The 65839-nt window shown below is 39.6% G+C and overlaps 2 protein-coding genes across 3 annotated transcripts; both read left to right on the top strand.

The window, feature by feature from the left end:
- Positions 1-5921: 5921 nt before the first annotated feature.
- fam91a1 (family with sequence similarity 91 member A1) lies at positions 5922-39965 on the top strand. Its single transcript, XM_017693299.2, has 24 exons — positions 5922-5993; positions 7292-7376; positions 9233-9384; positions 16153-16210; positions 22602-22669; positions 22923-23036; positions 25184-25274; positions 27163-27225; positions 27530-27636; positions 27785-27823; positions 29720-29832; positions 29995-30104; positions 30793-30902; positions 31164-31250; positions 31545-31674; positions 33028-33176; positions 34096-34230; positions 34324-34437; positions 35746-35818; positions 35906-36049; positions 36351-36461; positions 36569-36692; positions 36802-36871; positions 38286-39965. Exons 1-24 carry the CDS (start codon positions 5922-5924, stop codon positions 38469-38471), a joined length of 2505 nt encoding a protein of 834 aa, XP_017548788.1. The 3' UTR covers positions 38472-39965.
- A 911-nt stretch (positions 39966-40876) lies between these two features.
- On the top strand, positions 40877-44409 carry lratd2a (LRAT domain containing 2a). 2 transcript variants are annotated; one of them, XM_017693287.2, is made up of 2 exons: positions 40877-42078; positions 42511-44409. In XM_017693287.2, the coding sequence occupies exon 2, from the start codon at positions 42558-42560 to the stop codon at positions 43380-43382; it is 825 nt and encodes a 274-aa protein (XP_017548776.1). In that variant the 5' UTR covers positions 40877-42078; positions 42511-42557; the 3' UTR covers positions 43383-44409. The 2 variants fall into 2 exon arrangements, with proteins under 2 accessions (XP_017548776.1, XP_017548767.1); XM_017693278.2 differs by having other exon boundaries at positions 42073-42209.
- The last annotated feature ends 21430 nt before the right edge of the window (positions 44410-65839 follow it).

Genomic DNA, 65839 nt, shown 5'->3' with positions numbered 1-65839 from the left:
CTGTCAATCTCAATCTCAGAAGCTCAAGCTCATTTTAGCTGGTATACAGTAATGTCATTTCAAACATTATTCCACCCTGATGTTATGGCCCAAAACCAACTGAATAAAGATTAACGAGACCTGTGAACAAAGAGCACTCAAAGAATGTTAGACTTTATTCTACTAAAAAATTGAGTCTATTTGTGGATTTTTCAGTCTTCTCGAATTTCTTTATTGTAAATTAAATCTTTCCACGCTGTAATGATAGAGATATTAGTTTACCATACTGTTATAAGTTGAGATCAAATCAACAGAGTTTATATAAGTGTAGCCAGTGGAGAAAAAGAAGATAAAACACTGGAAAAAAAAAATACATAAACTCAGTCAAAGACATATCAATAACAGAAAGGAGACATGAAAATGTAGGTACATATAATAAAACTATTGTTTATACAAAAATGACAATATCTGTTTTTCAAAGCCTTTGTACTACAGGAAGTAGAAAAAAATTTCAAATAACATGACTAAGGGACAAAATATTGGTTTATTCTTTTGCACTTCACACTTATGCATAAAGTACTTTGATAACAAAATAATTAAATTACATGTTTAAAATATTTTTGAAGTTATTTATTAATTTGTAAACCCAAATAAAATATTTCCCAAATAAAGTTCCAAATTCACTATGAATATAAAGGCATAATAAATAAGGTGGAGTTATTTTGCATTAGTCCTCGAGTGTAATAAAAATAAGTGACAAAGCATTTCCAGCTGTGAGTCACAAAAAGTACAGTTTACATCAATTGGCACTTGTAATTTTGACACCAAAAGGGATTTTACTGGATAAATTTGGTGGATAATCTTGTAAGAAACCTCCTTGATTTTATTTAGCAAGAAATATATATTGGAAAGTGTCCATACACTCTTCCAAAAATATTTATTTCAACAGACTAGTTCAATTTTAATTCTAACTTCTAGTTTATTTGTTTAGACATTTTTAAATTGAAAGCACAACACAGAACATAACTAGATGCAAATCAAAAATTGTGTATTCAGCAGTATACATAAATACATTTGTGGGAGGGACATACATTACTACATTACTATACATTATGCACTGCAAAGCATCCCTCGTTTCTCCCAAATTTTAGTGTACCACCATACTGACCCGCACCCCTCTATGTGTCATTTTCATCCCTCGTTCCTCCCATTTACATCCATTCATTTTTGCCCGCAATCAAGCCATATACCGTCCATTGACTGACAACCACCAAATTGCATGTACTCACACAGGGCAGATCCCAAGCTCTGATCTACAGCCACACTGACCCACACTCCTCCATGTGTCTTTTTTTTCATTCCTCGTTTCTCCCATGATGTCCTGTTCATTTTGGCACCCACCTAAGCCCTAATCTTTCCTTTGCCTGATAGCCATCAAACTGCATGTACTCACTTAGGGCAGGTCCCCAACATCTACTCCACAGCCATACTGACCATCTCTTGTTCATCCCATACAGTCATATTCAATTTTGGTTCTATTATTTCATTTGCCCAACAGCCACCAAATGGCATATATTCTCTTTTGGCAGGTGCCCAAGCATTTATCCATAGCCAAACCCCACACTCCTCTATGTGTCGTTTTTTCAGCTTTCGTTCCTCCCTCAGAGACCTATTCATTTTCACCCACACTACAGCTCTATTATTTCTTTTGCCCAACAGCCAACAAACTGCATGTACTCACTCTGGGCTGGTCCCCAAGCTCTAATCCAAAGCCAGGGTTGGGATAGCTAATGAAAAATTAGTAGTTAGCTACTTTGTAGCTACTTTCTCAAAATTTATAGCTAGCTACAATTTAGCTACTTTTCCAGAAAGAGTAGTGGCTACTTTTTAACTACTTTTTGAAAAGTAGTGCACTACTTTTTAGCTACTTTTAAAGCATGATTGTCAGAATGTTTCTGAATCTCCACCTGTCACACAAAACAAGCCCAACTGATAGTGTGAACAAGACACTGCATTTAATCCTGTGCCAGAAAGATCACCAAAAAGTGTAACCAACAATCAAACTTACACACCCAAAGGCACGATATTCAACAAAAAATAAGACTAAAGGCAAAGTCAATCATTCCAGGTTTTCCCTAACAAAAATAACTGAATACAAACCAGAGAATTTTGTGCAAAGTGTTGTCTACTGTTGAAATAAAACTGCTCAAATTTAAACATTTCAGCAAGATACAGTGATTAGGCACACCTCAACATCACTGCTGGACTGAGAATAGTCCACCAACCAAAAATATCCAGCCAACAGCATCCTGTGACCACTGATGAAGGACTAGAGGATGATTAGCTCATACTGTACAGCAAGAGATGTCATCTCTCTTTCTTATACCTACAGGTTAAACAGACAACGCAGGTGCGTCTAATAGAGTGGACAGTGAGCGGACACAGTGTTTAAAAATGAGCGTAGAAACAAGGAGGTGGTCATAATGTTATGTCTGACCGGTGTATACACAGACATGAAATTCAGAGTCTTTATTAAATCTCAGCAACACTTTAGCCTCAAAGTTCTCATCAGTGACTCTGACTCTGTTTGTCCCAATCAGGCCTGAATGATCTCTGCACTGCTGCAGCTCCACAGCAGAACTAGGTTTAAGTTAGTTCTGCTGTGGAATTAACGTGTAACTACTAATTTACCAACCTTTAACGCTGAAGGCAGACACATGGACTGTTGATCACATTTCAACGCAGAGAATGAAACGAATCGATCATTTGGAGACAAATGGACTTATTTACACTTATAAATCAAAATCAGCAACTTGCGAAAACGAAGTCAGCTTCTATTTCCCCGGCTTCTGGTTTGAATTCTCCCGCTCCACCTTAAATGGCGCAGCAGTATAATCTGGCGCCTCAGGCACCATTTAAGGTGGAACGGGAGAATTCGAATGAGAAGCTGGAGGATGAGAAGCAACTTCAACCTCATAAAAAGTCAAACATTGAGAGACATTTTACAAGAAACTCGGATGGATGCGAGAAAAGCGGCTACAGCTGAGCTAAAGGTTAAAGCAGAGCAAAGGGAGTCTGAGTTTGTGTTTATATTTTCAGCCAGTGCTACAACATCAGCTCATACTGAGATATACTTACAGCCAAGATGGTAAAACAGACATAAAATGTTGTGGCTCCCAAGGTGGTATCATTAGTACTTAAATGACTAAACGGCTCTTCTTAACATTTCGGTTGCGGCCAGTAGTGATTGGTCGGTCGCGAACGATCCGGCTCTAAGAGCTGGCTCTTTGAAGTGAAGGAGAGGGAGAGGCTCCTGCAAAGTTCGCTCGGAGACAAGAAAGAGAAAGAGAAAGTTGCGCTGTACATAGAGGCTACACGCTGGAACGGTGAGGAAAATGAGTGACAGAAAACGTAGTAAAGTTTGGACACATTTTAATGTGATAGACAGCTCAAAGGCAGAGTGTAGACTGTGCAAAGCTAAAATTTCATATCGAGCAGGCTCCACAAACAACCTGCACAGGCATATGAGAACTGTTCACCCATCCGTGCAATTAGAAGAGAAAAGACAAGCAAGAGAACCTGCTATTAATGAAGGTGCCAGTGTGTCTACTGCAAGTGTTGCTGCTCCTACAATGTCTACACCCACTACACCACCACAACCACCTAGACCTACAACCCAGAGCTCTATGAGCCAGTTTTTGCAAAAGGCAAAACCCCAGTGTGGTTTATTTAGTAGCGATGCTGTGAAGGTGTAGGAGCAAACTCTTCGGTGACACTCGTCTCTTGCATATAAAGATGTTTATTAGCATTGAGAGGTCGAAGTCACAGACAAGCCTTCGCGAAACAGCTTGGAGAGAACCGCCAAATGTCTCTCCCATACATCCCAACTCCTGGTTTTTTATACCTGCTAAGATAGCGTCGGTTTCGATGAATGGCCCCTCTAAAGCCATATTTGGTATTTAACATACATTTTTCCCAGAATGACCTTGGTCACCAAATCCCATATCTAGGCATTGTTTACATTCAGGGGGCCTCTTTCAAGCCAGATGACTCTTTTCCCAGGTCCACTGATACCCTATGGTCCTACTACTACTTCAGTCAGAGGCCCACAGAATCAACTTCAGCCAGGATCTACACAGTATACTAATCAATATGATAGAAATTAATGTTACGACTATAGAATTAATACGATCAAATTCACCACACCAGCTAAACAAAAGACAATTGATGAGGAACTGGCTAAAATGATTGCACAAGATTTTTAGCCATTTTCAGTCGTGGAAGACAAAGCATTCAGAAACTATACTCATGCTCTCAATCCAATGTATGCACTTCCAAGCAGGAAAACACTTTCCCAAAAAATCATCCCAGTCCTGTATGACAGGACAGAGAATGTGCTTCACTCCTAGAAAGGGTAGACTGTGTATTGTAGCAACATCTGTCCCCTCAGAGAGAATCTTCTCCAGCACAGGGCAGATTATAACAGAAAGGAGAAATAGGATCAACCCTGCAAAGCTGAGACCCTTGGATTTCTGAATGCCAATCTTCGCTAGACTTGGAAAAACTATCACCTGGATTCTGCTTTTTACTTTTGTTTTGTACATTTGAATTTATATTTATTGCAAATAATATACACAATCAGAGATAGGACCTTTTTGACTAATTGAGATGGGTCTTTGCTTTTGTTGTATTTTATTATTTATTTTTGTAGCACTCTGTTCTATGTTGAGTATATAAATAAACATTTGATATAATGTATGTTTTTATGTTAGCAATTCATTTTACACATAGTTTTTTAATAATTTAAGCAACAAAAAAATCTGAGGAGCCACTTGGGAGCCGAAAGAGCCGGCTCTTTTTAGTGAGCTGAGCCTAAAGACCCGGCTCTCAAAAAAGAGCCGTAATTCCCATCACTACAGCCCAGTTAATGACAGCGCTCTATGGTTCAGGTTTTGCTCGGATTGACTGAAATTGTAGCGTATATTTTCGCTATAGGTAAACAAAAAACCATAGGCGCTACAGCTATTAGCTACATTCCATAAAACTGTAGCGGCTACAGCTACTAATATTTGTAGCTAACTACAAAAAGTAGCGCGCTGCTTCGCTACTCCCCCATTGCTGTCCAAAGCCATGCTGACGTGCACTCCTCTGTGTGTCATTTTTTCATCCCATGCTACTCTCATAGACTCCCATTCATTTTCGACACCTAACAACAAATTGACAATAAAAACAACCCAGTAAACACCCCGTACACCACGGCAACCTCCTAACAACACCTTACCAGCTCCTACACCATATCGACAGACTATCAACACTTTGTTTCACACATGTTTTTATCGCATGTTTCCACAATAAACAATAATAATAATAATAATATTTTTTTCTAACATATTGACATTGCTAAAGCAAATAACTGTCTGTGTAGTTGCTATAGAATGAACAAGCTGTCTCAATGATATGTATAGTCGTATTTTATAATTAATTATAATTAATGATTAAGCCAATTTTAGTTGAGTAGATTTTCTGCATAAGTTTATTATTCTTTAAATTTATTAGTATCGGTTAGGTATTAGCCAGATGTTTTTCCATTAAATGTCTTTTACAAAACGATTCTAATACGAAATAACATTAGGCGGTGTAACAGCATCATTTTGCACCAATTTAATCCAAATTTCTCTCCCATTCACTACAACCGCCTCACACGTCACTCGCTTGGACGGAAGTGACGAACGTAGCCAGGAGCGTGACGAGGGGTTGCTTGGAAATACAACAAGGAAGTAGATATTTAGCAGCATTAACGGTCAGATAATATTAATAAAAAGATATTGTTTAAAATTATCTTTGAGGTGGGCCGGCGGCTGTAGTGAGTGTCGGGGTGGGTATAGTCGTGTTGGACTTACCCGAGAGCCCGCAGCGGTGTCTTTACATAACCGAGTCCAGCAATGAACACGGACGTGGAATTTCACATCAGACAGAATTATCCGTGGAACAAGCTGCCCGCAAATGTCAAACAGGTAAAATTACGGCGCACAACAGCTCATAAAACAAGCACGCAGTGGATTTCGGGCACATTTCCTTCTCTGGTCACTTGTCATGTATTCGGTAGTACTGCTGGCTTCCTATTCGCCAGGTTCTTGTTCGAATTACCCCGTTCCACCTTAAATGGTGCAGCGTAACTTACAGTTACATGTATTCGAATTTTCCCTTGTAACGTGATTACTGCACCATTTAAGGTGGAACGAGAAAATTCGAATAAGAAGCTGACTTGGTCCTCTTGGACTCTTCATTCTCATCATCCGCATCATCCTCGTTATCCTCCTGCTCACTTCCAGTGATCTGGACATCAGATTCCTGTACAGTAGCGTGGGTTCCGTGTAAACGTCCCGCAGCATGTCAGCATGCCAGTCCCCACAGTTCAGTCTTAACTGTAAAACCCTGCATAGTAATTGTAAGAAAGCTGCAGGGTGTCGTTTGCCAACACTGAGCCCTCTGCTGCTGCTGGTGTAGTCTTCTAGTTTATTTACATAGAGCTTCTTACATCTGTCATTGTTTGGTCCAGACACCTAGTGATCAAGGCAAGGGCGACTGTGACTGGAAAAACTCCCTAATAACATAGTAAAACTATGAGGAAAAAACACTGAGGAGAACCAAATGAGGGGGTATCCTCCTCTGGTCAGTATGGGATGGCAGAATTAAGATTAAAGATGCACAATTCACTTGTTAGGATTAGGATGTGAACAAAGTTATTCAGAGTAGTTTGGTATGAAACACTGCGTTCTAGAGAAACTTACTATGTCAGAATTGTTCACAGTGGTGGTGATAGGAACCAGACAACTGAAAGATTTAGTGCCTCTAAAAGCTACTCTGAAAGCTAGGATATGACCTAATGTGCATTTAAAAAATGTACGCAGAATGGAGAAATCAGTGTTGTGAAATTTAGTACTTAACAAAAACAATTTTTTCAGATTATCTGATCTTTATCACAAAACACCATTGTCAACATAACTTTAAAAACTCAGAGCACTCATGCATGTTCACTGTTTTGGATTGCAAATAAAGGGCTATATTTGTGTTGTGGTTCTTCTGATTTGTGGTTCTGCTGGTTCTTCTCACCACCATTGTAAAGAAATTGGTGTTGCCTTGAAACACTCTTTGTTTTCATCAGATTGAATTTTTGTTATATGGAATTCCCCTCTAAGTATTTTAATGCTTTACATAACCCTGCTCTTTTCAACTGCTTTCTGAGTTGTTAGGATGCCTAGATCTGAGTGTGCTTTTGGTCTTATGGCTGTTATGGTTCTTTCCTATACAGAGTCTTGGGAACTCACAGAGGGAGTATGACAAACACGTTCTGCTGTATAGTATCAGAAACCAGCTGCGATTCCGCAATAACTTAGGTAAGTTTCGTGGCATATTCATAGCACTGTGCTAATTTTGTCATTGTTCATTTGTGCGAGAGCCTTTAAATTAATCCAAAGTTTTACACCCATTGAAATTGAGAGTTATTTCAGTTTCATAGACAGTTGTGAGACAATATTTGCAAACCCACTGTGCATTGGAGTTATGTAGATTTCTGGATAAATATATCCTAAAATGTAATCAAAGTGGTTATAATAATAAAGACTTAATTAAAGTCTTAATTAACAAGCTTATCTGACATTTTAGTGAACAAAAGTTTTGACATGCAGAGTTTGTAGTTTGAATGTTATTATTAGCAAAAGAATGAGCAGACGTGATTAGAATGTGTTTTGGTTTCTTTGGCTCTTTAATCGTGATCAGAACTGAAATTATTTATTATTTTATTTAATTTTATTTAATTATTAATGATTTATTATTAAATTAATTATTTTAAATATTTTGACACACAGACACAGCGAACTAGTAGTGCCACAGTCACTAACTGCCATTAACTGACAGTTAAAACTCTGGGTACAATGATTTTTAGTCAGCTTTTTGTATATTGTTTGGCAGTGATACAATTAAGCAGGACAAATTATGCTTTCTGTCTAATAAAACGTGTTGGTTAGTGTTCTTTAAACATGAGCAATATCCATAATATGCCCAGAAAACCATACCGTTTATCACAAAATTATATAATAAAATATAGTAAGACCAGCATATTATCTAACTCTAATGGCAGTTTTAAACTGTAAAATTACACAAGATAACACTCACAAACCTTTGGATTTCTGTGAGGTGAAGTCTGAGATGTGTGAAAACAGGTCTTCTGTTGCTGTAGGAGCTATAGGTTCAGTGAATTACAAAGGGACATTCACAGTTTGTCAGTTTAAGAGTACATTAATTACTTTACATTTTGTTTTTTGCAGTACAAATTTTTTTTATATAATACATGCCCATTTGAATTAGATGGCAGCAACATGTTCCAAAAAAGTTGGGACAAGGCCATGTTTACCACTGTGTTACATCACCTCCTCTTTTAACGGCACACTGTAAGTGTTTTGGAGCTGAGGAGACACCGCTGTACTTTTAAAAGTGAAATGTTCCATTCTTGCTTGATGTAAGATTGTAAGTGCTCAACAGTTCAAGGTCTCCATTGCCATATTTTTCGTTTCATAATGCGGGAAATTGTTTTCAGTAAGTAAAGGGTCTGGACTGCAGGCAGGCCAGTTTAGCAGCCTAACTCTTTTACTGTATAGCCATGCTGTTGTAATACATGCAGAATGTGGTTTAATATTGTGTTGCTGAGCTAAGTAAGGCCTTCCCTGAAAAAGACGTCCTCAGTTTGGCAACAGGTGTTGCTCCAAATCTGTATGTACCATTCAGCATTAATGGTGCCTTCACAGATGTGCAAGGCACTCATGGCAGGTGTACTAATGAACCCCATACTGTCATGAACGTTGGTTGCTAGAGTTTACATGATTTGCACGTCATTGCATTCTGTTTTTATTTACATTTTGCACAGTGTTCCATTACATTATATTTTTGAACGATGAACGCTCAACAGTTATCACTGCTTGACTTGTAAACACTGTGTACATTGCAGGCTCATACTGGATTAAAATCACAAATCTTGTCTGTGCTACCTTAATTACATTACCCCCCAGGTAGATAACAGTACCTTCCTTGGCTCTAATAGGGCTGTCTTTATCACTGTGACCCACATGAAGATAAGACCAAACATTTAGAGTCGCTCATGATCACAAACTTTTTCTTACTACTGAGTTTTAACTAAGAACTTTTTTTAAGAACTTCTACTTGATTTTTTTAAAAAACAGTTTGTTCTCCTTCACAGTCAGGCATGTTAAGAAGGATGAGAGGAAGTATTACGAGGAGCTGCTGAAGTACAGCCGAGAGCACCTCATGCTGTATCCGTACCATCTGTCTGACATCATGGTTAAAGGACTGAGAGTCACTCCCTTCTCTTACTACATCAGCATCATGGAGGTACAGTAAGCTTTTTACTCCTTTATGTACAGTTTTTAAAATCTTTGTATTATATTTATTACCTTTTTATTATATTATTAGCTTAACTCAGAGTTCCAGAGTTTACAGAGATACACATTACATTTGTGTGTTTGTTAATCAAGTAGTGTGTTTAAGTTGCAGTGCTTTAATGCATTAATAAAAATGAAGTGGTTTCTGAAACAGGCCATCTGTTGAGATTATCTTTTATTTGCATGAGAACATCAGTTCTGTAAACCTTGAGGATATTGCATAATTCTCAATCTTTCACTGTGTAAGATTTTTTGCTAATGTTGAAAAAGTGGCATTACTTAATCAAGAGATAAGAAATATGCTAAAACATGGTGTCTGATTGCAGCTCCAAGTCACCCATTAAATTTTGAAAGAGTCATTTAAAAATCAGAAGTGTCAGGTTGGAGTTTTACGGACCATGTCATATGTATTAATGTCACACAAATAGGCTCAAAAGAAGCACGAGCTCAATGTTCAAATCCACAGTCAACAGTATACTGATGAAGATATGATGACAATACTAGATAATTCATTTACATCCTCAGAAGGCCCATCCCTAACCAGGTTTTGAGTGAGTTATCTTTGAATACTCTTTTAACGTGCTTGCACACATCAGATGCGTCCTCACAGGGAAGGGATCTGAAGCACAACCCACGTTACTAAATATTCCTCTGTACATTATGTGCAATTACACATTTCTACCAGAATAGTGTCATTTGATGTTAGTTTTTGTGACATTTACAATATCAGATTCACAGACACATGAAAGAGCAGAAATACAGCAAAATCAATCAACAGTACATAGCAGCACAGTATGTACACTGTGTAAAGGTGTGGTAAGATATGTCAAAGGGGATTCCAAATCCAGATGTAAACAAAGTCTGAATGAGTGGTTTGATGTGAAATAGTGTATTGAAGAGAAACTTACTGACTCGAATTTCTTTACAGTGGTGGTTGGATTGTCTATGAGACAGATGTAGTCATTTTGTATAAGATAAGATAATCCTTTATTAGTCCCACAGCGGGGAAATTCACAGCGTATGCAATTCATAATAATCAGTGTCACTTTTGAGTTTTTATATGTAATGTTAATTATGGTGAAAAGGTAAATCTTAAAAAAAAAGGTTTTCTTTGGGTACTGTTTTGCCTTACAGCTCCTTGCATGTAGCTTTCTGCCACTAATGGACTTCAAGAAATAAGCTTAAGGCCAAAAACGTATCTCAAAACTATTGTAAAACGATATTGCATTTCAAGTCAAGGCACTCTGAATAACTCTGTTTACATCTTAAAGATTTAATTATGCAGATTTTTTTCTTAATTTTTGAAATTCCCCTATAATAGTACCCAGACAAACTAGTAAGATTCAAATGCTGGGATAATATTTATTTAATCTGTCACTGAATTGTCTCATACTGCAGTACACGCATAACGCTACCTCCCACATGCAGACACCACTGTCTCGAGTCATCAGCAACACTGTGAATTGAGATCTGTCACAGCATATGGTTGCCTTGGGCTGGCCATCAAGTTGTCATTCTGAGTGCTGTTGGTTTATTCATTTTTCCTGCTATAATGGAGAAAACTTGCAATGTGTAGATGAAGCAGTTGGTGCACTCAGTGTGAAGTGTTTTCTGGTGGTCTGTTTGATTTGTTTCTTATGACTCATGCATTTCAGCTTTAAGTCTATATACATTTGCAGTGTACAGAAGTGTATAGTCACTGTTCTCAGTGACAGAACAACCGTGCTGTGCTTTAGTAGATTAGCCAGTGTATGTGGCTTTAACTGGTGCAGCTGCAGTGCTAGACTTTGAACTGAAGACATGTGATCTATGTGAGTCATCTAAATGAGCGTGTCCTTGCTGGAGGAACACCGCCAGAGGCTTTTTGGCAGGAATGCTGATCTAGGATCATTTGTTGCTTTTTATTGTAATATATTATATTCTGCATGTCTTTATACTCTTCTCCAGTTCTGAGCTGATATGCTGATATATGGTGTAAATGAGGGCAGAATTACATGTGTAATATGTGGAGTGCAAAGATGAACTGCTGATTTGAAATACCTTCATTGCAAAGCCAGTAAAATATAAAATGCACACATACAGATTAATACATACAGTATTGGGCAAACATCTTAGGTCAGCTGTGGAAAGGACATGTGAAACTCTCTGGGCAGTGTGTTTGTTAAAAACACTGTGAGAATAGAAATAAACAGTGCATTCTGATGTTTTGTTTGTCGATGTGTTGGCTATACCATTTCCAAAGCTGTCCTCAAGGAGGCCTGGTGGTACAGATATTATCAATTACCTAGTTTATCTAATCATTCCATTCCTATATTAAATCTGTTTATCCTAATGTAAGGCATTTAACAACTACCAACGTCTAAAATTGTCAGAGGGCGCAGTCAAATTAAGTAAACTACTGAAGGGTAATATAGGTATATAAAATTCTAAACATTTTGCATGGTTTTAGGTTTGAACCTTCACGTCTTTAAAGTGTTCGACTCTTTTATAAATTCTGTTTTCCTCAGATGGCATGACTGAAACAAAAGACTTTTATTCTTATACTTTTAAGAAAGAGTTGGCAGGGTATTGCATCTTAAAGATGACCTCAAGTGACCTTCATGGTGCAGTACCTTGGTCAATAGCCCTTTCTTAAATAATAAAAGTCATGGTTAGGCTGGTTATTGTATCAAGTCAGGTGGTGTGACTTCAGAAAATCATAACATTGTGGAATTGTAATAATGTTTGTTTATTTGGAAAAAAAATATATGAACTTGGGTCCAAGGACAAATGTATATATGGTAGTCCAAGTACAATGACTGCTTCATATATGTTTTTAAGAGTGGTAAACCATAACTTTAAAATAGAATATTTTTTAATAACATGTGGTTACGCCATATGATGTTGTGATTGTTTGATTACACCACCTCCCTTGGTGTTACAATTAATAATTCTGTTTATAAACAACATTTATGTCATAATAAAAGACACAAAAGATCAGTAACGCATAGAATAGATTCTTGCTGATATAAAAATGCACATCATGTCCTCTTTGATTAAATGAATGATTTAAAATATATTCTAGTCTTGCATCATGTTTTTACAGTCAAAAACAAACTTACTGCCAAGATAAAGAGTAAACACTTTGCCAGCTTGTCTTTTCACGGTATCGTACATTCCAAAATGTAAAGGTACACATATTTAATATATACAGTTGTGATCAAATTTATTCAACCCCCACTGAAATGAAGTGTTTTGGCCAGTTTGACATTTTTTTGACATGATTTTGATCATTTAAGTCATCTTATTTACAATTATATCAAAGAGGCACTTATAAATTAGACAAATGTAACGTAACATATATGATGAAATAACCACAAATGTCTTTTCTGTGCTCACATCATTATCAGTTTTATTCAACCACCTAGTGACATTTTTTTAGTACTTAGTACAACATCCTTTTCCAGTTATGACATCTTTCAAGCATGACACAAGTGTCTTGCAGCGACCTATGGGTATCTTAGCCCATTCTTCATGGGCAAAAGCCTCCAGTTCAGTCACATTCTTAGGCTTGCGCGCTGCAACTGCCGTCTTTAGGTCCCACCAGAGGTTCTCAATTGGATTTAAGTCTGGTGACTGCGATGGCCACTCTAGAATGTTCCAGCCTTTCATCTTCAACCATGCTCTAGTGGACTTGGATGTGTGCTTCAGATCATTGTCCTGTTGGAAGGGCCAACGTCTCCCAAGCCGCAGGTTTGTGACTGACTCCATCACATTTTCCTCCAAGATCTCCTGGTACTGAAGGGAATTCATGGTACCCTGCACACGTTGAAGCTTTCCTGTACCATTAGAAGCAAAACAGCCCCAAAGCATAATTGACCCCCTGCCATGCTTCACACTAAGCAAGGTTTTCTTTAGTTCGTAAGCCTGGTTCTTCCTCCTCCAAACATAGCGCTGGTCCATTGGCTCAAACAGTTCTAATTTAGTTTCATCTGACCACAATACACTGTCCCAAAACTTTTGTGGCTTGTCCAAATGACTTTTGGCATACTGCAGTCGACTTTTCTTGTTCTTTGGAGTCAGCAAGGGGGTGCGCCTGGGAGTTCTGGCATGGAGGTCTTCGTTATGCAGTGTGCGCCTTATTGTCTGAGCTGAAACTTTGGTGCCCACATCTGACAGGTCTTTTTTCAGTTCCTTAGCAGTCACGCGGGGATTTTTCTCCACATTACGCTTCAGGTAGCACACAGCAGTCGCGGTCAGGATCTTCTTTCTGCCACGACCAGGTAGTGTTTCCACTGTGCCCTTTAACTTGAACTTGCGAATGATGCTTCCGATAGTGTCTCTTGGAATATTTAACAACTTCGCAATCTTCTTATATCCACTGCCATTCTTGTGAAGAGAAATAACCTCTTCTCGTGTCTTCTGGGACCATTCTCTTGCCTTCACCATGCTTGTAAACACACCAGTAGATGTCTAGAAGGAGCTGAGTATCACAGTCCTTTTAAATCTGCCTAATTGGTGCTTATTATGCTTGATTGCTGCTCGCTGACATCCACAGGTGGTTTTAATACCTGATTGAAAACACTGGAATGAACCTCTGTTCTTAAGAGTGGTAGTCGTAAAGGGGTTGAATAATTGTGTCAATGAAGAAATCACAAAAAGGCCATTTAATACTTTATGACAAAAACAGTTGATGCTATTTTAGTTGCATTTAGTTCTTTAACAAGTCTTGTAAGATTTAATTATGAACGCAATTACAAATGTGCACTGAATTCCATAAAACCCTTCACAGCATTGGGGGTTGAATACATTTGATCACAACTGTATACACCTTACAGCATGTCAAAACAAAATGTGAAAACATTTTATTAATAGTATCAGTCACATGCAAACTAAACAGCGATGTGACAATGTTTTAAAAATACAAATTACACTCACTGGCACCTGATCAATGTGATGTCCTGAGCTTTAAAGAGGAACTGATTGTTGAAACACAACTTTCCTGAACAGGTATAAATGTTATGTAGACTGCAGAAACTGAAAGATGCACTTTCTGATTTGAGTGCAGAACAGATTAATTTCTGGTTGCTTAACTTCATCATACTCGTACATCTCAGGTGTACATGGGTCTAACAAACTGGCAAGAAAGGCTATAGTCCAGCGGTCTCAAACTACCATCCCACAGCCTTCAAAAATGCCCCTTCACATATTTCAAGTTCATCCTTAAATCTGTCCAGCTAATTTTCTTTCATTTTCTGGGGGCTAAATATTTATATTGGATGGAGAGATTTACTCACCAGGCACTGTGGCTCATTACCCAGCATAAGATTATGCATATATCATTAACAGCAGAAGTGGAGCACTGCATGCAACAGAACCCATCACACAAAAACCAGCATGAATGCTGCAAACTGTGGAGACATTGTGGTAGTTTAGCTATCACTAACTTTTATTAGTACTGCTATTCTAGTTTAGACTGACAGTTAAATCTGCCTTTGTGGATTCATTCATGACATAGCAGTAAATACAGTGTGTCAGAATTAACACTTCAATGCCAGTGCTATCACAATAAGAGTTCCATATAAATCTACCGGTACATGTAAGTTACATATAATTCACTGCTACTACTAGTACTACTACTGCTTCTAATAAAAAATGTTTTTTTGTTATTATTATTATTAGTCATAGTAGTTTGTGTGGTCTTATAAACACATGTGTAAATAAATAAAAATATGGACACTTTCTCCATGCATTCACCTTTCCCCCGGCCCTGGGCTACCCTTGAAGACACCCTGGCTAGTTGCCTCGCTGCACTTTGTGTTTATGTTTCCAGCTATAGTCTAGTTTTCGACATGTCTTTGTTGAGAAAGAGATGTTTCTTATTGCACACTGCTGCGTGCACCATTTTGATCCTGTAAACGACCCTTTAGCTATATTCTCACTATCACTCAGTACATTACCACATTAGTTTTATCTCATATTATTATTATAACAGAGCAGTTTATCTCATATTATTATACCAGAGGAGTTCCTTCACTTACTGTGTTGGAAATACATTAGAGTCACTGTGCTGAAATGAGCAATTTTTTACTTATTAACTCATTATTTTTAATTGTATACCTGTTGTGCAGTTGCTCTGAATAGATGGTACACAAAAGCACTTAAAAAACGAGCTTAAGATTAATAAATATTTTTCACTATTTATTTGCTTTTAACAATTAAAAGCCTAAATACTCTGCATATAGTCTCTTGTGGTCAGACTAATCATAGTTAAAGTTATGCTTATTTTTGTACCTGTATAAATCGTTTTGGTTCTTTTTCTTCATATAAAAGTGGAGTAAAAATGCTAATATTGCATATAGCTAATGTTGTTGGAAAATAATACAATTGATGACCCAACATTTTCTTGAACTGAACTTTATTAAAGAGAAAAAAACGAAGTTTCTTGGTTGTGAGGAAGAGCATATGATAGAGACTGGATGGCTGGTTAAATCCATACTCAAAATACAGCACTTCAGAGTGAAAGTAGGTACATTTTTGCTGTTAAACTGTAATATTTATATTAAAATGCTGTACTTTTAGAAGTGGCACGACATGGTCAGTGGAGGGAGATATAGCCCATCACTTTTCTTTTAGCTCTTTTCACCTGAAACATGACTGAATTAGAAATGTTTGCTCCGTGTTCTGAATGTAGTGTCTGTGGAAGATTAAATGCTCTCTCTTTACCCCATGTTCCCAGGACATCATGAACTGTGAGAAGAGTTATGACTCCCTGCCCAACTTCACTGCTGCTGACTGTAAGTTTTAACTATACCCCATTCTCAGTGAACCCCTGAAGGTTATTAAATGTTATCAGTGACCTCTCATGTACGCTAACAGGGCCTCAAGCCATGTAGTACTGCTTGCCAGTATGCACAATGTATACAATGCAGCAGTCACTAAAATAGCTTGGTTTGATGGATGCATTAATGCTGTGTCTTGCTGTATCTTCCTTTATAGTTGAGTTCATGCGTTATAAATTGCTGTTTTAAGATCATGTGTTATAGATTGCTATATTTAGCATATACAGTATGGCTCTTTGATATCCAGCATCAGAGTAACCTCAAATATCACACAATCTAGAGTAAATACAGTATAAATTAATATAATAATTTGTATCAATTCAAAATAAATTGTATTGTTTTACAACCCCAATTCCAATGAAGTTTGGACGTTGTGTAAAACAAAAATAAAAAATAGAATATGATGATTTGCAAATCCTTTTCAACCTATATTCAATTGAATACACTACAAAGACAAGATATTTAATGTTCAAATGTTTTTGCAAATCATTTTGAATTTGCTACGATGGACTGGTGACCTGTCCAGGGTGTATCCTGCCTTCCGCCTGAAGACTGCTGGGATAGGCTCCAGCATCCCCCCGCGACCCTGACGGAGAAGCGGCTTAGAAAATGGATGGATGGATGGATGGATTTTGAATTTGATGCCTGCAACACATTCCAAAGAAGTTGGGACAGGGGCATGTTTACCACTGTGTTACATCACCTTTCCTTTTAACAACACTCAATAAGCGTTTGGGAACTGAGGACACTAATTGTTGAAGCTTTGTAGGTTTCTTGCTTGATGTACAACTTCAGTTGCTCAACAGTCCGGGGTCTCCGTCGTCATATTTTGCGCTTCATAATGCGTCACACATGCTGATGTAACACATGCAGAATGTGGCTTGGCATTGTCTTGCTGAAATAAGCAGGGACGTCCCTGAAAAAGACGTTGCTTGGATGGCAGCATATGTTGCTCCAAAACCTGTATGTACCTTTCAGCATTAATGGGGCCTTCACAGATGTGCAAGTTACCCCTGCCATGGACACTCACATACCCCCACACCATCAGAGATGCTGGCTTTTGAACTTTTTGCTGGTAACAATCCGGACAGTCCTTTTCCTCTTTGGCCCGGAGGACACAACGCCCATGATTTCCAAAAACAATTTGAAATGTGGACTCGTCAGACCACAGGACACTTTTCCACTTTGCGTCAGTCCAGTCTGAGCTCGGGCCCAGAGAAGTTGGTGGTGTTACTGGGTGTTGTTGATATGTGACTTTCGCTTTGCATGGCAGAGTTTAAACTTGTAGCTTGTAGATGGAGCGACGAACTGAGTTCACTGACAGTGGTTTTCTGAAGTGTTCCTGAGCCCATGTGATAATATCCGTTACAGAATGATGTGGGTTTTTAATGCAGTGCCGCCTGAGGGATTGAAGATGACGGGCATTCAATGTTGGTTTTCTGCCTTGCCGCTTACTTGCAGAGATTTCTCCAGATTCTCTGAATCTTTTGATGATATTATGGACTGTAGATGATGAAATCCCTAAATTCCTTGCAATTGCACATTGAGAAACATTGTTCTTAAACTGTCTTAAATTTGCTCACGCAGTTGTTCACAAAGTGGTGAACCTCGCCTCATCCTTGCTTGTGAATGATTGAGCCTTTCAGGGATGCTGCCTTTATACCCAATCATGATACTCACCTGTTTCCAATTAACCCGTTCACCTGTGGAATGTTCCAAACAGGTGTTTTTTGAGCATTCCTCAACTTTCCCAGTCTTTTGTTGCCCTGTCCCAACTTCTTTGCAGCGTGTTGCAGGCATCAAATTCAAAATGGGTGAATATTTGGGTGAAAAAACAATAAAGTTTATCTGTTTCAACATTAAATATCTTGTCTTTGTAATGTATTCGATTGAATATAGGTTGAACAGGAAATCATTGTATTTTGTTTTTATTTATGTTTTACACAATGTCCCAACTTCATTGGAATTGGGGTTGTGCTTGTGTTTCTTATAAAGGGCATAAAATGGTGTGTGGAGACTTTCTACAGTACAGTAGAGTGCAGAGAAGTTCTCTGATAAGTTTTTCTTGTCTGTTGAGGCTTGATGCTTCTGTGTGCATATGATTATATAGAACTCTTCCATTTTGCATTTGTTTGAACCATTTAATTTGTCAATTTGTCTTATTGAAGACATTTGAAGAATGCAGCCTCTCCTCTGAGCAAAGCATATTGGTGATAAAAATGTGTGGAAAATGATTAAATGATTGAAATAGGCTGAATGTCTTTATGGCATTTTCTCCAGGCAGAATAAAAATTGTGCTATAAGATGATGTGTGTGAGGTGTTAAACTTTAATGATGAATAGACAGCCATGGTTTAAAAGAATGGTTTACATGTATGGTGGCTGTAGTGCTAGGTGATAGAGTGGACCCAAAAAGTGTTAGAACACTTTAAATAATTAAGCATTGATAAACTTTAACTAAATTATATTTATTAAAAAACAAAAACTTTTTAGTACAGAATCAAACAAATTGTAGACTTTTTATGTGGGGAGAGTATTGAAAACTTTAGTCAGAATGCTGTAAGAGTACTGTAAAACCACAAAGGTGGGAACTTCAGAGTTTTTGATGCAGTGATGTTGGTGAGCTTATGATCATTGATGGGATTTTGAACTCAGAAGTGTATGAAGATGCTTTGGATGCAAACCTGCCGAAATCTGCAGAGAAGCTGCTCAAAAAGAAAATGACAGTGAGAAAGAACATTACAGACTTGAAATGGTCTGGTTAAAATAAATGCATACAAAATAAATAAATATCCATCCATTCATCGCAGGGGCAGCATCCTAAGCAATGAGGCCCAGACCTCCCTTTCCCCAGCCACTTCCACTAGCTGTCCGGGGGGGATTCCGAGGCGCTCCCAGGACAGCTGGGCAATATAGTCACGCCAGCGTGTCCTGGGTCTTCCCCGGGGTCTCCTCCCTGGTGGACTTGCCTGTGACACCTCACGAGGGAGGCGTCCAGGAGGCATCCTAACCAGATGCCCGAACCACCTCAACTGGCTCCTCTCGACGTAAAGAAGCAGCGGCTCTACCCCGAGTCCCTCCCGGATGACCAAAGTTCTCACCCTATCTCTAAGGGGGAGTCCAGACACCCTGCGGAGGAAACTCATTTCGGCCGCTTATATTCGCGATCTTATTCTTTTGGTCATTACCCAAAGCTCACGACCATAGGTGAGGGTGGGAACGTAGATCGACCGGTAAATCGAGTCAAAACCTTGTGGCTCAGCTCTTTCTTTACCACAACAGACCAGTAAAGAGCCTGCATCACTGCTGACCCAGCACCAATCCGCCTGTCAATCTCCCGCTCCCTTGTACCATCACTCGTGAACAAGACCCCGAGATACTTAAACTCCTCCACTTGAGGCAAGAGCTTATCCCAGAGCCAGAGAGGGCTCACCACCCTTTTCCGCCTGAGAACCATGGTCGCGGATTTAGAGGTACTGATTCTCATCCCGGCCGCTTCACACTGCAAACCGATCCAGAGCCTTGAGGAACTCGAGACGGATCTCATCCACCCTTGGAGCCTTGCCACCAAGGAGCTTTTTAACTACCTTAATGACTTCGGCCTCAGTAATGGACAAGCCTATTCCCATGTCTCCAGACTCTGCCTCCTCACTGGAGAACGTGTCTGTGGGATTGAGAAGGCCCAATGATGTCTTCAGTCGAAGTCAACAGCACACCATCTCCACTATATACAGTGCTAGTGGCACACTGCTTTCCCCTTCTGAGTCACCTGATGGTTTGCCAGAATCTTTTCGGAGCCGACTTAGTCACTTTCCAAGGCCTCACCAAACTTCTCCCACACTCTGGGTTTTGCCTTGGTGACGACTGAAGCCGCAGATCGCTTGGCCTATTGATACCTGTCAGCTGCCTCTGGTGTCCCACAGGCCAACCATGCCAGATGGGACTCCTTCAACAATGGAGGAGCGGAACATGGCCCATTCTGATACAATGTCCCCCACCTCCCCCGATATCTGGTCAAAGTTCTGACGGAGGTGTGAGTTGAAGATCAATCTGACAGGTACTTCTGCCAGACGTTCCCAGCAAATCCTCACTATACGTTTGGGTTTGCCTGGTCTGACTGGCATCTTCCCCCACCACTTGATCCAACTCACCACCAGGTGGTGATCATTTGACAGCTCAGCTCCTCTCTTTACCCGAGTGTCCAAAACACATGTCCGCAAGTCCGATGACATGACTACAAAGTGGTGCCATGTGCACTTATGGACATCCTTGTGTTCAAACATGGTGTTCATGATGGACAAACTGTGGTTTGCACAGAAGTCCAAAAACTGAACACCACTCAGGTTCAGATCAGAGAGGCCATTCCTCCCAATCACACCCCTCCACACGTGAGTGTTGAAGTCCCCCAGTAGGACAATAGAGTCTCCAGGAGGAGCACTTTCAAGCGTCCTTCCCAAGGACTCTAAGAAGGCTGGGTGCTCTGAACTGCTGTTCGGTGCATAAGCACAGACAGCAGTCAGGACCCGTTCCCCAACCCGAAGGCGTAGGGAAGCTACCCTCTCGTCCACCGGAGAAAACCCCAACATACAGGCGCCCGTGTCGAGGGGCTATGAGAAAGCCCACACCTGCCCGCCGCCTCTCACCATGGGCAACCCCAGAAAAGAATAAAGTCCAGCCCCTCTCAAGGAGATTGGACCCAGAGCCCAAGCTGTGTGTTGAGGTGAGCCCGACTATATCTAGCCGGTATCTCTCAACCTCGCGCACCAACTCAGGCTCCTTCCCCGCCAGTGAGGTAACGTTCCAAGTTCCAAAAGCCAGTTTCAGCAACCGAGGATCAGAACGCCAAGGCCCACGCCTTCGGACGCTGCCCGATCCACAAAGCACCGAACCCCTACTACTGCCCTTCCCATTGGTGGTGGGTCAGTGGGAAGGGGGACTCATGTAACCCCTTCGGGCTGGGCTCAGCCGGGCACCATGAGTAAATGCCCGGCCACCAGACGCTCGCTGGCGAGTCCCTGCCTCATGTCTGACTCCAGGGTGGGGCCCCGGTAACCCTGTTCCGGGCAGGGTACACAAGTCCTGTTTTTTAATTATTTCTATAGGGGGAATTTTGGATCACACTTTGTCTGACCTGTCACCTAGGACCAGTTTGCCTTGGGAGACCCTACCAGGAGCTTTTGCTCCAGACAACATAGCTCCTAGGGTCATTGAAGCACACAAACCCCTCCACCAAGATAAGGTGGTGATCCATGGAGATCCATAAATAAATAAACATGTGACTTTAATTTTGAAAGTGCTGAAAACTTGATGAACAGTGAGTCGAATTAAATTACACTAATACTAAACCGATAGATAAAGATTCCTGTTTTGAAGAAGAGGGATCCCAACCTCACCAAAATGTCGCTAGACTTGATTTGTGTTTTGAGAACTGCTCTGTTAGCTTTATGGTTTATTCATAAAGATTTTATTTAGGGATGTTGTGTTCTGCTTTTCAACTGATTCTGCTGGCTAGTTTCTTGGTTTTCAAACAGCATTAACCATTCATTTTTTAAAGCAGAATAACAGGCTGTGTCTTCTTAAAAGTTGGGGGTATTGGCATACCTTTTAAATCATGTTTACTCTGAAAAGTTACGCAGAAGGACTAACAGGTTTTTCCAGGTTTTTAATATTTTTGAGAGTAACATAGAAGGAAAAAAGTGAGTAGTATGATAACTTTTACTGACACACTGAAGACTGGTGTTCAAATCCCCGCCTGGGCAAGCGCATAACAGGGTCCTTGGACAAGACTCCTATGCTGCATTTGCCTGCGTCTAGTCACTCTGGATAAGAGTGTCTGCCAAATATGTAAACATGAATAGAATTATACCCAAACAATGATTAGGTGGTGTGGCCTGTCGGACGGTCAGCTGGTGGGCCTTCCAAAGCCTCTTCTAATCCCACAGTCTGAAGTAGGTGCTCTCCTTACTCTGCAGAGTTTGCTCCCTGGTACTGGCATTGAGCCAAGAACATAGCTGTTAGTCCTGTCCCTCTTCAGTGATCACAGGCTCGTGTGTGTGTGTGTGTGTGTGTGTGTGTGTGTGTGTGTGTGTGTGTGTGTGTGTGTGGACAAAGAAGCTGACTGCTGGGGCTTTTGCTCACTCAAAGCACAACTACTGTTACAGATATGCAGAGAAAAGCATTGACTCTGTAGATACAGTACAGTGAATTTTATAGCTTAGATTATGGGTGGAGTCATGGTGATAATATGATGCTCAATTAGTAACATTTGTTCTTTATTTGTTGTACATTTCATGCCTGACTGTGCATGCTGTTCACACATGTTTATGGATATTCTGTTTCCCTCTCAGGTCTGAGGCTTCTTGGCATTGGGAGGAACCAGTACATTGACCTGATGAACCAATGCAGGTCGTCCAAAGTAAGAAAAAAAAAAGTGCTTTGATGTTTTCAATCTGTGTTGCGGTTCTTTCATGTTTTTGCATCTATGTTAATGAAGTCTCTGGAAGCTCTCTGAGGGTTCTGAGCATGATGATCATCAGATGGTCCTCAAATCTGGCTGTTTTCAAGGGACCCAGTGTAGATCAAGTGAAGCAGTCCTCAGAGAGTCATGCCTTGTACACATAATGAAATTCTCACACTGTTGCCTAAGCAGCATCTGTCTCCGAACCCAGAAATTCTTCCGCAGAAAATCGGCAAGGGATCTTCTGCCGGCCAAACCAGTTGAGATCTCAGTGGAGCCTTGGTGGGTAGCACAGACTGGTTACATCACTGAGGATGACATCAGGGTAAGGCACAGTAAATAAACTCCTTAGGTTGTATAATGCATATTTGAAAGTGTCAGGGTATGGAAACAGTCACATATCACAGTTGGTCCCTCAGGTAGAATGCTAGGTGGTAAAACCAATAAGTGACTCTTTATTTGTTGCTTTCCTACATAGGGACATAATAACGCATACATACAAATTAAATAACATTTATAAAGCACCCACTAAATATTTATGAGCAGTTCATGCCAGTGATCACAAGATGATGTAAGAAGTTAGAAAAAAGAAAAAAGAAATTACATTATGGTGACATAGGGGGCTTTAAAATATGCATCTGTCCCAAATAATGGAAGTTTTAAAGCCGGAGGCCTAGTTAAGGACAGAGCATTGCAACAAAATCACTTCTGTGGAAGATTTTGATGCCATCAAATTTGAAGGTTAATTTTTATTCAAGTTTTCACATATATATGGATATACATATTCCCACACAAAAAAAATTGTATCTGTGTAAAAGTAGAAATTATTTTTAAGTAAAAGTTGAAGTTTCCTGTCTGTATTTCTCCTTGAGTGTTATGAATGGAACAAATGTTCACTTTAGATTAAGGCTCCTTGTCAGTAAAACATCACTTCATTAAACAATGTTATATCATCTTGAGATTACCTGAAATAAGCTATTCATACATGCTTAATAGTGGTTTAAACAGTGTATAAGTGCATTACCCAGTTCTTATGTGTTTAGCCTCTGTGTGGATAGCCTTCATATAAAGTGTTACCAACTAATGCAACTAATTCTATTCAGGAATCATAACGTCCTTTTGTGACTTGAACCTTAAATAATTTTCCGTCTTAGACAGCAATACAAATCTTTGAAATCGGTGTTTTTAATAATATAAAACCAAATTTGTTGAATTTGTACATACACTATATGGCCAAAAGTATGTGGACATCCCTCTTAATGATTGACTTCAGGTGTTATAGTCACAGCAATTGCTCACAGGTATATAAAAGCACATTCCCATGCATCTTCCTAGGCACACTTTGGCAGTAGAATGGGAAACTGTCAAAGGTGGCAACCTTTGCCCCAGTTCAGTTCTGCCCTGGTCAACTGTAAGTGCTTTTGTTGTGAAACAAAGTGGTGAAGCACAGAGCATTTTAAATCACATATCATCTGTTGCATCAGTCATTACAGAGTTACAAACCACCTCTGGAACCAAAGTCAGCATAAGAGCTGTGTGTGTCAGGAGCGTTATGAAATGGGTTTCCGTGGCTGAGCAGCTGCACACAGGTCTCAGATTAACATGCACAATGCCACACATCAGCTAGAATGGTGGAAAGCACACTGCCACTGGACTCTGGAACAGTAAAGCGTTCCACAGTGAAACTTTGGAGTGATGAATAGTGCTTTACTGTCTGGGTGAATTTGGGTTTGGTGAATGCCAAGTGAATACTACCTATCAGAAAGTGTACTGCCAATGGTAAATAAGTTTGGTGGAGGAGGGAAAATGGTCTGGGGCTGTTTTTCAGGGTTTGGACCCCTTCATTTCAGTGAAGGACAATGATAATGCCTTCAATGCCTACAAAGGCATTTTAGACAATTATATGCTTTCAACTTTGTGGCAACAGTTTAGGGAAGGTCCTCTCCTGTTGTAACATAACTGTGCCTCTGTGCACAAAGCAAGGTCAGTAGAGATATGATTTGATGAGTTTGGTGTGGAGGAACTCCAGAGGCTCAGCCTTCATAAATACTGACAGTTCAACTGATGCAATTTAAAATCTTGAAGAAAGCCTTCCCAGAACAGTGGAGGCTTTTACGTCTGCAAAAGGGGGGCACCTCTGTATTAATGCCTATGGATTTCAAATGAGTTGTACAAACAGCTTGTGTAGGTGTGATGGTCAGGTGTCCACATATTTTTGGCCACATAGTATATGTAAGCGTGAAATATAAATGAACATGTCATTTGTAAGAATCTGTAAGAGTCTGTAAATTTGTTAAAATAAACAAAAAGCAAAATATCAAAAACATGACAGTTTTGCAGGCATCTGCTCTCTTGGGTGTAAAACTATCAGCAAAAAACCAAACAGCTTGGAGTTACTCATTTCAGAGTTTGCAGTTGGATCAATGTTTGTGTTGCGGTGTGTCTGAGTGTCATTGTGCTGGATGATTGCAGATTTGTTCCCCAGCAGAGAAGAGGGCCATTGATAAGATGATAGATTCTGGACCCCAGCTGGCTGGATCGATGGAGTACAATGTGGTTCTCAGTGAGTGCCATATCCGCTCAGCAGGCTATGGAGCTTGCTCTGACAGGAATCTGCTTAAATGAAAAACAGTTAGAAATAATGAGACATCTCATTGCCATGTGCTGTAGAAACAGGTGCCATTAGAGTCATCATACAGGCTGAATAGTGATGAAGGCTAATAGAACAGGCTAATAGAACTGCTGTAGGTTTTAGGTGTAAAGAGAGAAGCCTTGGGCGTAAATTAATGTTTGCTGTCTACAATCTGTTTTGGCTCATGTTCTGAATAAACAGCAGAAAAGTGTTGAATGGTTTTAGCAGTTGGTTATTGAATAAGAGCTTTTATGAATCTAATATTTCTGATTCTAAAATGTGGTTGGTTGTTCAAAGTGCTTGTGAAATACCCTAGTCATATACAAAAGTTTGAACATCCAAGGTCATTTTGTTGGATTTGTAATAAGTTAGAAAATAAGATAACTCTTCCTCTACAGAGAAGATGCCTAAATATGGCATTCTCTGCATATTTTAGTGCACAGATTTAGTTCAACTTAAACTTAGAAAAGGTTTAACATATTGGGTAAAAAAAAAAACAAACATATAAAATGTATGTGACTTCTCCACATACCACATGCTTTCCCTGCATTTATCATTAATAATAAATTAAACTATTTAGTGGACATTGATATATTTTACACCACTGAGTTATATATTTATATTTACGTAAGCTCATCATGACAACTGACATATACCACATAAATACTTATAAATGCCCATTCTAGTAGGCATTGTCTGTCATTAGGGCTACTTTTGTCAGGTTTGATGTCAAGTTGTTGTCAGGACATGTTTTTAGGTGAAATTGCATAGCATGCTATAACAACTGACTTTCTTGCTCAGTGTATATCACCAGGACATAATACTATAAAATATGCTCGATTTGTACGTACATTGTATGGCCAAAAGTATGTCGTATTCTAATTCTCCATTCTAAGTCTAAAATCATTAAGTGCAATGCCAAGCATCAGCTGGAGTATTGTAAACCGCTGTGTACATGACATAATGCAATCTTATTAAATATAAAATACCACCTTACCTAAAAGCCACAGAAATTCTCACATTTCTACTTCCGGTGCTGGTGAGAGTGGCAGCCTGTTACAGCAGCTCTTATTTGTTAAACAAGCTTGGTAAGCTATTGTGGTAAATTTTGGCACCCCTGGTCAAATGACCTGTGATGTTGATTAAACAAGGAACACAAAATATCTACGCTCTCAATTCACACCTATTTCTAACCTTGTAGCTATTTCTGTATTCATATACAATAAAGAAAAAAAGAGCTTAAAACTGGACAAACTACATTCTTCAATCAAATGTTTTGCATGTAGTATACAGAGATTTACAACTGTGGATTAATAGTATTTTAATGATAGTATTTCTGATAAGATACAAACTACAGAGCATAGGGCATACTGGAAATACCGTAGCAATCATTTTGGAAAGTGTGCCACTTACTTCAATCTAAAAACTTTCCACATACAACGAAATGGGAACCTCTTATATGTATTACATTTTAGCTTATTTAATATGGATTGTGCACTAATTGACAAAGTTTCTGCCTGAGTGCAAATAGCATGCTAGTCTATTGTGATCTAAGGATTTTTTTGAAAATACATTTTACTGCACAATTATTGTTTATTTTCTGAATAAAATGAAATAAAAAATTAGGAAGGTACGCTCAACTTGACATGTAAGGTGTCAAATGCAACCTTTATGAAATAATTGTTTACCTGCGTCTGGATGTCTTAAAGCTTTATGAACACTGTCCCACAGTGAAGTGATACCCTCATTCCTTTAATAATACATTGTTAACTCAAGGACATTCAGAACAGCAAGTTTCTCTTTTCCCTTTATTTTAAAGGTCTGTACAACAGGGGCTATATATATCTCGATGTGCCCATATCCGATGACAGCTGTATATCAGGTATGTAGTAATGAGCCGAAGTAAATGACTTAATTTTTACACCTTTCCACTATTGTGCTGTATTAGACTGTGCCCTGTTTACAAAGTGTTGCCCTTTTAAAAGGTTTCAGCTCTGGCCCTGTAGTGTTACCTTTAGCCAAAGGTTGTGTGTAATAGCATCCGTGGGTGCCATTCATCCATAGGAGAAAATGGGATAATCACAAATCTATTTGGAGCTATGACAGAGAAAACATTTGAGCTGCAGTAGCACTGAGCTGCCCAGGAGATAGGTCAGATATGACCTTTTCTTCTGATCCATTCACAGTGCCACCTTTGGAGGGGTTTGTCATGAACAGGGTGCAGGGCGATTATTTCGAGACACTCTTGTACAAAATCTTTGTGTCCATCGATGAGCAGACAACAGTGTCTGAGGTAGGTATTTAAGAGTGCACAATACATTCATCTTGTCACATTTTTCAAATATATGCTATAGTTTTCACTGATGGTCAGTTTCTTTTTATTTCTCTCCACTATTCAGACAATTCCCTTTTGTCTCACTCTTTGTTATTTCTGTTGTTAGCTGGCTAATGTACTGGAGATTGACTTGGGTCTGGTGAAGGTATGTGTTTTAACGCTATTTCCATGACATGTTGGATATAAAATGATGCCATTCTTACTGACCGAGAAAGGCAAATGCTGCACCTTCTCCCCTGTATTGCTGCTGACAGAATGAAGCATCAATTTTCCAAACCCAATGCTTTTTAAATGGTTGCAAAATAAGGCAGTCTTTGAGACTGTGGTATGGGCTGTGCAGAATGAGGACAGCTTCACTATATTCATTCTAAATAGGATGAGAAACACGTTTTCTTTGTAGCTGTTTCATCAGACACAGTGGAAAACAAGTTTGTTTTGGTACATCATGATCACACAATTCATTTTAATTAAAAACCAAATTCAAAGAGGCTCAAAGGACCTGATCTTTACCAATGAATTTATTTTTACTCGAGGCTGTCAATGTTCATTTTCATTACATCTTGATATTTTCCTAAGACGGGTAGAATATAGCATACTCATTCCCCTCCAGTCATCTAATCCCATTAGTTTGAATCCATTTATTCACTTCAATTGATGGCACTGGATATGACTGAATAAATACCACTGTGGGTTTTTGTGTGACTCAGTGTGCCAAAAACACCACATCTCGTCTCAGACGCAATGCAGAGCCTACTTTAAAAACAACCCAAATTGGCAGAATGTTTGCAATATATGCAGCCTGCATTCATGAGCTATGTGTAAATTGTGTATAAATTGAACCACAGGCTTTGTCAGGTCATATCCACCACTCCCAGTGGCATGGACACAGACAGAGAAATGGTCTTGAACTGAATCAGTGCCTGAATCCCATCTAGCCTGACCTACTTTTCCCCAGCACCATTCTATCTGTCGGAGGAGCCAACACAATTTTATCTCCATGTGTGAATGTTCTCCAATTTTCGTTTCCATTCCTCCTCTCTTAGCATCATTTCAGGGCAGTGAGCTTCTGATTGCTGCTATGTACTGAACAAGACTTCGAGAGAAGTTCTAAAATTGTTACTTTTTGCTGAGTTGTACTGCTGAGCAGTGATACCATTACACTCAGGTGGCTTGAGTCTAATGTTAAGTCGTGATGAAATGTCCCACGTTATGAAATGTCACATTCTTTTTGCTGATAACTGACAAGCCTAAAATTAGAATAGTCCCTCTTTTAATTATCCATAAACAGAAAGTTCCAGATCTAAAAGCTGTATGGTTAAGTCAAGGTCAAAAGCAGTGTAAAATACTTAACGTGTAGACTTATAGTCATAGTGCACTTACTAACTGAATTTTGAATTAATTCACAAGATATTTTTAAAAAATCTTCCTTTTAATGGAACGTGATAGCTGAGGCAATTAGTGTCAACATGTTAATACAGTAAATGGCCAGAAACTGTATTAAACAGACCCTCCATAAAAACCTGGTGTTGTTTAAACAGAGGGACTGACAACTATCGTCATGAATACATTACCAAAAACTAAAATGCTGACAAAATGAGTGAAATATATTTTGATAGGCTACTGAAAATTCTGTATTCTGAAGTGTAAAGTGTATATTTACCTCTCATTCCTAGCCTGTTACATGGACAAAATAGTTGGCTGTCTTATCGCTTTCCATACTGTACATCATAGTTATGCTGTTGTCCTGGAAAAGTGGTCCTGAGAACCACTGTTTTTATGCTTCAATATCTATGATATTGCTATGATATGACTAGCAGAACTAGTTACCTATTGCACCCTCATGCGTACAATTAAAAAATGCTCCTCTACTTGAATGAAAACCCAACTATTCAAATGGGAACTATTGTTCATTGAAAACAAATGATTTTTTTTTTCATTCATTTGCATCACTATTTGAAAGTGACCATGACTACTTTAAGATTTTTGTTTTATTGTAAGATTGAATGAGCATTACCCTGAGCAGTGTGTGTCCTGACTGCAGAATGCAGTGTCCATGTACTGCCGACTTGGATTTGCCATAAAGAAGGGTCAGGTGATCAGCCCGGACCAGCTGCACCCCTCATGGAAAAGTGCCCCTTCAGTCAACAGGCTAAAGTATGTCAATCAGGCCAGATCACGATTTTGTTTAGAACTGTAGTTGTCCTTGGGGAATTTTTCTGCAAGTAACATTTAAATAACCTTTAAAACTAGAGCTAAGCACACCTTCAAGTTTGGTGTTTTATTTGTACGTATGTGTGGGTGTGCTTGTGCTGTCAGGAGCACTATGGACCCTCAGAAGATGCTACTGTCCTGGGAAGGGGGCAGTCCAGTAATGGAGGCAGGTTCCTCTGCTACTGACACAGACACCACCAGTTTGGAGGACCAAGGTGAGAGAGCGCTCCATAGGGACAGTGGTTGAAATATAAAAACATTATTCAAAGTTGGGAGACACCTGCTCATCCAACATTTCTTGTGAGGGGCATTAATCGGGAGTTTGTCCCCATTTCCTGCAATAATAACCTCTACTCTTCTGAGAAGGCTTTATGATAGACACATGGAACATTACCAGGATTTGATTGCATTCAGCCATGAGAGCATTTGTGAAGTCAGGTCCTGATGATAAATTATTAGTTCTGGATTACAAACGCCATTCCAGCTCACCCCAAATGTATTGTATGGAGCTGAACAGCCAAATACTAGGGCGCTATACACCTCTTTGCCGCTGCTCTAGAGTGCCCCATTCTGTTGATCAATGCATTTATGTGGAGATTATACAAACTTTTTGCGCAGTTGCACACGTGTTTCAACAAGTATTCACCGTAAAGTAACTGAATTTACTGATCAGAAGGAGTGTCTGAGTTCTTTCGATCATGCAGTGTAGCATTTGTAATCCAGAACAATGTTGAATTGAAGGCACTGTGTATCCGCAGTGGTCACCTTCAAACATTAGGGAACAATGTTTAGGTAGGTTTATTTTGATTGAATAGTCTTTGTTAATTATCAACATATTGACATCAGGTACGACGCCTATTCACATTGTTTTGTTTGTTTGTTTGTTTTCTTCTTTTGTCTCAGACACAGCCAGTGTCAGTAGTCTAAGTATTCCGGCAGGCCCCACCAAGAGGATTGCCTTTCTGTTTGATTCCACCCTTACTGCCTTCCTCATGATGGGCAACCTTTCCCCTGTGAGTAACATGTGCTGTCACAGTTCTGTTTAAAAAGTTTTTAAGCTGTTTAAGTTTATTTAGTTTAGAAACTGTTTACAAAAACATCTTAGATGAGTTATGTAATATTACATAGTACATTCTGTGTAATAATTAGGATGCTCCTGTATATTGAAATCCTGAGTTTTATTTTCATTCTTTTTCACTCCTCTGTCCAAGACCTGTTTTTTGATGAGCTATGAGACTGAGGGCACATGTGTTTGATTTGTTTGTGTATGGCAGAATCTAAAGAGCCATGCAGTAACCATGTTTGAGGTGGGGAAGCTGTCTGATGAGACCCTGGACAGTTTTTTGATGGAACTGGAGAAGGTAAAGCCCTCATTACTGGACACCATGGGAACTGAGGCTCACAGAGGAGAAAAACAATCTCATCCTCTGTGCTTTCACTTGGGGAGAGGGGCCACCGCCAGGAAAGCCCGCTGACTGATTATGCAAGATACACACATACACAGTCACCTATTCCTTTCTAGCTCCCTATTCTCATCATAGACGCACATTCATAGTCAACATGTAGCACTAAATCCTTTCTTTTTCCCCTCATCCATACAAATAGAGAAGATGTTTTCTATGTTAAGTCTGAGAAGAATGTTTTTGTTTGTGTAGGTGGAGAGCACTGCTGAAGGAGAAGCTCAGAGGTATTTTGATCATGCACTGACGCTCAGGAACACAATTCTCTTTCTTCGCTACAACAAAGAGCTCACCCCCGACCAGGGCCCTGACATACCAAATATAGGTAATCATTCAGTGGTTTTTTTAAGTCGTTTGTAATAGTTCATTTCATGTTATAAAGATGATTCATTGTAATGATATTTTTAACAGTGGTGAACTGTGGCTATTAGAGCTAGGCCTTCAGGTCAGGACATGCGTGTCAAAACTCAGTCAAAAAGAGGGAAAAAACACCTCTATGGTAACACTAATTTCTGCTAGCACCCTTTCAGTAGTATGTTAGAGCTAAGCTAATGGCAATTCACCTAAACATTTCTGGGTATTCTACATCACATACAGGCATTTGTAGCGTGTAAAAAGCATTCCATAAAGCTTGCAACAGACATTTTAACATAATATTCACCTTGTAGCAGTTTTATATTGACTCTACCAGTAAAGACTCCTGGCAAACAGCTGCAGCTGTTTTCCATTTCTAACCTCTGTCTGAAATACATGGGTCAGGCTTCCACAGTATACACAGTCACTAATGTTTCAAAGACTTACAGGGTACATTGAGTGACTTTTTTTTTTTCACAAAATTGGCCCCACCCACTAAATCAAAATGTGTCCAGTTCCAAAGTATGTTCGTGGTTAATCTGATATCTTAAGCCTTCAAGTAAGCTTCTGAAGGTCTAACGAGTGGGAACGCTAAGATAACATGGAAGAAAAAAGGCATGACTGGACAGTTTCAAGAATTTCACTCTTTAGTTTCCAACCAAACTCCAACTGAAAAAAAAATCCATCCATCCATCCATCCATTTTCTAAGCCGCTTCTCCGTCAGGGTCGCGGGGGGGTGCTGGAGCCTATCCCAGTGGTCATCGGGTGGAAGGCAGGATACACCCTGGACAGGTCGCCAGTCCATCGCAGGGCAGACAGACAGACACAGACAGTCACTCACACACTCACACCCAGGGGTAATTTAGCATGTCCAATTGGCCTGACGGCATGTCTTTGGACTGTGGGAGGAAACCGGAGAACCCGGAGGAAACCCACGCAGACACGGAGAGAACATGCAAACTCCACACAGAGAGGACCCTGATCACCCGGCTGGGGGATCGAACCCAGGCCCTCCTTGCTGTGAGGCGACAGCGCTACCCACCACGCCACCGTGCCGCCCCTGAAAAAAAAATTGCAAACATAATTTTTTTTGTTTTATTTAACAGAAATCTTTAGGCCTATTCTAAAGGCCTGAAGAGATCTCCACTGTTTTAAAGTAATAACCCGTTTCTAATAGTAAGTATTACTAAGATTTAAGAAAAGTAACACCAGTGTTTCTGTCACAAGTTAGTGTAGTACATATTGCAGCACATTTGATTTCGTTTTCTCATGTATGAACAAACTGAATGGCTCTAACAAGTGTGTATGTATGTTTCCCTCCAGGCTTGCCTCTGGACCTGCTCCGCTGTGAGAGTCTGCTGGGATTGGATCCTGCCACCTGCAGCCGTGTGCTCAACAAGAACTACAAACTGCTGGTTTCCATGGCACCGCTAAGCAACGAGATCCGGCCAATCAGCAGCTGTACACCTCAGGTAGCCCCCGCCTCCCCTGAGGGCTATATTGAGAGCCACAGGCAGAAAGACTGACACATGCTGAGAGTCACACTATGTATGTGTGTGTGTGTGTGTGTGTGTGTGGGAGTGTGTGTGTGTGCATGTATATGTTTATGTATTTGTGCCAGTTCACTTCTATAATTCTTTAATTAAGAATATGAAAAGTTTTAAAGAGCCTGGCACCATAGTCTTGCATACATTTGTTTGGTGTAAAACATTTCTTGACAATGGTCTGTTAATGTCTTGCATTTCATCAATTTTTCAAAAATTTGGAATGCTCAAATTGTTAAGATGGAAACAAAGTCATATCAGAAGGGTTTGACATTTACTGTGCCCTTCTAGAGAAACCTACCAAGTTGTATTTGTTTAAAGTGATGGTGTTAGAACCCAGATGTCTGAAGCATTTAACACCTCTAAAAGCTCCTTCACCAAGGCAATTACGTGAAATGGTTATGTATACGCTACTTGATGAATGAAACAATGTTTAATGAAAGGTAAACATGCACATGAAGGGTGTTATAAGGCAAAATGCCCCATTTTTTATTGTTTTTGATTTATCTTAGTTTTATAAATATCAGCATTATATTGTAAAATTCAGGAGACAAACGTCTGTGTTCGCTTGTCTTTTTGGAAATCAAATAGAGTGGCCATATATGAGCTGTGCATGTTATGACCCCTGGCTTGTATCACCAGCACCATTAAAAAATGTATATATATCAGGAAGTTTCTCTACAGTACTCCATTTCAATCATCAAACTCCAAAGAACTTTATTTACATATCAGTGGTGTAATTGTGTAAATAAATTGGTGGAATTTTCCTATGTCATATTTTTGCCTTGTGGCTAATTGCTATTCTGATTGTTGAAAAAATGGAGATGACCATTTTTGTTTCCTCTAGCATATTGGCCCAGCCATTCCAGAGGTCAGCTCGATTTGGTTTAAACTGTACCTGTACCACGTGACTGGTCATGGCCCTCCTTCTCTGCTGCTATCGAAGGGCTCCAGGCTGCGGAAGCTACCAGAAATCTTCCAGGTCTTCAGTTGCATAAGTCTACACATAATATAAATCTATTCTCTTTCTTGTTTGTGAACTGTTTGGTCATGCATTGAATTTTATGTTTATTAGGCCTATGACAGGCTCCTCATCACCTCCTGGGGGCATGACCCTGGTGTGGTGCCCACATCAAACGTGCTTACTATGCTGAACGATGCCTTGACTCACTCTGCGGTGCTCATTCAGGTAAAGAAATATCACAGACAGACAGACAGACAGACAGACAGACAGACAGACAGACAGACAGACAGACAGACAGACAGACAGACAGACAGACAGACAGACATGTTGTTGCTGTCCTAACAAAACCTTGCCATGGAAAGTGAGGAAATGGAACTTCATATGAGGAGGAATAAACGTTACTTATACATAAGTCTTCTCAGGGCTCCCACATTTCCTAGAAAATCGAGTTTTTCAGTCATGGAAAACATCTGGAAATCCGCGGGTCATCAATATTCACTTGATAGACTCGTCAGGCTCTTGAACACACAGCAGCTTCTTACAGGATGTAACATTACAAATGTTACAAGATGAGCAGGACATTGCTTAAAAATATTTTTGCATCATACATATTGGCAAGCTTTTCTCTGCATGTTAATCATTCATTGTTTAATAGTGTTAGAAATGTTGTTTTCTTGCAAATTAACATCAGTCAGCTTTGTTGGGCCTTTTTTGGACACCACCTGATGACATCTGCTCCTGGCCTAAGGCTGCAGCTACCTGCTAAGGTAGCTGAGGAAGGCACCTCATGTGTATCCAACAAGTCAAATGTTGGGCCTTTTTGCGTGCCATTTATTCTATACTCAATGTGAAATGTTACAGTTTGAGCTGTAAAGCACTATTTGTACAAGTGTTGCTGATGGATGATACAGACCCTACTTTAAAGTATTTGATTACAGTCGTGTGCAACAGTTTGGGCACCCCAAATAACATTTGTTTTATTTTGAAGTGAACATGCTTCTGCATATGTTAGTGCACAATTGTTATTTATCTTTTGCTTGCACTAGCCCTGTGCAAAACTTTGACATTTTCTACTTTGTTTCATTTTTTCCCCAATATGTTAAACTTAAGGTGGAAGTAAAAATTATATACTACATATATCACAAAAATGCCATATTTAAATATGTTATTTTCACTTAGAAAATCAACAGAACATATAACTTGATTGGGGTTGTTCAAGCCTTTGCATACAACTTTATGTAGAATTCATATAGGTTGGCTTGTTAGTCACTAAGAAATAATAATTTAAAAAAAAGATCAGGGAAAAGGGAGGGTGACAAAGTCTGAACATTGAAAAAGTCCCAGAAAATTATTTCCTAAAAAGAATGGGGATCTTGTTATTTTATTATTGGACCATTTATTAAGAAATGTTCTTAAAAAGGTTTCAAACAAGATTTTAATATTTCATATGCCAGCAATAATACTTCCCAAGGGGTGAGTCTCTGTAGAGGGACTTCATTTTTCACAGAGCACCATCTGTCTGTGTTTCCACAGGGTCATGGCATGCATGGCCATGGGGAGATGGTTCATATCCCCTTTCCTTTCGATGAGGAGGACCTCAAAGGAGGTACATCACCTTCAGAACCTTGTCATAGTGACTTGTCAAACTGACTTTGTTCTAAACTGATTCCTGTCTGATATCTTTGTCCTCTAGAGTTCTCCTATACTAACATGTGTGTGCACAAGGCCCTGAAGATCCTGCGGGACAAAGTGGATTTGAAACACCAGTGTGGCTATATCACTATGCTGAACTGCAACAACAGGCACCGCCGCAGGGCCAGTGACGCTGATGTAGGAGGTGAGAGCCACCGCCCATCTTTAACTGTCCATTCCTCCAATCTATTCCCAGGCTTATTAAGAAAAGACCTTTAAAACAATCATTAGCCAGTACTTTCGAACTTATCGACAACTGTTCCAATTAGATTACAAGAAAAAAAAACATCTCAAACGTTTGCTGCTGCCTTTTAATAGGGCAATGTTTTTTTGGTCTCTAATTCAGTTAGTCTTTAATTACACTCTCTGAGTTTGATTACATCACTGGCTCCAGCCTGCATGTGGCCCTGATTGTTATTGTGAGAGTTATGTGTTTACTTTTTCAGGAGACTCAGAGCTTGGTGCAGGGTTTGATGCCAATGGAAGCAATGAGTCTTTTGAGTTAGTTGCTGAGGAGAACAATGGGGATGGTAGTAAGAGGCATGGAACAGAAGGAGGTACGTATGTCTGGAGAGAGAGGAGAACCACCTTTGGCTAGTGAAAGTCAAAAGTTGTTCTTTACTGTATGGGAGTCTAAATCTCATTTCATTGTGTATCTTTGTAGTGTCTTCTGTTGAAGATGAGTGGGTACCTCTGGAGCTGTGCTTTGGAATGCCCCTCTTCAGCTCTGAGCTAAACCGCAAAGTATGCCAGAGGATTGTCTCACACAAACTCTGCAGCAAGGACAGGTAACCTCTAAAACTGAAGCCCTGAATGTTTTGTAATTTACAAAATATTACAGAATGTATTAAGAAAAATGATGACTGAATGGGAAATATGTTCTGCTGCTGCTTCCAGTCTTCAAGAACTTCTACATTCCAGCCGAAAACTGGCCTTGAAGGTTCTGAGCTTTGTCCAGTCTTTCCAGGTAAGGTTTAATAAGCTTTGTAGCTTTGTGCCCTGTTACACTGTAGAATGTTTTCTAGCTAGATACAAGGACATAATACTGAATACGCTAATAAACTGAAAATAAAAGTACTTATTAATGTAAACTGATTTTTAGCCACTTATAGCTGTTTTATCGAAAGATGGTAGAAAGTACTATACCATTTCATCATATTGGTATCATTGGTCATCTTTATCCTGGTTCATTTTTTATTTTTGTAAGAGATAGCAGTTCATCTCTATACAGAACCACAAATCCTCCTATTTTCAGGGTTTGGTTCTTGTACCTATTCTTTTTAGTATTTCCATGCTTCCACTTGATCAGATAATCCGTTCTGTTTTCACTGTTATGTGATATGTTTGCCTTTGGCTGTATGTGTGACATAAAAGTATAGTTAAATGCCAACTCTAATAAGACTGAGGTCATGCTAATTGGTTCCAGTTCTGTCATATATATCTGTCAAATTTTAAAATTGAGATTTTATGAGTTATGGTGAGGCCTTCTTTAACTGCTCATGTCATTGGTGTCATCTTTGATATTTTACTTACCTTTACTGCTCATATTAGATCAGTAGTGATGTCTGCATTTTTCCACCTGTGGAATATATTTGTCCCTCACTTAGCATGCTAAAGCCTTAGTTCATGTCTTTGTCCAAAATGCACCTGCTAGTGTACTCACACATACCAAGATCTATCTCTTATATGTAATATTGGATAGTTCTAATTTCTTGTACTTCATAGTCTCGCCCCTCTGTACTTGAAAGAATTACATTACCCATATATCCCTGCTTGTACCCAAAACTCTTTTGAATCTGGTCTTCTCATGATCCCACAATTGAAATTATCTTCCATGGTGGGCAGATCCTTTAGTGTCATTGCTCCTGCATTATAGAAATTACTTCCTCCAAATATTCTTTCAAATATCATCTTAGTTTTCACTAACTGCTACCTAACTACTTATGATGTAATTTTCGCACCCTTCTACTCATGTTCCTGCTCATGTTCCCGCTGATGTACATACATTGGAACATGGGAACAAGGGCAATAACATGGATAGGCACATGGATTTTATCCTTACTTGGAAGTGTAATAAATTAGCTATATTATGTTTCTGTCTGGTGGTTTCTCAGGTGCTACCAGCAATAGAGGAGAGTTTGAACTGATGTCAGACACAGCTTGAACTCAAATAATCAAATTTTACCAATCTCGATTATGGCCTTTTTTATGAAGTCTTCCTTTTAATGGTTTTGTATTCTGTTTATATTTTAGCCTTATTTGGGAACACATTTGCGTGTCTTCCTATTCCTCCTTAGATGACACTCCTGGGTGGCTATCATGTGTTTGCGTGTGTTGTAAGGCACATGCTCTCAAAGCTGTTCTTTTCTCATTCTCTCTAGGATTGCAGCCAGCCTGCAGACCCCGACAGTGGGGTTTCAGGGCCCCTTAGCCAGCCCCCGGCGGAGGCTGGCGTCCCCCTCCCTGCCCTCAACCTCCTCTTTAAAGATGGCCAGCTGAAGGAGTGGAGCGGCAGAGCCCCGCCCTCCCTTCACATCTCCACTGTACAGAGAGACCAACCCACATAAAACCAGACCCTCAGAAAGCATCTCAACCAGCCCTTATTCCTCTTTCCCCCATGTCCCACCCCTCATGATCAATTCCAGAATTGCCAGTGTTACTGTCTTGGCTCTGTGTCACACTAAACCCAGCGTTTCAATGCACCTGCTAATGCACGTGTCCAGAGGCCAAGCCAAGAGTAACACTAGTGCTTATTCAGTGAGCAGAGTTTGATCACAACTCCTAACGTCTCATATTATCAAACATCAGATATCACCTCACTCAGTGATGAGATTGTTAAGTATACATATACGAAATATTCTCACTTAAATGTGACTTGTTACATGTATATGGACTTTGCTTGGAAACAGAAAAAATTAGGACCAATCCTGTGGTTGGAAAAAGTCACCCAGGTCTCTTGTATATGCCTATTTGTACTGTCATGTTGTGTGACCCAATGCATGATATCATTGCACAAAATCTCAGAAGAGTGACCTGACTGATTTGAGGTTCAACTGGGTATGCAACTGTCAAAATGTTTTTTTTCTTATTACTTTTTGCACAGCACCCGTGGATGATTTTACTTTTCTTTATCAGTTTCGTCAATTCATTGGTTGAAATTTGGGTATAGATTTAGGCATTCGTTATTCACGTGGAACATGTTCCTTTGGGTAATAACACAGCATAGGAGCAAAATTTACTCTGTAAGCATATTTTTGACTTTCATGCTTCACTGTGTGGTAACACCAAAGATTAATCCTTTCATTTTCTTTTTTAGTTTGATTTTTTTTACAGCGTTTTTAGTATGTTTTTATTTCGTTGCCTTATAAATGAGTTGCTTGGCACCCAGTAGACTGCAATCAGTTGTATGCATGTACTCAGTGGTTGTAGACTCATTCATTGGCCAGTTGAAGGAAAACTCATTAGGACTGAGTTTACAGCTCCTGTTTTTGTAGTCCAGAGAGCACTAAGAGCCTGAGAGCGATCTCACATGAACACACAAAACCATTCATCTCCTTTATGTTCGTACCTAGGTGTGTTGAATATGTGTGGGTTTAAACCTTTATTGTGATTATGTAGCATTGCTACAGAGCTGAAAGCCCCTCAGTGGCCTCACCATTGTTTTTTTTTTGTTTTGTTTTGTTTTTCTTTTTTTTCTTGCCTTTATTAAGAATGCTGGTTTTGTTTCCCTATTTGAACTTTATAGTTGTGGTTGTTGATAACGATTATGATGATTATGATGGTGTTGATGCCACTGGTTAAGATAAATAAGAGATATTGGTGCAGCATGATGAGTGTTTAGAGACCATTGTGTATCTACTGTGCATCACTCTCTCACCTTCTTCCCAACGTCCATTCTGCTCCTCTTCCGCTTCCACTAGTTCACCCCTTTCACTGATCTTCTATTTTGCCCCTGTCCATCCCTCTCCTCTAGATGACAAGATCCCCTATCCTTGTTCCTTACCAATCCATCTCAGTGTTAGAGAAGAATTGTTAGTTTTATAAAGTCAACCTGCATTTTAGGCCTCTTTGTTGTAGCGTGTTTGATGGGACTGTGAACAATGCTCTTGTAATTAAATGGGTACAAAAGTTACATCCCCCCACCACCAAAAAAGAATACAGTATGATATACCAATATGTAAAAAGTATATGATAAATATGAATAAATGAATAAATAAACATGTTCCAACAGCCTTCGCCTAAGAAACGTTTAGGTATGCAGTCCTTGCCTGAGGCAACGTGGAGTCAAAACAGCTTCCTGGGGCGCTTTCTGGATTAGCCACAGCCATGCTCGTCCCCCCCCCCCCCCCCCCCCCCCCCCTCAGCAGCTGTAATTACTACCGCAACACAACGCACAGTGTCACCAGGGGGCAGTGAGGGTCCGAAATAGGTCATGTCACCTGAGGACAGCACATATACATTCAACACTCTGAACAGAAAAAGGCATGAGACGAGACAACACTGTAGAATGGCTCCAAAAGATGACTATGACTGATTGTGTATCTCTGTCTGTCATCATCTTCTGCCTGCATATTTTTCCCTCACTGCAGTGCAGACTACAAATATACGTTTTCAGCCTCAGTGCAGTTTGGTACATTCTATAGCTCCTCATTATGCTGTATTTTTAAATAGTTGACCCTGTAGAGGTTGTTATATTGTCGTTTGTAGATTCCCATTTTTAAAATGTCTAGGCTTAGGCCATGGGGTGACATTCAACCTCACAGCCTTAGGCAGCAAGCATTAATATATTCATGCTTGCCACTTGGTAGATATTAAACTATTCACTTATTTACTACTTACTCACTAGCTTTCTTTGAGGAATTCAGACCACCTGCTGGAGGAAGACTTGCTTGGTATTTAACTATTATCCAAAATTACAGAAGATTACATCAGTGATACAGAACTTTTTGACACTGATAAGCAATTAAGCTTAAGTCAGGGGCCAAAAACTTTTCTACTGGTGTCTTTTACAAGTTTACATTGCAGTTTTCTGTTTCATACATCCATGATATTACTGAAGTTATTGCAAGACACTTTGAGAGCCAAGTGTCTGTGCATGTGACTTTGATTAACCACAGAGTTGGTGTTTCTGTAAAGATTAAGTGTTTTTAACAAAAGCAGACTATGTCCAGTGCTTGGCTTTGCTGATACAACAACTTAGTGGTTATTGGATTTGAGTCACATACACTTTCTTTCTGATGAGTCTCAAAGTGAAGTAAAAGTCAAAGAACACTATGACAGATAAGTAATTTTCTTGCACACAATGGCAGCCAATTTACCTACAATATTGAGAGTCCCTTCAAACCTAAGTGACTTTTATTGTGTGATAACGGATATTAATTTGCTATTGGGAAATGCAATTTTGTGTGTCTCAGCTATTCCTGTGAACTCTATCATTCAACAGCTACCAGAAACGATGGTGTCACGTTTTTTTTCCTACTTGTATTCCGACAAGCTCCGCCTTCTGCGCTATGATTGGACAGTAGTATAAGCTACCAGCCTATCACCACACAGTTTGTGTGAATTGTGAATTACTAGTCAATCATCGTGCACGAACCGTTATGCTGTCAACCAATCCTGTTTTAGTATAGTAAGCGGGATACTATCAGCCAATCACAGCACGAGGGGCGGGGCTTGTCAGAATACAGGTGGGGGGAATAAAAGTCGCACTCATGAGCTCCGCTGCTCGATGTGCCTCAGGCTGCTTGGGTAACAGGTTGTTCAGTGAAACGGCGCTACAGCTTTAAACGAGGAGCTCTCGCTCTCTCTCTCTCTCTCTCTGTCTGTCTGTCTGTCTGTGGGTGTCTCTCTCTCTCTCTGTGGGTGTCTCTCTCTGTCTGTCTCTCTCTCTCTCTCTCTCTCTCTCTCTCTCTCTCTCTCTCTCTCTCTCTCTCTCTCTCTCTCTCTCTCTCAGCGCTAGTAGACTCGCTGTCCGGCACGCCGTCTGTCAGTCCGTTGGTCATGAACTTTTCCGTGCGAAACGCTTCTTGTCCTCTAAGCTCTGGAGCTGACCGGGTTTGCCGGCTCTCTCGGCTCAGTTAGCTGATGCAGCCTGGCGGTTCAGAGCAACTTTGGGCGAATCGAGGATCTGCGTGGATGATCTGCAGAAATCAGGAACTGAACTTCACCACATCGGTGAGTTGTGGCCACTGGATGTCTTCGGAGTCCCCGCCTGTGTTGCTATACGGTTTAATCAGCTCCGGCAGACTGAGCGCGGCTGTGAGTGAAGCAGGGGGGCGTAAAGTGGGGATGTTTTTTGGGAGTGGGTGAGTAAGAACTTCAGCATCGTGTTGTTTACACCGGACGAAGTCAGTTAAGGGCACTGCAGTTGTGAAATCAGACATGAGAGCGTAACTGTGTGTGTGTGTGTGTGTGTGTGTGTGTGTGTTGGGGGGGGGCTTGATTAAATCTACAAAAGTAGAGTATCTGTGTCATATTTACACCGGAGAAAGTCCGTGAAGATCAATATAGATACGCAGTCATGCACGCGAGCGTAACCTGGCTGCGTTTGTTCGGGCACCTGGTTCTCTCTTTTGCACATTTCTTGTTCTGTGCTGTCGTTTGCAGGCGGAGAGTGGCTGGTTCTCCTGGAGCTCCGGCTGCCCCTCTTTAGCATGGGGAACCACGGAGACAAGCCCGCTCCCCTGACTTACGCCGAGGTCCCCACGACTGATCCGGATCCAGGAGAGGACACCCCGAGGATTGGCGTGTCTTATGTTTTCGCCACGGATGACGACGACGACGAGGAGGAGGACCAAGACCAGGACCGCGACGAGCATGGAGAGGAGAAGGGGGCCTGGCCGGAAGGAGAGCACAGGAGGCGGGACGATGAGCTGCCGTGCGCCGTGTTCCACCGGGAGGAGTGTGTGTATGAGAAAAAGAGTCCAGCTGAGACTTTGGCTCCAGAGCAGTTGCTCCACACCTGCAGGCCAGGGGATCTGGTGGAGTTTGTGGCTGCTGGGCAGTACCCTCATTGGACTGTGTATGTTGGAGGGTCCCAGGTGGTCCACCTCCACCGAGCTGAAGTAAAGAGCAGTTTCCTGGGTCAAGCCAGCCAGGGCAGAAGAGGCAGGGTGGTCAATGAGGTCTACAGGTTTAGACCCCTCAGCCCGGATGCGGTGGTACAGAAAGCCTTGGAGCAGGTAGGCATCACAGGCAGAGATCTAAGCTGGAGGAACTCTGAGTGTTTCGCTGCCTGGTGCAAGTTTGGCAGGAGGGAGTTCAAGATGGGAGGGGAACTGAGGATAGGCAAGCAGCCGTACAGGTTGAAGCTGCACTTGCCGGGCAAGCAGTGCCATGTGCTGGAGTTTCAGAGTTTGGAGGACTTGATCATGGAGAGGAGGAGGAACGATCAGATTGGTAAAGTTGCTGTGATCCAGGAACTGGCTAGTCATTTAAATCATGAAGGAGGAGGCAGGGGTGAAGCAAAGGGTCATTGACCTTAGCCCTGAAACGTGGACCATTTATGCAGAGTGCTTCACTTGCCTGAGGTGAATCTGGCCATTTCGAGACGGATGGAGAGATGAGGATAGTTAAGTGACTGTCCAAATTGAAGCCGCTCTTGTCGGGAAAGAAGTGCCATGTGCTGGAGTTTCACAGTTGGAAGGACTTGAACCATGACGGAGTAAACTGAGGTGAAACAAAAAGGTCACTGTCCTGAATTTTGGACCTCTTTGTTGCTTTGAAATTTTGGGTCACCTCCTATGTTTCAATCTCAGAATTTCTGCTATTTTCAGAACATGTTTCACCCAATCAAGTTCACTTTGATCTGATGAAGGTAAAAGTGTTGGTTTCAAGAAAGTCTATGGTTCTATGCTCTGTGTTTATTTCATTGCTGTTGAGCCTCATGATGATTCTCAAAAAGTAGTCAGGATGTGGTTTAGCCATACTATGCCTTTGAAAAACAAATGGTAGTTGAATGGTATATTAAATTTTTCCAGAAAAATGGCTCAGCATCATTGTAACTTAAAGTACTTGCAAATGATCTTGTTTTAAAGCATCAATGACCACACAACATGAACTTTGCTAATGAAACAATTTGTCTGTTTTGTTGACTTGAAAATGCAAATGTAGCATGAGGCCTTGGGGTCTTAATATGCAGCATTTCGTTTTTAGGTCAGAAAGGTCTTTTGTGACAGTCTCTCAAATGCTGGGTCAAACAGTTTATTTATAATGTGACCTTATTTTTCTAATGTGTGCGTGTCCCCCTGTGTTAGAACATTTTTCGAATTCCAAATACAGCAGCTTCACAGAAACACATTATTTCTTAGGTCTGAAGTGTTCTAACCATTATGTTCAGGCAGAGTGAGTAACATGCAGTAGGCTGATGTGTAGAAGTCAGAAGTTGTTTCATTTCCTTAATTGCCATTATGTTATTAATTTTTCATCATCAGGAAAAAAAACATGCAAAGGAACAATGTTTATCAGAAGGTTACACAGACTAAATAAAATACAGATTTTTCAGTATTTGTGTTCTGCCTTCTGTCAGCTTCCATTCTTATTGGGAGACTAGCTTTTAGCATTTTGCTGAAATCTGCAATGATGTTTTTCCACACCTACAATGTTCAGTCTTAGAAATGTATGTTTTCTGCTTCTGATAATCCAAGTAATCCCAAACACACTCAGTGTTGTTGAGATCTGGACTCCGGAGTGGTCAGTCTGTTGTTCTAAGAACACCAACAGCTTCTTTTTTTCTTAGTTTTTTCCTTTTCTCAGCAACAGCTGCACATCCTTTCAGACCCATAGTGTTGATGTCTTCTCACAGTGGAAGGATGGACAGAAACTCCTGTGGACTTTTCAGATCTGAAGCAGCTTGATGTTCTCCTCTTTCTCAGAAAATCAGCTTCAGGTGCTGTTTATGTGAGGGTGACAGTTTTGGTGGTCTACCAGGTCTTATGTGGTTGCTAGGAGTCCCATTGTCTCTGTATCTGTTAACTGTTTTTGGTTTAGGACTCCAGTTTTTAAATCTTATTTTCAGTTGATTTTCCCATTCTTTATGCAAGCAGCTTATATCTAATCTATTCAGAAATATGTTCTGGAAAATAATTTGTACTTAATGGCCGTTTGACCGTTAATTAAATAAAGGTGGTTTCTGACTTTGCACAGTAGTTACAGGATAAGAGATAAACATTCAGAAAGAATACTGTCTACCATGCAATCAAATGTTGTTTGTTGAGAAGACGATGAAATTGCCTTGCAACTTTTGCATAGCTAACAGTCACAACAAGCATGGAGTGTAAAGTCTTTTATTGTAGCCAAAACAGATACAGATCAGGTGTTTTTTCAATTTAAAACTTGATTAAATTTGATCAGATTCATTTTTTGTTCTCATTTGATTTGTGATACAGCACTTTCTGCTGATATCGGCCTGATACTGAGACCTGGTATCAGATCAGTGGCATCTCTAGTAGGGGTTTAAATCTGAGATCTCACAATGATTTGATTATGATTTTTTTTTTTTTTTTTTTAAGAAATAGAAACCGTTTGAATTTAAACACGTTTTTGTTTATGCAGCCTTCATTAACTTCTTGATTCCTAGATAATTGTTCAGATATTATTCTTAAGACTTGAACTATTCTTCAGCAACTACTTTGAAACTAATGTAAGTGATGTAGTCATTAAGGGTGTAATGATACACTCAGACCAGAGTGCTGGCGTGGGCTGCTGATCGTTTTCTGGACACTTTGGCATTCAAACAATGCAACGGTGTTAAATCATTAAGAGAACCTTGGAATCTTCACAGAGCATTGTCACTGTTTTGCATTGCAATATCAAAATGTCATAAAGCATGTACAGTGAGAAAGTGAAGCATGGTCCCACATACAGAGTTTAAATATCAGCTAACAAAATGAAAATTTTTCTATTAAATAAATGGAGAGAAACTAGACAGATATTGTATATCACTAGAGAGATTTCTGATCAAACTGTTCAGTAAGCGAGGCAGGCGTGAAGCCCATGGCCTTCATCTGTTATAACATGCGCACCCTAGACGTTCATTCAAAACTAAGCTGAGCTCAAAATAAAATCCTAGGGCAGAGCCACAGGCAGTGGGTCAGAACAGCCGCCGGCTCAGCCGTGAGTTTTTGCCATTGGTTGGATGCATAAACTCTAAGCTGGCAGCCGGTAATCAAGCATGAAATACATGGGCATTTTGAAGAGGCAGACACAATTGCCAGAGAATCATGCAGTGAATCATCCCACAATATGGGGGGCTTTGCCTCTGAGATATGGCAGAGATGAGACTCTTTATGACCAGAGGAAAGAAGGGTGTTTTATGATTCAGGCCCAATCTTTGTGTCTCAGAGTCACATAGGGTAAACACGGGGATGCTGGGAAAAAAGAGATGTAATTACAGCTGCCACTGAGATTGAGTAATGACTGCCCACAAAGGCAACAAGGCACTCTTTGTGTGTCACTTTAGCACCAGCACTAATGCCAGTGTGAAACAACTGCCCCCTAACGAGTGCTTCTTCAGCAGCGTGGAGAGCCGGATTGGTGATTGGCGGCAGATTTGGTTGCTCTGCTCTGTGCTGTGAGTGCGGATTATTAGTACAACAGCTGAGCTGTTGGTGAGATTGCCCTCTGCCTGAGGGACACTGCAGGTGGCTCTTTGGCTCCTTTCACGATTGTGCTCCAATATTACTTTGCTCTTGTCTGCTTTACTGTTGCTGAGCTGTGAAGTGAAACGCACTTCCATTCAGATACTGTAGGGGTGTAAATCTCTGACCTCACCCTGATTCATTTATGATGCTTTGAGAAATAGTCTTGGGCTGTTAACTGATATTATTGAACATCACAATATTATGCAAATTTTTACCTGAATTTTTGTCATTGCTTCCTAACTTCCCATCATATTTTTGAAAATAATTACCTACTTTGGAGTTTGCACCTCATATTTACCTGATTAGTGCTTGGATGTTGTTTAATGATGTTTAGAAGGGGCTGTAAACAAAAGCATTAACACAATTTAATATATGTGAACCTTCAGATTTCACCCCCTTTCAATTCAGTTCAATTATTTTGGTATGGGGTGGCACAGTGGGTAGTGCTGGGTTTCATTCCCTGGCTGGGCAGCCAGGTTCCTTTCTGTGTGGAGATTGCACATCCTCTCTGCGTCTGCGTGGGTTTCCTCAGAATGCTAAGGTTTCCTCCCACAGTCCAAATACATACGGCCAGGCAAACTGGAAATGCTAAACTGCCCCTGTTGTGAGTGGGTCTGAGAATGTATATATCTTAGTGTCTGCCCTGTGATGGACTGGCAACCTGTCCAAGGTGTCACCTGCCTTCCACCCAATATAGACTCCAGCACCACACAAGCACTCGCTTGTGCGCTTGTGATCAGGTCATTAACTTTCTGAATGTTTACACATGTGCCTGGCACCATCTATGGGGAAATGCACTCTTTTGATTCCACACTCCCTTTTGGAATAATGAGCCTGGTGGTCACTCCAGACACTGTGCAGTGTGCAGCCAGAACAGTGAGTCAGAGTCAGAGGACGTCAGAAAGTGCAGGTTTATCACAAGCCTATTAGCTCAGCTGCACTTTCACTGGCACACCTTCACTTAGCTGGTACAGGGCTGAATTTGAGGCTCAAGCTTTTGTCCACTTTTTCCACAAGCATATTATCACATGACGCAAGTTCTCTCTCTCACTTATCCTATTATTTCATACTCTTCACCTGAACCATTATGTTAATCCATATTTAATGGATCTATTATACTATATTGCCACAAGCACTTATTTGACTTTTATATCATCTAATGACATCCTTTATTCATCATACTTCTCCCTAATTATCACTGGTCGTAGTGTCGTTGTTAATGATATTCCCCCAGGCTACAGCAAAGTGTCTCTTTAGTTCTGTTAAGCCATGTGAAAATTATGCAAATGATTTAGAGCTGAAGATGTATACCTGTGCTTTGTTTTTTTTTTAGATCAACGTTGTTGAAAAATCCAAGCTATGGGTGGATCAAGTGAGACAATATCAAACCAGAAGTTACAAAAACACTGTTAAAGCAGATTTGAGATGTTTCTTGACATCTTAGTCATTACTCATTGCTCTCCCCATCTGCCGCTCCACTCCTCCGTCAGTTCCCGCCAGGTACATTTGACGCACAGTGGTAGGGAGTGGTTAGGAAACACTTTTGGGTACTTCACTCAGACTCAGAGTGCTTTGTGTTGCAAAATATATTTGCATTTTTGCTTGTTTATTGTTTGGTTAGTCATTTCTGACATTGCAGAAATACTTGTATGAATTATAAAACTCATCCAGGCACAGGGGATGCAAATCAGTGAAAAAAGACTAGAGTCTAATCAGACCGCCCAAATTAGCCTCAGCAAGAAACCCAAGTGCATTACTTCTGTTGGACTTTTGTTTGACAATGTTTATCTATAGTTCTATTACCAGACAAATTAATATAATAAACTAATAAATAAATGGACAAACTGCCGTCCTGTTGAGATTAGATATAAGAGCACACTTAGACAAAGGAGGGCCCAGTCAAAAGAAAGTAAGTGAAAAACGGGAGTTTCACTGGGAGAAAACAGCACTCAAAGCTGTACAAAAAGAAGTTTGCAAATCAAACAAAAAGTTGCTCCCACACCAAAATCCAGGCCTCAGCATCACTGAATGTGTTTGGCATTACTTGATTACTTTGTGAGAAGCAGAAAATGCAACATTACACACTTCAAATGTTCATGCTTCAGTCAGAAGTAGCATCAAACGAAGGCTGAATCACCAAACAGCTCCATACTCCATAAATAAATAGTGTGCTGTGTAACAATAAGCTTAGAAATTCTAGATTCTGCTGTTGAATAGTGAACTGCTTGTTGAGTATGAATGTGGATGAATCACAAATGATATTTTTCATTGTTGGGGTGCAGGAGTAAGTATTTCAATTCCTACATAGTACACTAGGTAGGGAGCAGGGAGCTGTTTGAGATTCAGCCCCTGCATAAGAAAAGTGGCGTCGTTGGACGGGCAGAAGACTTGCAGTGGTAATTTAGTGACCGAAAAGTGCTTATACACTGAAAATATTTACATTTAACAGTGATGTGTTACGTGTTCACTGTTATATGAAAAAGAGTTTTTATAATGTCTGCAGTATAACTTACAATGATTGGCGACTGAACGTTCTTCTCCTCAGAATGGCTGCTTAGTAGCGATACCGTGCTCTAAAGGAGCTACATTTCTTGTTGGAATATGTGTTTATGTTGATTATTATTAGTAATAACTTAGGAAATGATCTAAAACATTGTGTATTTTAATATATTTTATGTTGGCCACTGTTTTATAAAAGCAATAAGCAACTCCAGGCAGTGTGTTTCTGCAATTTTATCACAGGGAAGGTGCTTCTTTAGCATGAACTTTGCTTTGTTTTGACATTTAAATTTTACTCTTACTTTTCAGTTATGTAAACAAAGGTTACAAAGGTTTAGTTAACTAGCTGTTCAATAATAATGATTTATTTAATATTGCTTTGGGTATGTTTAGCTTCACCACTCAGTTTCATGTTTATCAAAGAGTGTCTGATTTTATGAAGAGCGGGTTTCATGTTATTTGTTTTCTTTACAAAACTATTATTAAACTCACATCTTTAAAATATTCTGGCCCAAAAGTGGTTTAAACAGCTGTAAACTGTATATATCTATGTTGATGGACATTCATTAGTGAGGTTGTAGACAAGGCCACTGAACACCTCAATAGCTATTTATAATTCCTAATTATGGAAAACATGAGTGACAAGAAAGTCCTAATAACCCTCATATCTGTCACTCGTGGGTCTGTGATGATGCATTGCATCAGAATCAGTTGAAGTCAAAAGATCTCATTCACATTAACAGATCAGAACTGAAAGCAAAAAAATTTTATAATAAATAAGGCTTCATATTTTAGTTTCTATAGTAAGACAGTGCAACATGTTAACTGTTTCATTTGGTCATATACTGTAGGTCACTTAATTAAATCATACTGAGCTCCTCGATGGTGTACAATGAGCTGCAGCAGAGGCATGGTGGACTGTAATATATGCAATACAGTGTACACAATAAAGTTTGGGAGTGACAAGGATGGACAAGATTAGAGATGAGCAGATCAGAGGGACAGTGAAGGTGGAGCAGTTTGGAGATAAAGCCAGAGAGGCCAGGTTGAGATGGTTTGGACATGTGTTGAGGAGGAATAGTGGATATATTGGGCAAAGAATGTTGGAGATGGAGCTGCCGGGTAGAAGGAGAAGAGGTAGACCTCAGAGAAGGTTTATGGATGTAGTGAAGGTGGACATGGAGCTGGTTGGTGTGAAAGTAGAGGAGGCAATGGATAGGGCAAGATGGAGGCAGATGATCCGCTGTGGAGACCCCTAAAGGGAGCAGCCGAAAGAAGAAGAAGAAGAAGAAGAAGAAGAAGAAGTATACAATAAAGTAACATTGTAATGTTAACATTGAAACATTTTGGAACTAGAAAACATATAACACATATTTTCCTTGCATAAACATAAAACATCATAGTTGCTTATAAAACACTGAAACTTGCCAATATTACTGAATCAGTGGAATCTTTGTGCCTGTTTCCCTGTATCAGGAGAGTCCATTTGAGGGGTGATGTGAGAAAGTGTCACCTTAAGAGTGTTTGTTTTTTGTCCAGTCTGCTCTGCAATTCAGTCTTCTTTTCCAACACCGCAGAAAGCACTGCCTCAGAGATGGTTTGTTGGAAACGGAAGCAACATTTTCAAGTCTCTCTTCCTCCTGGCCCTCTGACTGGGAACCTCTGCCCTAATGAACCTTTCAAGGGATGGTTATGGACAGCTTTCTGAAATTGAAACGTGTGAGTGTAAGGAACCTTTTTCAAGTTTAAAGGGCCCAAATAATCTTTCATTTTTCCCCCAATGCCCACTTTTGACTTGAATGGCTGTTTTCCAACCATTATCTGTCCGTACCTAAACAGGCTGTTTTTGTTACTGTGTCTTTAAGACTGGTGTATGTAAATGTCTTCTGTTCTGATTGGCTGCCCTGTGTTGTGGCCTCATTCTAAAAGCAGTCAAGGCTGAAACTCTTCATGTTACTTTATTATGAATGTGTGGAGCTAAATTGCTGTAGGTTGAGTAGGCCGATGTAAGTAGTTGTACTGGTTTTCATGACATCATATAAACAATTTCCTAATTTTTTGCATCTTATATTTCTTTACAAGTTGTAAATTTGAAGTTGTTTTCTAAATAAAAAGTACAAATATGACATTTTACACTATACAATTATCACGGATTATGAGGCAGATAAAACAAACACATATGTGGCTAGCAGTTACAAAATAATAGAGCATGACAGATGGTGGTACAAGGACAAGAGGAGATTTAGAGACCACCAGTGTGATTTCTTTTCACTGAATTTAAAGACAAGGCTATGTGTTTGGTATGTAAACTGTAGTGAAAGAATACATTTTTCATGTATACTGGCAACATTTGGCTGTTTTCACTTTTTGGCAAACCCCAAACATTGCACTTCAACCCTTCCCAAGACAAAAAGTTTGGGCACTGTGTTTTATACCAATTAATGTGTTCCCTGGAACTGCATATCGAGGCCAAGAAGAGTAAGATAATTTCATGACTCTTGTAATAAGAAATATTCTAAATTTTGCCTACATTGGCAATATGTTCGCTTGTCAAAATATCATTTTTGTAGTGTAAACACACAGTATAATATGGTACATTTAAGTGGTATATTTGTGTGGTACACTAAGAGGTTCATTTGATCATTTGGTCCATGAACTTTCTACAATATTTAGGATTCAGCAGTGGACAAATGGCATGAAATATATTATTAAATAATCCCTTCAGACTACACAGAAGAGTTCAGAGGAGGTCATTCTTTGTCTCTGAAGTCAAGCTTTTAAAGGGGAAGTAAATAACATTGTTAAATAAGCCTTAGTCTCTCTGCTGTCATTAGAGAGCATGAGACCAAGTGAGTTTGCTGCACTTAATTGGTTTAATTTGCATAAATGCATCATTATACATTCCTCTGTGACATCTGGCTGTTGCACTGGCGCAGCAGATCTGTGTTCTTACAGGTGGCAGGCCTTAAACTCCCCCAGTGCCCCTGCTGCTGCTGTCAAGCACATAAAGCTTGCATACATTTTACCCTGAGGACGCTCGGAATCGGGCCTGCATATCAGCCTGCTGAGCCTGGAGGAAAACTGTCCCTTACTCCTAGAATTTATTGCATTCCCTCTCTGTCCACAACATGAAAGACGTACCATTATGTCTCATGAAATGACTTTGTCTGCTGGTAAAATTGTATTTTTCTTTTCTTTTTTAAATCCACTGCTTGTGTTCTCCTTTGAACCTCCTAAACAGCGCTTGAAAGACGAAAGCCTGTTTGATTGTGTTTATCTTTTTCGTTTTTTCATGGGGAAAACGTATTTGATCGGCAACATGAAAGCTATCGTTGAGGAACATGGAAACCACTCTTGGACTTGTGAAATGTGGGGATTTCATTTAAGTTTTTTTCCCTAAGCACATTTATCAGGTTTCTTCGAGCGGGTGATTGAATATCCCTGAACCCTTTTTTGAGCCTATAATATATATAAAAAAGCAGTGATGTGTTGAAAAGCTGGTGTTAGAGATAGGCTAACCAGAGTTGCAATTTAAACATCGTATGACACTGTGTTTCAAAGAAAGAACTGCTGCCAAAGCTACTTTGCTGGCACCATAAAAAAGAGCCTGTAATGCAGCAAGGTGAAATATAAAAATCCTATGTTTATTCAAGGTAAACACATCTATCTGCTGGCCTCTTGCTTCCAATTTGCATTCTTTATAAGTGTAACAACAATGAACCCATACTAGCACATTTTGATCACTTTAAGCTTTAGTGCCTGCTGGGTCAATCAAAGCAGTGGAAACTCCTGGGCTTCAAGAGGGCCTGATTGTGATGCTGGGCAGCAATAATAACAAACGCTGCAAACGAAATGGAAAGTCACTGCGTGGGGTGTCGATAGGCAGAGTGCCTTATTCTAACTTGATTAACTTGGGGGGGAGGGGTTCTAAGCCAAATGTGACATGTGTGGGAATACAAATGGTAGAGTTTGCCTGGCTGGTGATGAAAATCAAGCCTGGGAATGAAACTCTTTACATGTGGGCAGCATACTAAATCAGCTGCAACACGAAAATACGGATGGTGGCTAGTGATGCATTTACCACACACTGTAGAGGCGGATAGGGCACAAATTAACGTGTGTTAAAACGTAATAAAGATATTTTATGTGTGTTCAGAATTGACATAAAATATCCCTGTTTATGTATGATATGGCTTGTTTTGTTGATTTTTTTAAGTGTAAATTGCATGACACATTCTCTGCTGGGTACAAAGTTGAATATGACCTTATTTTGCAAATTTTACAGTTTCTGTGTATTTCGCTGAACATATTGGAAAAAGCAATAAAATATAAAAATGTGCAATAACTTTTGCATAGGCCATACTATTATCCTCAATATTATAACACTATGAGCAAATAGACAGAAATTGTGCATTAAAATGTGCAGAAGTGTGCTCTGTGAAGAGGAGGTGTTAACTTATTTTCACTTAGAAATCAACAACACGTAAGTTGCCAAAACTTTTGCATATGACAGTATTTAAACAGGTCCAGCAGCACTGTTTTTGTCTTTTGAACTGGACCACAAAAGTAACTTTTTCATTATAAGTGTTTTTCAATTACTAAGTTGTGTGCAGCCTCTACACCAGAACTAAATCATGGGTAAGGCATCCAAAAACCCCATTGGGTCTGGAGGGCCATCACTGTGGCAGGACAAAAAAAAGTACGCACGAAGAATCAACAGAAGAGTCACCTTTAACGCAAACAACCAAAAATCTACCTATTTAGGAAATATGTCTTCTTATTTGTCTTCCCACATCCCTGAAATACAGTATAAAGTAATGCATACAAACTAGTATGTTACTCCATGTAGATTTTTATACTGGATGCAAAGTTTAGTTGCACTTTGTTTTTTGCTACTTGTCAGTGTGGATGCAGATTGCAGGTTTAGTGGGCCATGATGATTGGTTAGTGGGCCCCACTAAATGGCCCCCTTATGCTGGGCCTGGTTGTGTATAAAAGCCAAAGAACCCACACCTATTATAATTTTATACACCTTCTTGTTGTCTGTCTAGATAACTCACAGCTAGCACTAGCCAGGCTAAAGTACAACCTCCTCATGGTGAGATAAGTGGAAATACAGTGTTACACCTAAACCTCCTGAGATAAACAATGATACAAGTCAATTTTCTTCCGTACAGATTCAAAGCAGTCTGTTAACTTATGAATTGAAGTGCAATACAATAAAATGAATATGTTAAGAATAAAACAATGCAATTTTACAGCCTATATGGTAAAACTAATAAGTGATAATGATGATTGTTTAATAATTTCAGACATTCCTAATCAATAACTCATCATTGTATCCAGTCCTGAAAGCAGTGAGAGTTGGTTCACTTTACAATTAAGCTAGTTTAAATGTTGTGAAGATGCATAAATTTACTTGATTCAAATGTGTACATCATATACACATGGATAAAATACAATACACCAACACATTTATTGCTGAAAAATAAGTGAAATTAAAGATTTTCAATCAAAAAAAAAATACTTTCATTTTACTTCCCTCTGGCAATATTGGTGATATGTTGATGTAGACTATTTATGTGTAAATGGTGTACCCATTTCAATTAAGTAAATTCAAAGCTCGGTGGAGAACAGGGTGAAAGGGTGCTAACAAAGTATGCTGAGAAACAGATGGACTACAGTCTGCAATTGCAACACTACAAACTTCTCCTATATGGTAAAATTTCTCCAAGCTTCACCGCATTAAGTTCCTCATCCAGGCGGTGTATGATGTGCTTGCAAGCCCATCTAACCTGCACACATGGGGCATAACAGAAACACCAGCATGTCCATTCTGTTCCAAGAGAGGAACCCTAGAGCATATCCTCAGCTGCAGCACTACGGCACTTGGAGAAGGGCGATACTGGTGGAGGTATGACCAAGTCCTCAAGACCATCACTGAAGCCATCAGCACTGGACTTGTGTGGGCAAAGCAGTTTCGTCCTTCCAAAAAAAACCATCGCCTTCAACAGAGCTGGGGAGCAGGCAGTCCCACTCAAAAGATCACCGGCAGGCATCCTGACCTCTGCTAGAGACTGGCAGTTGTTGGTGGACCTTGAACGTCAGCTGAAGTTCCTCAGCCACATTGCTGTCACCACCCTTTGACCAGACATTGTCCTCGTGTCTTAGTCGACCAAGCAAGCCGTGCTACTGGAGCTGACAGTCCCATGGGAAGACTGCTTGGAAGAAATGTTTGAGAGGAAGCTGTTCAAGTATGCAGGACTGGTCAGCGACTGTCAGCAGGCTGGATGGAAAGCGAGGTGCTTCCCAGTGAAGGTTGGATGAAGAAGTGTTGTGGCCTGTTCCTTGGCCAGAGCCTTAAGCAGTTTAGGCCTCGAGGGAGAGCGAAAGAGGAGAGCCATCCGCAATACCACCGACCGAAGCGGCAGAGAGGGCCTCAATATGGCTGTGGCTCAAGAGAGGAGAACCATGGAGTTGTGGTAGCTAGCTAGCCATCTGGACACAAGCTGGGGTCTGATCAACCCCAGCTGGGTCACCTGGGTGAGGCTGTATGATGTTGAAAGACCTGAAACACCCAGTGATTCCAGGAACATCACTGATGATGTGTCCACATGCATCAGCAGATGTATTTACACAGAGCTAATAAAATGGACGATGAGTGTAGAATAAAAAGTAGATGTACTGCATGAAGTGGCTGATTGCTTAAAAACAGCATCCTGACAACATTGTTGAGTGTGATAGAAAGGTTTGCTAGTTGTGGTATAAATTTTTTATATCCTCATATGCTTATTTTAGACTATTATGTCTAAAACTTTATTGTAGTAGCCAAAGGCTATGTTGAGTCTTATACTCAAGGCACCATGTTTTATTTGAATGTAGACATAAGACCCAGAAAAATTTGTCACAAAAGTCATTTCAGATATCCAGACGTCTGCACGGCAGTATGTCTCTAGTGACAAAGCCCACAGAATCTCAAGAGATATAATAACAATGAAAAAAAATCCCATGTCATTCTACATAATATAAAGCCCTGAAACAAGCGACAGTTTAATCTCAATAAATGCATTACATTTCTGTACGATTTAAACTTTAGTAGTAGTGCTGTAGCCCATTCAGAGAAAGTAATGCATCAATTCTACTTAATTCAGATCTGTACATCATTTACACATCATGGTAAACAAGGAAACAAGTACTGCCTAAAGTAGTGAAACTGAAAGATGAAATGGTGTTGATACAATGTATTTTGTTCGTGTTGTAATGAGGTACACATTTGAATCAAATAAATCCAATGCATTTCTTTTTTTCACCGCAGCCTATTATGTCTACAGACTCATAGTGGCCGAGGGCTATTTTGAGCCTTACAATGCACTACTTGAGACCCCCTGTTGTGAAGCAAAAGCTTTTCTTGGATGCAGACATAAAACCCAGAATAAACTGTCACTAAAGTCTGCATCATTTGAAGTAAGTGGAAGTCTGAATATGTCATTAGAGCACGTCAGCTTCTCTCCAGTGAAGATGCCCAGAGAATCTGAAAAGATGGTGAAAAAAAAACTAAAAACACAAGCCATTATCCATAACACTTATAAGTGCCTTAAGATGCAGCTGACACACGCCGAGGTAAAAGTCATCTGTCAAAATGGGAGATGGCTGACGAGCTCCATGAAAGTAATTGCTTGAGTATCTGTGTTCCTCCTGCTATGCGCCCAAGCAAAGAGAGTGCCAGGGTCTCTGAGCAAGCCGGCAAGTGCCTGAGCACAATGCAGTCACACTGAGCACAGAGCGCATGGGAGAGGAAAGAAGAGCTGCTAGGAGAGAAGTGCACATGACGCCCTGCATGACAATATTCAGGCATATTATATTATATTCATAGAGGCACCAGGTTGCAGAATGACTGCCAACACATTCATAATGGAGAATGAGTGTCAACACATGCATACACAAGTCAGTATGATCTATGTCAGGTGAGGAGCCTCCAACTGAAAAAACGCCAGTGGAAAACTGTATGTTTATGTTAGACCTGTATGTAAAGGAGCAGGCTAGCTAAATGGAGATACATGACATTGCTGGACTGAGATATGGAAGTATCTGTATTGAATGAAGTAGACGATCTGTTCTGTTCTTGTTTTTCCCTCCCAGAATATGATATATAGGATTCTGGATAAGTATGCCTGCTCTTTTACACACAGCAAATTCGGTGAGATTGCTGAAGGCTTGCTACATATAATTCCACAACACATACATTAGAATTGAATGAGATGTTTTAAAACCATGTCTCGCAACCTGACAAGGGTGTTTCCTGTCTTCCACTCTTTGAGCACTGGAAAAGGCTTCAGTACCTCCCTGTGACCAAGCAGGTTAGATGATGAATAAATTAATTTTAAAAGCAATAATTGAGTATTTTTGAACAGATTATGTAATTAGGTCACGATGTTAAATTAAGTACCTTCAACTGGTGAGACTGAGATTTTGACGCTGGCAAATTGTATTTTAGCACTGTGTAGTTAAACCTGAGGCCATTTCATTTGCTTCACCATGTCTGTAGTAATTTTCCAAAATGCCTCACCTGATTACAGGTCTTTATTCTGCTGTTGTAATTTATTTTTCCTGTAATTTTCTCTTTAGTTCTGTCAGGCAAACTCCTGCTTTTTCATATCCACTAAATTACGCTGTTATTTAATGTTGTATCTCATATGTTTACAAAGTGAGTATATCAGATCAGTATTGGAATAAGCCTAGACTGTACATTCTAACTTGATATTTGCAGGCATTCATGTTAGATTTCAGTGTGAACATGTAGTATCACAGTGATGGTATGCAGGCTTCCTGGGGGGAAAGCCAGTTTTTCCTAAAAGATGCAGAGTCCTTCTCAGCCACAAGAGCATCAGTGTCGAATACCAAGTGCTGAATCATATCTTCCCCAATTATGCCAAACAAAAATCAGTGCCTCCCTGCAGAAACCTGGCCTGTTGTGTTCGCTGCAGGCGCTGTGAGGTAGGCCTGTGCACGTCAATCACTTGCTCTATTCACAACCCCCTGGATGGGCTGAATGATTCATTTGCAAAGTTTCGCCAGTGCCCAGCAGTGATTGCCTCAGCTGCATTTTGAGTCGTCAGGATTTGGAATGCTTGGTGCCGCAATCTCAAGGTCAAACCCAACAGGGCGGAACACTCATTTTAGACTTCAGCCTGTGCACCATGTGCCTAGTGTTATCAACTGCTGTTCATGTTGAGAAAACTCGGGTGCTTCATGTCCAATAACTGGCAACTGCACACTGACACTACACTGTTCATTCTTAACAATAATGGTGCCAAACTGTTTTTTTGAGGGATCCAATAGATGAACCACTTTGGGTTCCTTGAAGAAACTTTGGATTAATGGCTTTAACAGAGTTTGAGAGGTTTCATATTGAGAGGTTCTTTACACTGTCAGTTTTAGTCTAGGTACAAACAGTGTAAGTGTGCCCTCAAAGACTCAACATGATGTCCAATTGTGTGCCTTAAATTAGTTTATAGGTGCACTACATTCACATCATCAAAAGTAAATTTTCATAACTTAACTTTTTAATCAGGAAAAAATCAGGTCAAACGGGTGCCACGTTATATTAAATATCACTAATGAGTATGTAGTTACAGTTTAGCAATGAATTAAATGAAAATGTGACTACTGGTGATGTATTCACTCTTACAGATGGATTACAGTAGTACAGCTTTTGTAAATACAAGGTTGATATGCATGATTATATGTACCGCACTGCTGCCACATGATTGACTGATTTGAAAATTGCATGAATGTGTAGGTTTTCAGGTGTTCCTACTAAAGTGTTTGGTGAGTGTATATTTTAATTAATTACATAAAAGTTACTTTTAAAGATATGTGCTGTTGATGAGTAAATACCATCACCTTACAACATGCTTTAAACATTGGTTTGGTTACCATGTCAAGACACAAGCGGAGCACTACAGCTAGCAAATATATATGGAAGGTTTGCATTTCCTGTGCAGATGCAATATAAGCACTCTTATAATATATAATACACCCTTCATGTTACAATCAGAACAAGAAAATCTTGTTAGAAAAGTTCGCACAAAGGCAATTACCTTCACCCTATGTGCAGTTGCATTATAGAAAATATTTGTGTAATTACACAAGTAACTATGTGAGTATGAAAGTTGATACATATGTGATGACCAGCAGTTACACTGTTCTTGCATGTCTTCTTAATTGGACACTTGATAAAAAGTGTGATCAAAAAAATATAATGAATTTAATATGATATAATTCCATTCCCTAACTAAAGACATTGGAGATGTACACTTCACAACCTCCACGGTGTTAGCATTTGTACCCGATACATACAGTTTTACTGAGAGTTCGTCTATGGTGTTGCTCCAAATGATCTTTTTTGGCATCTTTATTTGTAAAGAATGTCATTTAGTACAGCATCATATCAGAGACCAGTTACCCTCATTGTGTACAGTCCCCCATTCCCTCATGAACACCTTCAACCACAGGCTTATTAATAGGTAATTAACCAGTAATTAATCTTAAGATACATTCTATTATAATTAACTCTATTGCCATTACTATAAATAATATTAATAATGACTAGCAATTATTTGGTAACTACTATGAAACTACTATGTATGTTGTATAATTATGAGGGTGAGAAACTAAAGGGTAGACCCAAATATAGGGTTAAAACTGAGCCCTTGAATAGAGATGACCAGGACCTGAACTAAGTGCTCAGTCTTCAGTCACTCAGTCACTGTACGCAAAACAGTGTGGAATATGATGTATGGAATTCTGGCAAGTGGAAACACAGTATTTCATAAATTTCAAATACACCAGAATGAGCGACTCCAGCAGTATTTTTGTGCATGTGTGTGATGAAGGGGTCAGTGTGTGGACCTCTTACACTTCTAGCTTCCACGAGACAGAGAGATGAGAAGGATCTACTCAAAGCCGGGCAGCAGTTGTTTGAAATCCTGTGGTCACCCAGAGAGCAAATGACCTTCCGCTGATGCAGGTGAAGGGCACTGTGGGGTGCCAGACTTGGTCGGACATCAGTGAACACCTGCTGTTTGCTGTAGTTCAGCTGAAAGCCAGAGCGTGTAGTGAGGACTATTCTAGATGAGCAAAAACTCAAACAAATCCTTTAGGTTTCATTGACACAGGAACTGTGACCAACAGTAAAGAAAACCAAACAAATTATTGATACAGTTGTATGCCAAAGTTTGTACGCCCCTGATTCTGGACTTCTTAATTCACTGTTTAGTTTTAATTACTGTTGGGAAAATCTTCTTCTTCTTCTTTCGGCTGCTCCCTTTAGGGGTCGTCACAGCGGATCATCTGCCTCCATCTTGCCCTATCCACTGCCTCCTCTACTTTCACACCAACCATCTCCATGTCCACCTTCACTACACTACTGTTGGGAAAATAAAACATAAAATGTGGGCAGTATGTTAAACTTTGCAGAAACATACCATTTTATTTAGGATATGTACTTAGTTTCACTTCAAACTCAAAAAAACTGGTATTTTGACAGTGTTTAAACTTATATGCACTCTGTTTTCACAGTGAGGATCACTCACTGTGATCCTCTTGTCACTGGGGTGGTACCCTCAAGGGTTGTCTCAATACCTTGTATATTATAAGTCAGGGAACGTAATTGTTCCATAATAATCCATTGAAATTATATTTTCTTAGTTGTATTGACTCCACACCCCCCATCTCATCCCCAGACTTTTTATTTTATTGTTCTGTGCTAAAACTTTAGGTTATGAAAAGGTACAAATACATACTTTTCAGCTGGGAAAAACTTATTTAAGGTCCACAATAGGACCTTAAAATCACTGTTGTACCTTTGAGGGAACATTTAGATTGTTTGTACCGTGATGAACAAAAAATGTACCTGCACAGAACCTTTGTTTCTTGAAGTGTATACAACTGTATACTATTAACTCAATTATTTATACAGTATTATCTCCAAGCTAATTTATCCTGCCAGTAAGCAGTAAGTGTGTTTTCCTTGTTTGGTCTCTGCGTAATACTATATGTATTATTCCATAGTGAGTGTCTTTAACATTGATCTAAAATGTGGATTACAGAAAAAGTAAATCTCTCCTATGAATAGGCCATGTATACAATAAGTGTCTGAACTGAATTAGTGCTATTCTTATTTAAAGCTGGAATATGAGAGGTGTGACAAGACATTAAACACAAATAAGTTCATAAACCTGAAGGACTATGGATCAAAATGATTATTGAAGTAAATGTAACTGAGCAATTACTTTGCATACATCTATGTGTGCAGTCTACTTAGCTTCCTCTGTGTTTGTTCTAAGCTTCATTTGCTATAGAGTAGCTGGGTTTGGCCAGTTATGATGATTCATTTAGAGAGTAGCCTCCCATTCTGCTTTTGTTATGAATGATGAAGTGTTCCTTTTATCTTCATAACCATCAAAGGGCAGGGCACCTGTGACTTTTTCTAAACTTCACTTTGGTAATAACGTTGGATCCTATGTTTCATCATTGAAGTTTCCACATCGCCCTGTTTCTACACATGCATTGCTGTGCTTGCTTTTGAGTGATACAACTTCGTACACAATAGTGTCATAGCACATTAAGCCTAAAAGCTCTCTGCATAAGAGAAGAATACATAAAGCACAAGAGTGCAGTTTTCAAATTGAAAATCATGATTTTGTTTCTGTTTTGTCACATTAGTTACATTTTTTTAAGCCTGATTTGGAGAAAAAACACTCAGGGAAAGGCCATTGACATGTAAAAGGTCCTCTGGGGCTTGATTATAATTACAATTTGACTGCACACAGACTTTCCACAAAGGTCTAATAATCATCTGGAGATGATCAGAACCATAGCCTGTGCCTCTGAAAAGCAGCACTGCTGAAATGTAATTAAAGCTGCCCAACTTTGACTGCATGAAGTCATGCATACCACTCACTCCCTTTATCACATCCTTCCACATTTAAACCCCACTTGATTCAGTCTCACTGTGTGGCACAGTAAACACTTTCACTCCCTCCCCAGTTCATTTCTGCTTCTTTCTTTCATATTTTTCATATTTTAAACACAATCAAAGTTTTAGACACATCTAGGAGTACAATTTTGAATTGACCAAGGGTTGGGCAAGGCATTCTACTCTGTTTGATGCTTTTGGATTTTCAAATACTTGGGAGGTAAGAGGCAGCAAGTAGATGTGGTTTAGGCTAGTAAGGTAGTCTGGTGTAAAGGAAAAGTTACCTGTTTTTTAACCTAATCTCTAACTGCTGCAGCTGTGTTATACCATCATACCGTTGACAGTAACTCTGAGGTGTTTACTTAAAAAAGACAGAAAACCTGTTGACCTGTTGAAAAGAAGCCAATGGGCAGTTGCTGGATTTCAGGAATAAATGTTTGAAATATGGTTGTATGCAAAAGTTGAACATCCTTGGTCAAATTACGTGCTTTGTTGATATTCTAACTGAAAGTTAATGCTTCCTCTAAAGAGAAACTTAAATGTTGCATGTTTCTTCAAACCATAGTGCACAATTTCTATTTATTTGCTGGGTTTAACATATTGGAATTAAACACAGAAATAGAAAGTGCCAAAACTTTTACACAGGCCAATTTTTTTTTCCCTTTATGTTTCACGTTACGTTTTCACATTACAATTGTGTATTAAAATATGCAAAGGTATGTTCTCAGTAGAGGATGCGTTGACTCCTTTTGATCTGGGAAAGCAACAACACATAATTTTACAGGGTGTGCCCAGACTTATGACTGCAACCATTACACTCCATACAATACAGGTCTTAGGAGGAAATGGACCTAAAAATGTCTTATCAAAGCTGGTCTTATGAAGTTTTCCCACTTTCAAATAATGAAACAATGAAAATTCCTGTTACTTTGGCTGTTACTGAGGCTTTCTGGTATCCATGGCAATCAGGCAGGTTTGAAAACTCCATCCACACCACTACACTGGTAAGGCATTAACACTAATTCTTCCCTCTGGAAAATTTGTCCCATCCCTGAATGATTTAATGATACAGATTTACAATTTAAATTACACTTTTATTTGAAGACTAGAGTGTTTACTGATGGAATTCAGCAACTGTCCATTGGCTTGTATTATAAACATGTTTTTAATGAAAAGCTTTGTCAATAAAAGAAAACGCATGGACATTATTATTGCTGTACGTCTTCATCTGTTTGTAAACCACCCCAGGATTGAAACCAACGGTTCCCACTTCAGAAACTCATATGCAATTTTTTTCAGGCTATCAGTCTAATCCAGGGCACAAAATGATACAGTGTGACTGCAGTACTTCGTCTAGGGCCCTCCAACTCCTTCAGAGCTTTGATAGAAAGAGGATTTCGTCTCAGTTTGTCTACTGATAGACACTTGAGTTTCCTCTTAAAGGAGCAACACTTGTATTGTCTATTGAAATCTGATTGAGTGTTGAGAAAAACCATCAGACAGCTGTATATATAGAACATTACATGGTGATGAGAAGTGGAAACTCTTGCAGGACGCCTCTCTTTTCTGCAAAAGGCCCTCATTCAAAATTCATCATTGGCCACATAGAATGCTATTACAAAGCACTTGTACTGCTATTTTGAGTGAGAAATATACAATTTACCCAACACCTTAAAGTTTTTCTGTAGTGTCTTTCATTCCAGGTTTAACCGCTTTTCACAAAAGCAATGATATGCAATTTCCGCTCGTTTCAGAGGTCTCTGTTGCGCACTATACATTTTTTTTGTAAAACATTGACTCAGTTGAAATGTGGGATTTACAAGAATGGAGGCAAACTAGATCACTAGATAGGTGAGGAGGCACAAATGAAAAAAAAATATTTAAATGCTATGTTTTGGCCTTTATTTATAAGAATAAAGCTGCAGTTGTGCTGTCCATTTTATCTTAGCACGACTGTGTTTGTGGAGAAGTCTTAATTATTTTCACAGCACTCTTTCACTCCTCATTGCTCACTAGCAGCTCACAACATCCACTCACTGAGAAACAACAGTCCATAATGTCCAATGCACCAGAGAGAGTAATAGGCCTGCAGAAGGAGGGAACATTACCTAGAGACTCTCAACTTCAATGCATATTTTCAATCAAAATTTTCAAACTTTTCAATTGTGAGCAGATGCCACTGCAATGCTGCTCACATGGCGTAGGTTGTCTATATATAACAGATGTACAGCCCAGAGTCACTTAGCAGCAAAAGTCTGTATAGTCTCTTTGACTCATGGAAAAAAGAAACACAGTGTTGTACAAATAGCCTCAGTTAAATGCCCACAAATAGCATAAAAGTAATCATCTCTATGAAGGAACTCATAACCAATAATTGCCATAACAACTGTTATTACATGTTCAATTTGTTATTTCTTCCCTTTTTTCAGACTTGTTGTTTGCACTGCAGTACAGGTAGGTTGGATTATATAAAAAGGGAAGCTACTGTTTTCACTTGTTACATCATGATCCGCAAGACAAAACCAAAAGGTGATAGTACAAACCATGCTGACCATATATTTAGCACTTCCAATGACACAAATGATTTAATTACAGGCTGCTCATTTAGCTACAATGGCATTAATGAATATGCAAACCTACAGTGTATGCAAATCAGTACAAATGAGTCTGCTGTGGATGAAAAGGATTCTATTAATTGCGATTTTTTATTATGAGAGAAAAGGGAATGTCATCCATTTTTGGCTTGCAAACCATATTTATCTATTCATGCTTAGTGGTGACCCTTCATTAGCAGTGAATTTACTATAGAAGCTGTTCTGACAATAAGACCTTCAAAGAATGATAGTGAACACACACACATTGTATAAAATATATTTATATTGAAGTGATCAAAACCATACTGTGAAGAAATATTGGACTGTGATTCTGTGTCCTCTTTTCCTGAAACTATCCAGATTGCTTGCTGTCCTTTCATAAGCCATTATGGAGTCTCTATGTTCTTGCCTATTGACTCTAAAAGCAGGCTTCAAAGATAAGAGCAAAGTGCTGGAATCAAGAAGATACAACCCCAGCTCTGTTTGTATTTGCTCCATCAATGCAGGTAGAAGCATCTGACCACTTGAAATCCCTGTTCAACCAACTGTCCTCTATAATTCACCAACAAGAAATGGGAAATACATCATGTTCTAAAGCAATTCAATTTTTGTGTAGTGCTTTTTACAACAGGTCTCATCACAAAGCAGGTTTACAGAAATCCAGGCCCCTAATGAGCACGTCAAGGGTGATCATGACAAAAAGCAAGAAGACAGAGAATTCATCCTGCTCTGGTCAAAAACAATAACACAAAACCAACAATAAGAGTTATGAAAATTATGAATAAAGTAATAAAGTGAGATTAATCATTAGAGGTATTCACATTAACCAGTGAAAACCAATGACTAATGTTAGAAGTGTATCAAATTTTCTCAAAAAGGAATAACAACACAAATGATTATATTATTATAATATTATGTCATATATTATATTATATTACACAATTTGAAGGAATATCAACTGAACTAAATATACTGAATCATCATCCCAGTGAATACAAGTATTCGGCATCTAGGTATTGGTACTTTCACATCTTTGTATAGATCACGTGTGTCAGGTTCCAGTCCTCAGGGTAAAACACTGCCTCCTAAAGCACACCTGATTCAACTCATCAGCTAATTAGTAGGGCCATGAACTGAAGTTTGACATTCCTGGTAAAGACAGTCATTGAAGTCCCACCTCATACAATATACATACATTTTATATTAAACATTTATATATATAT

The sequence above is a fragment of the Pygocentrus nattereri genome, chromosome 27 (assembly GCF_015220715.1).
Source record: "Pygocentrus nattereri isolate fPygNat1 chromosome 27, fPygNat1.pri, whole genome shotgun sequence".
In the NCBI taxonomy this organism is placed as follows: Eukaryota; Metazoa; Chordata; class Actinopteri; order Characiformes; family Serrasalmidae; genus Pygocentrus; species Pygocentrus nattereri.
The sequence above is the reverse complement of the archived record's forward strand: the minus strand, read 5'-3'. Positions and strand labels throughout refer to the sequence as shown.

Coding starts and splice junctions, on each gene's coding strand:
- fam91a1 (XM_017693299.2), top strand. CDS start 5,922: ATGAACACGGACGTGGAATTTCACATCAGACAGAATTATCCGTGGAAC. Junction 22,670..22,922: donor ACCAATGCAGGTCGTCCAAA/GTAAGAAAAAAA, acceptor CTCCGAACCCAG/AAATTCTTCCGCAGAAAATC. Junction 30,105..30,792: donor CACCAGTTTGGAGGACCAAG/GTGAGAGAGCGC, acceptor CTTTTGTCTCAG/ACACAGCCAGTGTCAGTAGT.
- lratd2a (XM_017693287.2), top strand. CDS start 42,558: ATGGGGAACCACGGAGACAAGCCCGCTCCCCTGACTTACGCCGAGGTC.